The sequence below is a fragment of the Adiantum capillus-veneris genome, chromosome 29, assembly GCF_014529385.1.
Source record: "Adiantum capillus-veneris isolate H3 chromosome 29, ASM1452938v2, whole genome shotgun sequence".
Lineage (NCBI taxonomy): Eukaryota > Viridiplantae > Streptophyta > Polypodiopsida > Polypodiales > Pteridaceae > Adiantum > Adiantum capillus-veneris.
In genome coordinates, this window is record NC_140959.1 from 21,841,644 (window position 1) to 21,913,732 (window position 72,089).

At 40.6% G+C, this 72,089-nt stretch overlaps 1 protein-coding gene across 1 annotated transcript; it reads right to left on the reverse strand.

The window, feature by feature from the left end:
• Positions 1–23,026: 23,026 nt before the first annotated feature.
• Positions 23,027–55,526, reverse strand: LOC147418883 (uncharacterized). Its single transcript, XM_086505757.1, has 2 exons — positions 54,624–55,526; positions 23,027–23,164 (listed from the first exon to the last, which is right to left on the reverse strand). Exons 1-2 carry the CDS (start codon positions 55,524–55,526, stop codon positions 23,027–23,029), a joined length of 1,041 nt encoding a protein of 346 aa, XP_086361883.1.
• Positions 55,527–72,089: the final 16,563 nt, after the last annotated feature.

Here is a 72,089-nt window from a genome sequence, read left to right on the forward strand (position 1 = left end):
ACAAAAGCTACTTTTGCTACAAATATCACTCTTTTCTGTAAGCTTACGTAAGGTGATAAGAAGATGTCAATGTAATCACCCAATATTTGCAAGTACACTAGTGTTCCATGTGCGCCTCTATCCTTTCTCATGAAAAACTTTCTACCATTACATAGCTTGCTCAAGCAATCTTGTACTTTGCACGATGCAATCCGTTGAGTTGCAACCCAATTTTGTCGATCTTCCCTTGTAAGTTCGGTCTCTCTCAAACCATGTGCATCAACCAGAAACATGTTATACACTAAAGTAACATGATTCAAAGTTACCCAAACATCTCCAATTCAAAGTTACCCAAACATCTCCAATGGCAATCTCTCTAGAGGCATTGTCCATGGCATTTACAAGCTTCTTTCCATTGTGGATGAAGTCCTGATCATGAAGTTCTTGAACTTTGCCATTATTCATTGATGCCATAAAAATTCACCCTTCCCAAGGTATTCTGTAGCAAATTCCTTTGACATCCATATATGCATCTATCATTAACTTTTGCCTTCTACCACCATCACCATATGATGCATGCCCCACTATAGGCCCAATGCCCCCAAGAAGATGAATACTCCAAAGTGCCTCCACCTCTTTCCATTCTTGTTGGATGAAGTTTGCATCAAAGCGGTTGCAAGTGGAATGGACCACTAGTGCTAATCGTGGAAGTTTTGAGTGGAGAGGATTAGCTATCAAGACACATACATAATGGCCGATAGTGTAATTTTGAAAAGTACTCACAATCTTTTCAAATCCCAATTCGGCACTGCCAAGTTGGATTATACATGATGAGACACATTGGTGGTTCTTGGTTTTCTCCCCACAAAATCCAATGAGAGTGTCATCTTTTGCATTACACTTACACTTTCATCAGATTTAGCCATATGATAAAGTAAACACTTTTGTAGAAAAAACATACATGCCTACATGTATCAAATAAAATTGTAGGAAATAAAATGCACCTTGCATTGCATTTTATGACCTTCTTATCCTCCACAATGATGAAAGGGACATCACCAAAGATCCCATGCCTCTCCTTTTCTTGTGCATAGATACTTGCCACTTCCTTGATAATATATTTGTGCACACCGAGACAAAATATTTTTTTTTTCTTTCTTGTCTCTTTGTGGTTGATGCAGATGGTCCATAAAGATTCTCACTCAAAAAGTCATATAATCTAGGTCCTCCATACATTTTTCACAATTTCAAACATTGCTTTTGACGTATCTTTATACTATCTACTGCCTTGCCTTTCTTTTGCAAGGTTGTTGGCCACATCTTGTAAGAAATCCCATAGAGCGACCTTCCCTCCAAACTTCTCGAGCCTGTGAGCTTCAAGTATGTTATTGAAAAATTTGCAAACGTCTTTGCAATCTAAGCTTTCAAAGATTGCCTCATGCAAAGATCGGACCTTTGTAGAAAGTATTGAGATCTTGCATGTTGCCCACCAAAGCTTCCGAGAAACCTCCCGCAAAGAGGTTTTTGTACATGATAGCTTCTTTTGGACCTCCTTTTGTGTTAAGTAGCCTAGCCGCCTACCGACTCCAGGTCCTCTTTGGCCTCTTTTTGACTAAGAATGATTTTCCCTATAGACTCTCAAACAAAAGTCATTATACTTTGGGATATCTTTACATTCATCACAAGTGAGATTTGGAAATGGTTCTTGAGTACTTGAAACTCTTGAACATTGGACATAACGAAAGCATCCATCTATTACACACTCTTTTAATCAAGTAAGAGAGGCTTTACACTTATGTTGTTGCAACCAATCCTTACCGTTTTCCTCCAATCCTTACCGTTTAACATAGTAGTGTTAAAGGATCATCATTTGAATGCAATGGAGAAGTACACTCACCACTTGGAGGCTTGCTACTCCCTGAAGCCAAGGTTGAGATCAAGAACTTGCTTATTGATTTTTGTTGTTGATCTAAGATGTCTTTATTTTGAGGATGGTCTTGTTGACCTATAATGGAAGGCATCCATTCAGTCTCCACTTTCTCAATAGCCTTTGTATGATTCTTTGAATGTAGTACATGCTGTGTCATTATTGTAAAAAGGTCGCTCCTTGCCGGACATATGAGAAGCCAAATTCCATCATGCTTGCACCTTATCTTTACCAAAGATTTGTCTTTATGGTTATGTAGAGTTGTTTCTACAACTTCAAGTGCGGCATCTACAACCATAAAAAAAAACTTGTAAGAAATTATTACATGCATCATTGCAAAATGTAAAGTATACAAAATACTCACTTTCATTTTGCTCATTAAATTCTCCATTACTTTTATCGTGGAAGTAATAACCAATGTATCATCTAATTTGGTATGTTTTTGGCCGTTGATTGGTTTGCATTCAATCCACACTTTGAGTAGTATCTCTTCTCATGATTCTTGAATTGAATGTGGGTACAATAGAAGTTTGACGGATAAGTATATACAACCCCTTTCCCATCAGTAGAGCCGGATCCATATGGTTAACCAGACTCGTGGCACCAAAGCCTTATGATAGGTTTCCCTTCTAGCTCCTCAGCATTGACTTCAAAACGATCATCCTTAGGCACCACAAGATTTTTCAATCTTTGACGGATCCTAGTGCATTCTTGCTCCTAATGACTCATAACGTCATTGGGTACTCTTATCACCTCATTCATTGTGCCTTGTGTCAGATTATCCATAGAAGAGAGCATTTTCTCTTCTTGAATACCTTTGAAAGTTGTGCATGATTCCTTGGAAGAGACATTGTTGGTTCCATCAGACCCTTTAACATAAACAAGATCGGACTTAAAGGACTCAACCACCCATTTTCCCTCTTGTCTCTTGCTCAAGGCACAATCATTTTTGATGACAAATTGAAATGGTTTGGGGAAAATGCCATCTACTACAATTTCTTGCCGAACCCTTTTATATATGGCACTTTCTTTGATATGAACAATGCCTAATAGTGTACCGCTAGTGTACTTTGAATCAAAGACTTTGACAAAAGTTATTCTTCCATCACGTGCCTATAAATATAGAAAAAACTAAGAAAATAATTAATGTGCCTGCAAGTGTGGACCATCAAACTAACATAGCCAACGTACATTTTAAGAACCACAAAATCATACCTGGACTTGAAATTACATGTCAATGCATATAAATCTTAAAGAACTATTAAAAACCTGAGAATATTGAGGGACTTCTTTTTGTTGCATTCTCTTTGCTTTAGAATAGCTAAGCTCACCACGTTCATTATCAAGGGCATGGGGTCAGGTCGTTAGGGGTGGCTCCCCAGATAGCTGATGCAAGTTTGGTCTCTGGATGGTGTCATGGCTCGGCATGAGCATGGCAAGTTTTAGTAATTTTTTGAGATGATCAATATAATTCACTCACAATTGTGAGTTTTGCCCAAAAAAAAAAAGATTAGCTAAGCTCAATATAATGTCAAAGATACTCTTATAACGTTTTTTAAGATGAAAGGTGTTCATAGCAAGAAATATCACAATTTTATTAGAAGCTATCAGTAACCTAACATCACATGAAGTAACCATGTGTTTTAAAGAGGAATCAAAATAGATGCCAAGTTGGGATTGAGAAAGAAAACAAAAAATTCAGTTTGAAAATAAAAGGGAAGAGCTCAAGTTTAAATCAAACTCTCTCTCTCTCTCTCTCTCTCTCTCTCTCTCTCTCTCGCTCGGAGTGTGTGTGTGTGTGTGTGTGTGTGTGTGTGTGATCAAGCGGTTGTCAGTGTTGGACAACTGGCAAGGCCAAGTGGTAGCGCAAGGGTAGCCCTCGAGGTTCAGGCAATGCAAGGAGAGGTAGTAGTAAAATATTTTTTCTATATAGGCAAGCATGTACATGCAACATCCAAGCCGTCACATCAGAGTGGCTCAGCCTAACAATTTATTTGTCAACGTGACGTCTTGAGCTCGCTAACAAACTATTGCCTGGGCATTTTCATTCGAACTCGCAAGGAGCCAAGAGTAGACCGTGTAGGATGGCACAATTTTGAGACATTTTTTTCAGTAGAATCCTACAAGATGGCCTTGTGGTCTTAAGGAAAAGTAAATGAAAGCAAAGCTGAAGCCTAGCCACAAGTGTCTAAGAGGAGGACAGTTGGAGGGGATACATCACGTGGAAGAAAGGAGGGCACGTGGCGCATCGTGGAACATGGGGGCGATTGGTTGAGTGCACAGGCCAGGGACGACATGTGACTCGTGGTACTAGCAGGAGGCATAGGTGGCAATAGCTAGTGGTGCTACATGGCAAAAGCATCTGCACAAGAGAGGACGGTCAGCGAAGCAACTTTTTTTATATGCATGGGGTTGCACATCATGTAGCAAACTGCACTGGGTGCAATGGCTTATGAAAAAACATATAACCTCGTGACTGAGTATCTGAGCTCGATATTGACTAGGTGCATGAGCGTGAGCCTTGAGGATTTTGCATAGACAAAAAGACTTGCAGGAGGCATAGGTGGGAAATCGCTAGTGGTGCTAGATGGCAAAAGCATACACAAGAAAGCACGAGCAGTGAAGCAACTCTTTTTTCTATGCATGGGGTTGCACATCTTGTAGCAAACTGCACATGGTGCGATGGCTTAAGAAAAAACATATAACCTACAATTAAGTAAACAAAATAGAATCCAAATAAATTAATAAAACAAAAGTGAAAAATTCAAAAAATTTATAATTTTTCAAAAAATCCTAAAAATTTGAAAATCAAATAAAATCATGAAAAACAAAAAACAAAAATAGAATAAAGAATCATAAAAAATTATTTTAAAAAAAGCTATTAAAAATAGAGATTTTTTTGTTAAAAAAATATCAACCTTCATTTTTTATTTTTTTCCTTTACACATGTTTTTACTTTTTCTCTTTATTTTTTGTTTTATAGAATTATTTATTTATTTGCTTGTTTTTCTTTGTTTTCTAAACAAGTGAAAGGGTCACGGTGGCCTTCTAAAACAATAAGAAAGTGATAAAATCATTAGGTTGAGTTTAACTATAATTATATAATGCAAGCATTGTTTGGGAATGTCTCTTTTTTTAAGCACCCGAGTTTCCTCCTCGCAAAGAAGCAAACTGAGAATACTAGCATAAATTTTTAAATTTGCAAGATTTTTGAATAAGTTCTCACATATTTCACCGATTTTTCTTCTCTTTATCATGGTTGGTTTATATATATATATGTGTGTGTGTAAATGTAAATATAAATATAAATAAATAAATATGTTTATGTCTATGTATATATATATATGTATGTATGTATAGAATTTTACAAGGTGAAGCTTCACTTTAGCAAATTTTTTATTTGATAAAACTCACAATTGTGAGTGTGTACTATTGTATTCTATTCTTTTAGAATGCTACATTCTTTGCTTTGTTCACTTTAGCATTCTAAAAGAATAGAATGAAAGAGAAGTCAAGCCATGTGAGTATGCGAAATGAAAGGTGAAATAAAAAGATCCATTTAGTATTATAAAACAGAAATAACATTTAAGGTAACTCTCAATAATCACAATCATCACTGAAAACATTGAAAGTATGTGTAACTCAACTCTCCTTTAAGGCTTCTTTTAGAAAGCCAAAAACCAAAAACTAAAAATTGAAAAGTAGTCAAGTGAGAAGCCTCCGCCCCTCCCCCAAAAAAAAAACAATAGTGAGTGAAATAATAATTGAGAAGTCTTCTTCTTTAGTATTAAAGGGGATCTATGTTTGTATCATTTTATCATGGTTTCCATGTACCTTGAATATGAGCACATTAATCAATTGATGTGACTACTTTGAATATCATTTGTACCGACAAAAGCTTGACACCACTTATCTTTTTGGCCTAAGAAGGCCATATAGAGGAGTTGGTAGAGAAGACATGCAAATCTCTCACCATCAAAAGTTTCACTATCGCATTAAATGTAATGTACCCTTTGTTTGCACTTTAGTCTTTTCATCACCATTTGGTTACATACAATATGATTTTTTCTTCATTTTAGTGTTTTTAAAAAGTGTCTCTATATTGGTGTTGATGTGAGACATTCAAAAATGTATAAAGAAGATCCTCTTCGTCTCTCTACCTGATGAAAATAAGGGTAAACTTGATTTTTTAAAAAGATTTTAGGTCAAAATTTGAAGCTTTTGTCGATAATAACACTAAAACTTGTATAAATTTATCGATTTGTTTAAAAGCAAGCTCAAAATATAACTGAGATTTTATAATTTTAGCTGATTAAAATACATTGGACTTCAATTTTTTTCAATACTACCTTCCCCCCTCTCTCTCTCACTCACACTCTCTCTCTCTCTCTCTCTCTCTCTCACACACACACACACACACACACACACACACACACACACACACTCACACATGCACACACATGCACACACATCAATGTTCAATTTATTTTATAAAAATAGAGTAAAATTACAAAAAATACTGATTATTTTGTAAAATTTCTTCTTTGAATCTACTAAAGGAAATTTTGTATGTTATTGAAAATGATTTTTCTCAAACTTTGATGTCACATACATACAATTTATTATAACTAAAAATGTTGCCTTCTTGAGGCCACCATAAAAACTTTACCTTGTTATATTGCTCAAAAAGGCCTTAAACTCTTAGAGAACAACATAGAGAACAACAGATTAAGGACTCCAAAGGAGCTTGAGCCGATGATGTGAAGTATTCGCTCATTGAAATATTTTTGGTTTTCTAAAAGAAAACCTTAGTGTTGTGTTTGGTTAGGGAGACTTTCATTGTTTTTAGTGCATGATGAAGACTTACCTTTCATTTCACATTGACTTTCATTGTTTTTAGTGCATGATGGAAACTTACCTTTCATTTCACATTCTGACATGTCTTTACTTTTTTTGCATTCTATTGTTTTAGAATGCTACAATGAAGCAGTGCTCGAAAAAAACGTTTTGGCAAACCTACATATGAGAAACAATAGAGGTAAATTAACCAGATTTGAAGGTTTTCAGGCCAAATTACACTAATTTTTTAATAAAATCGTAGGTTTTCTCACCTGCAAATATAAAATTTAGAGGTAAATCTCTAAAATTGTAGGTGGGATTACACTAAACCTAGGTTTTTTTCGAGCACTGCAGTGAAGCTTCACCTTGCATAATTTTAGCGCGTGTACACACACATACACATATATGTTTTTTTGATTTTTAAAAAGAAACCCTTAGTGTTGTGTTGGGTTAGGGAGACTTTCATTACTTTCAGTGCATGATGGAGACTTAACTTTCATTTCACATCCTTGACATGTCTTTACTTTTCTTGCATTCTATTGTTTTAAAATGCTAAAGTGAAGCTTCACTTTGCATAATTTTAGTAAATTTTACACACACACACACATATGTTTTTTTTTTTGCATTCTATTGTTTTAGAATGCTAAAATGAAGCTTCACCTTGCATAATTTTAATAAATTTTACACACACACACATATATGTTTTTTTTTGCATTCTGTTGTTTTAGAATGCTAAAGTGAAGCTTCACCTTGCATAATTCTAATAAATTTTATACACATACATATATATTAATTAGTTATTTTTATTTCACCTTTCATTTCACAACTTCACATGGCTTTACATTTCTTGCATTTTAAAGCTTGAATCCAGTTAGTGTTAATGTTCGAAAAAGTCTCTTTTATTATGCAATTGCTAATCGAGGTTTCTCTTCACAAAGAAGAAAACCGGAAATACTAGCAAATTTTTTGAGATTTGTAAAATTTTTGGACGACTTTCTCACACATTTCATCGGTTTTTCTTTTGTTTACCATGGTTTGCAACTAGCTAGTCTCGATTTTCAATCGGCTCAAGATTAAGCTGATGTAATCCTTTCCCAAACATTGATACCAGTTTAATTCAACCTAACAATTTTATCACTATCTTATTGTTTTTGAAAGCCATCGTGACCCTTTCACTTGTTTTGCATTCTATTGTTTTAGAATGCTAAAGTGAAGCTTCATCTTGCATAATTCTAATAAATTCTATGCACACACACATATATATTAATTAGTTCTTTTTATTTCACCTTTCATTTCACAACTTCACATGGCTTTATATTTCTTGCATTTTATAGCTTGATTATTATCAATGTTAATGTTCGAAAAAGTCTCTTTTATTAAACGACTGTCGATCGAGTTCCTCCTCACAAAGAAGAAAACCGGAAATACTAGCAAATTTTTTGAGATTTGCAAAAGTTTTGGACGACTTTCTCTCATATTTCATCGGTTTTTCTTCCGTTTACCATGGTTTGCAGCTAGCTAGTCTCGATTTTCAATCGGCTCAAGACTAAGCTGAGGCAATCCTTTCCCAAACACTGATACCAGTTTAATTCAACCTAACAATTTTATCACTTTCTTATTGTTTTTGAAAGCTGTCCTGACCCTTTCACTTGTTTAATCTATTAGTTCAAGGATCTCATAATGGCCCATTTCATTAAACTGTATTATTATTTCTTATGCTTATTAGATTTGCCAAGAACTTTTTTTTTGTAGTATTATGAGCATTTTTGCTTGTGTGATGATATAAAGGATATTTATGAGTGCTAGTAGAGTCGCTCAACCATACTCAAACCCATGACCTAGGTCATGAAGGACGCCTACTAAGCCAACCAAGCTCCTTGGCCATACCATGACCTTTTCTTATGAAAGCATTAAAATATTCTTCTCTTTTGAATTGTCAATGGATCTCGTTTTTAATTGTTTTGTTACTTTATTTTTATTTTATTTTTTCAAATCCCAAAAATACACCTTTTCCTTTGTGTTTAAGTGGGCCCTTTTGTAATATATAAGGATATTGTAATTATGTGCGTATAATGTATACTATATATGAAGCAACTTAAAATTTTCAAGGAAGGAAAGACCCTCCGTGTGTCACATTCTACATTTCAAAGGGAACCTTTAAAAAATGTTTAATTGAAAATGAAAAAGGGAAGGTTAAGTACTAAGATGGTAAAAAATGAAAAGACTTATGAACTGGTAAGTCTTTGCATTGGAAAGTAAAAAATACCTTTGTACTCTATCTAAATTTATTTTACTTAAGCCTATAGTTTTTGAGACTTCATTTTACTCTCGCCCTCAATTTCAAGGGTGACCACTAACTACTTTTATTTTTATTTTATTTTTAGAAATCATTTGAAGGGTGGCTTTCCTTTACATTTTGAAGGCCATAAAGAATTTCATGTGTTGCTCAATGAACCTCCCTTCGTAGGTTTGCACGAACTTTCTATGTCGTAAATGATCTTTGATCTTCACGCTCAAAGTTCAAAAGCTAGATGCATGTATTCGTGTGAGTGTGTGTGTGTATGTGTGTGTGTGAGAGAGAGAGAGAGAGAGAGAGAGAGAGAGAGAGAGAGACCCATTGTCTCAATGTGCGTGAATATAAGACAAAGTTGTCATGCCATTCCCCAAGATGTTGGCGCATTGCATGAAGGCTTTTCACATTTGCATTGAATTAATGAAGTACATTGAGGTCAATAATTCACTGATAGGAGTCCAACAATTTGTTATGGATGTCCTGCACGCATTACATGTATGCGCGTGTGTGTGTGTTGGCGCATTGCATAAAGGCTTTCCACATTTGCATTGCATTAATGAAGTACATTGAGGTCAATAATTCACTGATAGGAGTCCAACAATTTGTTATGGATGTCCTGCACGCATTACATGTATGCGCGTGTGTGTGTGTGTGTGTGTGTGTGTGTGTGTGAGAGAGAGAGAGAGAGAGAGAGAGAGAGAGAGAGAGAGAGAGAGAGATTGCATGTGTAAGTGAGTCAGAGAGAACGTCATTCACTACAACGTGTGTGAGTGAGTATGCGTGTGAGTGAGTATGTTTGTGTGTCTATGAGAGAGAGAGAGAGAGAGAGAGAGAGAGAGAGAGAGAGAGAGAGAGAGAAAACACTAAGCTCTCCTTGGCTAAAGCAAGAGAGAGAGGTGAGAGGGCCCTCCTACCGGCACTAGAGAGAGAGGGAGGGAGAATAAGCATTGGTTTTACAATCACTAGTCGACAAAGCCACAATTGACAAAATCCACAATCAAGAATCAAAAATAAAAAATCGACATTGACATCTACAAAATTGAGAACTAACAAAATTGAGAGTTGACGTAGTTTGGAAAGTTCAAACCGACAAATCCAAGATAGGAGATGTACAAGGCCAAGGTAGGAGCACACCTCAATAAACGGCAAAGGTGGATGATGGGAGGCAACTTCGACAATTCTCGGCTATTTTTGAAGGTTTTTACACTAGATTGTTTTGAGCTTTGTTAGTGCTCTTGCTTTTGGGTTAACTTGGAATTCAAAGGTGAATCTCAAAATTTGTAAGTGGGATTGCACTAAATCTAGGTTTTCTCGAGTTTTTAAAGGAGAAAAATTAGAATTTTTGAGACAAATCTAAAATTTTTGTAAGGGGGGTTACACTAAATCGAATTAAGGCATAGTGCTTTCTCCTAAAAACTTAGAAAATTTGCATATGAGAAATTTTGGGGCAACTTGATTATATTTAAAGGCTTTTGCACTGAATTTCTCTATACTTTGTAGGTTCTTTCAACTTCAAATCTATAGTTTAGAGACAAATTTCAAAATATGCAGGTGGAATTACACTAAATTGATGATTTTTCAAGCATTTGGCTATACCATACCTTTTTTAAAACATTCTAGAGGCAAATTTACTACATTTGAAGTTTTTTACACTAAACTTCTTGCACTTAATAGATTCTCTAAACATTAATTTATTTTCTTTAACCTTGTAGTTTCTTTTCTTTTAAAATGCTCTTAAGAGTTTGATATAAATTAACTTAAAAAAATACATGTAGACCTTGGTATTCCTTTGCACAGGGGTCTCCAACCAATACAACATATGCACACTCTTACCCAAAACATACCCAAACATTTTTACAAGTACACTATATTTCTATCAAGGACCTATCTTCCTCTTCTCAGCAAGTCGCTTCCTCCTGCTTGATAAAATCCATTCTCACTTACAGATAAATCTCAAAATTTTAAAATGGGGTTATACTAAACCTAAGTTGTCATAATAATCAATATCTAATTCTCCTAAATGATTTTCTCATATTAAACTGATCATTTAATGTGGGGAAGTGCCAGGGGAGAAAAAGCTAGAATATTGGTTAAGCTAGCAGACCGGCCACAATAGGGATCCAAAGGAGGGAAAATAGGGATCCAAAGGGGGGGCCATTTGCAAAAGAGCCATGTGCAACAATGGGCTAAAAAGACCCTAAGGTTCAGCCCATTAAGACTTCCAAAATGCTAAGGTTCCAAAATTCAAAAGTTGTGTCCAAAGGTCAACCCTAGGGAAAATTGGAAGCTTTGTGTGTGCCCTAAAAGTCTTTGCACATCCCTACATGGGAGGGGGCGAGCCCTTCTTCTAGGGGATGAGAGAGAAAGCCACACACACACACACACACACACACACAGGCTCCCTTTACACAAAGGGAATGAGGGACACATGTCAACTCCCTAGCCCAAATGCCCACAAGGTGTGCCAATTTCTATTGGATGACCCTTGAAGTGGACCAATGAGAATTAAGCTAGAGTAAATCTAATTTAATTAATTTAAAAACATTTAATAACAGAAACCAATGAGAATTACGTCTCCTAGAAGACTATTGGGCAGTCTCCCAAGGGGTCCAATGAGCATTCAGGAGCCCCATGGCTTTCCTGATTCCTATTGGCCAGGAGGCAAAGGGGTCCAATGAGAGTTTAGTTTAATTATTTAATTACCTAAAGCTCTCACAAAAGGGGAAAGGGGGACACATGTCAGAAGGCTATCACTTATGCTGCTTAATTGTGATTGGCTTGACTTGGGGAGGGCCAATGAGGCTGCAGGAAGAGCAAATAGCAAGGGGGCTCGCCCAAGAGAGAGAGGGGGGCTGATTTTTGCAAGGCATTATCACACACACACACACTCACACACAGTCTATGTGTGAAGCAAAGAAGACTATTTCTTCCCAAGCTTTAATGGAGAGCTCATCACCTACTCCAAGCTTGTGAGATAGAAGCCTACATCAACACTCTCTTGGCATGGTGATGCAAATCCAACCAAGAGCCAAGCTTCAATGCATGCTCATCTCCTCTACCAAGCTATTTACTAAGCTAAAGCTATGCTAATATGAGTGATTATGTGAGGAGATGTACATCTTTCTGGTAAGATACTCCTTCTTCCTCTCAATCTACTCTCATACCCTGCTAGCTCTCACCATCTTCGAAGGTGTGTGAGGTCTTGGGTCTGAGAACGGGGATAATTAAAGTTGTGTTTGTTAAGAGTTTTGCTTAGTGCATGAAGCTTTCATCTTCATTGCACTAGCTAGTCTTGAAGGAACACAAAGAATTGTATTGTACAATGTCTCTCTTGATGGGAGAAACCATAATACAAAGCCTTTCGGAGGGGGGACCGGCTCCATGCAAATCCGGTCCTCAACTGTTGTCATTAGCTTAATTTCTCTCTCTTTTGAAAGTATTGTCGATGCTATCTAACTAGGTGTTATGCTTTTTGTTGCTCTCTCCACCCAAGCACTCTTGTAATTCTCATTAGGAATCTATTCTAATGAAATGCCCACTATGTTCATGCTAATTTCCGCTACATACAAGTTATTAGGCCATTAAATGTTACATAAGTTTTTTCCTCCAATTGTTGTGGGTGTCCTAACATTCAAATTCAATCTTATGAGTGTGTGGCCCATCCTATGGATGGAGAGAGAGAGAGAGAGAGAGAGAGAGAGAGAGAGAGGAGAGACCCTTTTCTTGCACCCAATCCACTCTCTTTATTTCTCTGTCTTGGTATCCACACCTCCTCCTCCCCCCCCTCCCCTGCCTCCTTTCCTTATGTCACGTGGCAAGGGCCTCCAAGGTGCATTAGATATAGTTGAGAAAATTTGTAGGTGGGATTATACTAAACGTAGGTTTTTCTTGAGCATTGGGGTAGAGAATATATTTTTTCTATTATTTAATAGTCCATTATCTATACTCTTTATAATGGATTTTGAAAAATTAGAGGAAGGAGAGGGCCTCCACGCGTTGTTTTCTGGTTGATTTGCATGGCCTGTTGGTTCAATGCCGAAATTGAATTTTTGAGTCCATGTTGGGTCGTCCTCCTTACCATAGACAAATTAAAGAGCCTTTGAAAATTGAGTGAAGTAGTTTAGATTCTAAGAGATTCCATCCTTTTTCAATGACCTTCAATAGTCAAAATTGTACGCCTGACAACCAGTTTTTAGTGTGTGTGTGTGTGTGTGAAAGATATATGTATGTATATGTATATGTATATATATATATATATATATATATATATATATATATATATATATATATATATATATATATATATATATATATATATATATATATAGAGAGAGAGAGAGAGAGAGAGAGAGAGAGAGAGACCACGTAGACTGTGCAAACCACCTTTTTTCGACAATGTGTAGACTGTAGTAGTCAAAATTGTGTGTGTCTGTGTGTGTATGAGTGTGTGTGTGTGTGTGTGTGTGTGTGTGTGAGAGAGAGAGAGAGAGAGAGAGAGAGAGAGAGAGAGATCTACCACTATCAAGAGATTTACTAGCAAGTAGACAGAGAAAGAGAAAGAGTGAGATGGGTCATCGGGACCAAGACCAAGACCTCGATCAAGATAGCTACTAATGATTATGTAGAGGCGAACAAGGGACAAGCATTTTCCATTGGTGGGGAGTGCTTGGTAGTAGAAGATGGGTGCTCAAGGCAATAGGTGTGCATGGGTTTGCTTGAGCCACTAAGAGTTTGGTCTGGTAGAAAGAGAGTAAAGAGCTAATGGCTTAGGTGGGAGAAATTGTAGCCACAACTCGGACATGTTGTGTGTGTGTGTGTGTGTGTGTGTGTGTGAGAGAGAGAGAGAGAGAGAGAGAGAGAGAGAGAGAGAGAGAGAGAGATGTCGGAGCCCATTCCATTGTTGGTATTAGGGTTGCAGAGAAACACACACAGCTTGGAGAAGACGAAGGAAGCTCAAGGCACACAATAGAGAGTGTGTTACTTAGTATGCAATGGAAAGATAGATAGCCCTAGAGTGATGGGCGTATATACAATGCTCGGGGGAAAAAACCTCCTAAAGAGGGAAAAAATACCCTGGTGGTCCTAGTGTGTTCACACACATCACTACCACATGTATATGGTAACAAATCCCCCCTGGAGTGATGCGGTGAACGAGAGCTGGCACATGAGTAAAGGGAAGTGCCATGCCCCGAGGACATGATCAGTCCACAAAGGGGAGTAAGCCCAAAGCTTTGTGGAAAGCTTCAAGCTTCTCACGACACAATGCCTTTGTGAAAAGATCTGCAAGGTTGTCCTGTGTTGGCACATAAGCCAAGCTGATCTCTCCTGCTTAGAGCCTCTCCTTGACATAGTGGTAATGCACCTCAATGTGCTTTGTGTGAGCATGAAAAACTAGGTTCCTTGCAACTGCCAATGCGCTCTGACTATCAGTGTAGATAGTGTTGGCAGTGTCCTGTCCAACATCCAAATCAACCATAACCCGTCTGAGCCATACACACTCAACCGTAGCTGTGAAGACTGCCTTGTACTCAGCCTCACAACTTGAAGTGGCCACAGTAGGTTGCTTCTTGCTCAACCATAATATACATGAACTGCCAAGCATGAAACAAAAACCACTTGTGTCAAAACAACCAGCCCAATTTGAGTCTAAAAAAGCATGTAAGTCTGGCGGCAATGATCCCCCCTTGGGATAAAACAAGCCAAGATGTAAAGTGCCACTAAAATAGCGGAAAATCCTCTTGACAGCATGCCAATGCTTAGACCCTGGGCTATGCATAAATCTCCTGACTTGTGAGACTACAAACTGAATATCCGGCCTCATGTTGCATACATAAATGAGGCAGCCAACAGCAGTTTGGTAAAGAGTGACATCAGCAGGATCGCCAGCATCATGTAGACTCAACTTCAAACGTGTTTCCATGGGAGTGGAAATAGGTTTGCAATCCTCAAGTCCAAACTTACATAGCAATGTCTCTATGTAAATTTTCTGACACAAGGCAATACCACCATCACACTGCTTAAACTGTATACCCAAGTAATGATGCAACAACCCCAAATCTTTCATCTTGAAAGTAGCATTCAAATCAGCCTTAAATTCAGCAATATGTCTCTCATTTGTTCCAGTGACCAGCAAATCATCGACATAAAGAACCACAATGAGAAGTACATCACCCTCACGCTTTACATGCAATGTGCTTTCTGTTGGACTATTACGAAAGCCTCGTTTAACCAAACGAGTGTCAGCTTTCTCATACCAAGCACGAGGAGATTGCTTCAACCCATACAAAGCCTTCTTACATTTGCACACTTTGTCCTCTTGTCCGTTTATGACAAAACTGCGAGGCTGCGTTACATAAAGTTCCTCAAATATGTCACCATTGAAGAAAGCAGTAACAATGTCTGATTGATGTACATCCCAACCAAAATGAGCATGCAATGCACATAGAAAACGCACAGTAGTCATACGACAAGTGGGAGCAAAATTCTCTTCATAATCTATGCCTTTTTTTGTGCATAACCCTTTGCAACAATTCGAGCCTTATGGCGATCGATCTCACCATCCGGCTTGCGTTTCAACTTGTAAACCCACTTGGTACCAATGGCCTTTTTGCCAGGAGGCAAATCACATAAAGTCCATGTGTCATTTTCTATAAGTGCATCAGATTCTGATTGCATGTCAGCCATCCAATTTTTTGAATTTTGTGCTTCATCAAAAGACAGAGGCTCCTCAACATCATGTAAGCTAGACACAGCCAAAGCATAACAATCTGATGCATAAAATGCATGGCGAGAGCCTAAATGAGTATGACTAGACAAAGGTGCATCCAATTTACTATCACGCAAAGTGTGCACCAGCCATTTTGGCATACCTCTAGCCTACTCATTTTCAGCCCTTTTCTCATCAAGTACATCAAGTACATCATGTACATCTATCTGTATCAGTAATAGGCTGATCTGTAACATTTTTAGAAACCCCCATAGGCTATACATTTGCCTCATTGGAAATTACATTCGTATTTCCACCACTGAAAAGAGGCAACAAAGTGTCATAAATGTCCTCTGAGCTTACATTACTGTCTCTAGTACATGACAGCAAGGGCTGAATAGAATCTACCACAAACACTACATCCCCTTAAACTAGAATAAACTTTCTTTGTGGATGATATAACCTGTAACCTTTGCTTTCAGCACTATAACCGACAAAAATTCATTTGACAGCCTTATCATCCAATTTTCTGTGATGTGTTTGTGGCACCAAAGCATATGCCAAACAACCAAAAACACGCATGTGCTCAATAGAAGGCTTTCTATCATGCCATGCTTCATATGGAGTAATAGACTGCAAAGCTTTTGTAGGACACCTGTTTAGTACATAAGTGGCAGACATGATGGCCTCAAGCAAAAAAGAATGCGGCAAAGCTTGACTTTTGACCATACATCGTGCCATTTCCGTTAGTGACCCGTTTTTCCTCTTAGCAACACCATTTTGCTGAGGTGTATAAGGCAATGTACATTGGTGTTTTATCCCACGAGTAGCCAGAAATGCATTAAATTCATGAGACATATACTCCCCCCCCCCTCGATCAGAACGGAGGGTGCCCATAGTACATTTCGATACATTTTCAGCCATAGCCAGAAATTGTTTGAAGCACATAAAAAGTTCGGACTTTGCTTTAAGCGGAAATACCCATTCATGCCTCGAGTAATCATTAATGAAAGTCACGAAGTAAAGGTAATTGCCCAAGGATGGAGTTTGCATGGGCCCACAAACATCACTATGCACAAGCTGCAACCTGCATGTGGCCCGAACTGAACCATCCTTTGGAAACTTAAAACGCTGCATCTTACCCAAAATACAGCCTTCCCAAACATCTTTGACAGGTGCTTCAAGAGGCGGCAAAGAAGCAACCATATCAGATTTCTCCCCCCCCCTCGATCAGAACGGAGGGTGCCCATAGTACATTTCGATACATTTTCAGCCATAGCCAGAAATTGTTTGAAGCACATAAAAAGTTCGGACTTTGCTTTAAGCGGAAATACCCATTCATGCCTCGAGTAATCATTAATGAAAGTCACGAAGTAAAGGTAATTGCCCAAGGATGGAGTTTGCATGGGCCCACAAACATCACTATGCACAAGCTGCAACCTGCATGTGGCCCGAACTGAACCATCCTTTGGAAACTTAAAACGCTACATCTTACCCAAAATACAGCCTTCCCAAACATCTTTGACAAGCAAACGCAGCAAACTGGCAAAATTCAAATGACCAAAATGTACATGCCAAAGTTTTGCATTTGAAATAGCCCTTGAATCTGCAACAACATTTGCAAATTTTTGTCCACACTTGTCATACAAAGTGAGCTTATACAACCCATGACACAAAAGGCCAGATGCAACAATTTCATCACCAAAACTGAGATCATGAACTGTACAACTGTCATCCACAAATTTGACTACAAGTCCAAGTCTAGCAAGTGCGGATACAGACAAGAGATTCTTCTTGATCCCAAGTACAAAAAGTGCATCAACAAGTGTGAAGGAACTGCCATTTGCAACAGTAAGCACAATCTTTCCAAATCCCTGAACCGGATAAGAGGCATTGTTGGCACAAGTGACTGAATTCCCATGAGGGACAGACTCGAGAGAGGTAAGCAATTCACGATGTGAGGTAATGTGATTTGTAGCACCAGTGTCGAAATAACACACATGTGAATCTGCAGCAACTGACAAGCATGCATCATGGACAACAGGATTGTAAGTGCACTCTGCACTAAAAGCCCTTTGTGCATAACCATTAGCAACACAATCTCCTTTCAAAGAAGACTCAACAATGGCTGCATTTGTAGTGGAACCAGCATTTGCATTGGAACCACCCTCTTTCTTCTTAGCCTCTTTGGCCTTCAACTTAGGACACTGCTTGATCAAGTGATCATTAGCTTTACAATAATGGCAATGCATCTTCTTTTTGCCCTTATCACCAGAATTGCCAGACGAAGTAATGCCAACAGAAGCATTGGGAACAAAAGTTTTGCCACTCGCAGTAGAACCAGAAGAAGTGGCTGCATTGCTGTTACCACCCTTTCTTTGAGAAGCAATAAAAGCCTATTCGATTGCACCCTGCTAGTCCTGTTTTTTTTGGAAAGTGACTGTTACAACAACAATGTGCATAATGCATCAAACTTGACAACTTCTGGATTTCCTTGGGTCATAAGTCTCCAAGTACTAGCAAAAGTTTGGTAAGAATCTGGTAAGGCATCAAGAACAGTTTGCACAAGGGAACTGTCTGAGATGACTTCACCTGCCGAAATAAGTTGCTCATTGATATCCTTGACACCAGCAAGGAAAGTGTCCATATCATCTTCCTCATGCATAATCTTCGGCTCCAAGTCTTTACGCAACAAAGCAATTTTAGCCTCATTGCGACTTGCATAAAGACCAGCCAAATTATCCCAAGCCTATTTTGCAGACTTTGCTGAACGGATGTGAGGAACAATGGTGCGCTTCACAGACAACGCAATCAATGCATGAGCCTGCGCATCCTTTACATCCCAACGAGCTTGTTCTGTTGTAGGCAAAACAACTCTAATAGCAGCAATCCTTGCAGCAAGATCGACAACATCCTCAACATCGCCTACATCCTTAGAACTAGGACGTACATCAATGCCCTGCACAATGTTCCAGACGCCCTTTGACACAAGAACATGTTGCATCATATAAGCCCACATAGGGTACTTGTCCCCATCCAACCTGTCCTCAACATCAAACATCTTGAACACATATGTGTTGTTGTTGTCAGCCATGGTAAATGCTGCACTTGATGTGAAAATCGCCCAAAAATAGGAGAAACGTAGCGGGAACAACACGTCCTATATAGCACAAACCATAGAAGACTATAAGGCACCTCTTATGCAAAAAACGGCACTGATAGAATTCCTGCAAAAAATGATGAAATTGCCTATGCAGACCTGCCTGTAGTGGAAACGGAGGCCGAAATGAGCCCAAATCAGAAATCTGAGCAGACTAAGCTCTACGAGTATGCCCAAAATATTTGTCAACCTACAAACGCTCTCCAAAGCTCTCTGAAATCGGAGAAAGTGAGCAGGCGTGTGCTAGAGCTGCTGGCGACTGAACCCGGGAGGATGCAACCCGCTCTGATACCAATTGTTGGAATTAGGGTTGCAAAGAAACACACACAGCTTGGAGAAGATGAAGGAAGCTCAAGGCACACAATAGAGAGTGTGTTACTTAGTATGCAATGGAAAGATAGATAGCCCTAGAGTGATGGGCGTATATACAATGCTCGGGGGAAAAAACCTCCTAAAGAGGGAAAAAATGCCCTGGCGGTCCTAGTGTGTTCACACACATCACTACCACATGTATATGGTAACATCCATTGTCCAGACTTTGGGGACGCATTCTTCTCTATGCTCTCTCTCACCCCCCGATCAGCAACAATGGCACTTCCCTCTACATTAGTGCACTTTGGGGACTGACGTATCGAGAGATATTTACTTGCAAGTTATGATGGTGATGTAGTAATTGAAGCAAATAGTTAAAATGGGTCCTTTTCTTGCAATGGTGAATACAAAAAGACCTCAATTGAGGATGCAAGGATGCATAGCATCTTAGCATTGGATGCATTTGGGCTTCTTCTATGGCTAGCAGTGTTGTTTTAGCTTTTGGAAGCCACTACCATCGACTACTTTAGCTTCACATATTTGGAAAAGCTATAGATATTTAACATCTATTCCAAGGTATGTGTGTGTGTGTGTGAAGAGAGAGAGAGAGAGAGAGAGAGAGAGAGAGAGAGAGAGAACATAATTTTAAACAACATAGCAACAATCCTAAAAGGGACATTGGTGTGTGCGTGTGTGTGTGTGAGAGAGAGAGAGGCTTTGTTGTCTTCCTAGAGTGATACCAAGGACTACAATTTCATTCTTCTCACACGTGGGCACGCAGATACACACACACCTACCTATATATGATTCTGTGTGTGTGTGTGTGTGTGTGTGAGAGAGAGAGAGAGAGAGAGAGAGAGAGAGAGAGAGAGAGAGAGAGAGAGAGAGAGAGATCCAATAACCATGCTTTTCTTGGCCACAACAACGCATGGATCACATACTAATGGACGATTGAAATAGTATTGTAAACACAAAGAAAAGTGGCATGTGATTGTAAGCACTCATAGCTCTCATCCCCCTTAACTTGAGCAACGCGTGGGTCACATACTAATGAACAATTGAAATAGTATTGTAAAAACAAAGAAAAGTTGCATGTGATTGTAAGCACTCATAGCTCTCATCCCCCCTTAACTTGAGCATGCAACTGTGACTCCTCACCTTGCTCATTGTAGAAACTACTAGTCCAAAATCTTTCTTTTATATACTCAAACCTGAAAGGAGCAAGTTGTAATACTGTTGTATAATAGAATATTAACAATACTTTGCCATTCATAGAATGTTGACAACAATCAAAAAGCTAAATAGAATATTCGTTTTTCTGTTGAAGTTGTATGCTCCTTAGAGACAGGATTTGTAGTCTTGTTAGGATGAAAAGTGGTTGCTTTAATGATTTTTTAAGCTAATGTTTGGATAATTTTTAACATAGTTTGATGGCATGTCCACATCCTCTTTTGAGGCTCTATAGCTTGAAAAAATTATTGTCTTTGTTGTGTGATAAAATTTTAAATGTTATGCTTGTATTTTCTCATTTTGTATTTTCTCATTTGGCATGATGTAGTTATAGAATAATCTTAGCACGAGCACAAATCAGCTCACATCAAACCTCAATCAAATCAATTAACAAGTAATTATCATGTGATGTATTAGGATCAAGACTAAGCATTGACAAGCCATTGAAACCATTACAACTTGCAAGATGAAGCATTGACAAGCCATTGAAACCATTACAACTTGCAAGATGAAGCATTGACAACCTATTGAGACCAATACAACTTTCAAGATGAAGCATTGACAAGCTATTGGGAGGGTCATTTGTATACTCAACTATGTTGTATTGCATGGATGTTTCACATTTTGTGTTTTTGATATTGTGAGTTGTGGCGTCCGTTTAAAAGTGTGAGTGCACGTGTGCGTTGATGCATGCGTGCACGGTGCGGTGCGGTGAAGGAGAGAAGCACGAGATGGTGTGGGTGGAGTAACCTCAGGAACTAAAGAGTGAGGATCTCTTTATTCTTCATATAGAAAGAATAAGCGTATGTACACACGGTAGACGGGTGGTTGGATATCGAACGTCCGGCCTCGAGCAAAGGCGCAACGCCTTTATCTCAACAAACTCTCACTTAAAGACGATGCACCGATAAGTGATATCTACTAGCTAAACTACTAGTATGTACAAGAAACTAGGTGAGAGACTCTCTCAACCTATGCCCACTATTGATCTACACGCAATCGTATAATCTTTGGTCGTAGGTGAGCGTGCGTACGTATGCTAGAGCCTGCATATAAATCCCGCAAACAAATCTGTATGGTCTGTAAAGCTCCACGAAGCATCATGCTAGTGTCACTCACCGTATGACTGACAATCTCTGTTGCAAATGATCCCACTGCAGCTGTTAAGTCAGGCCTCGACACTAGTAAGTCGAACATGAGATGCACAAACGTTGACGAAATCTATGCAAACCTGGCTATACTCACCTCCCCTGTGCTATCTGCATGTAGTGCATCATCAGGACTACTCATCCATATGGATGTGTCAACGTCGACATTGGGATAGCTACGTCCCTCTCATCCATACACAAAATTGTGTGTCCTGGCACCAACTCATCAGCCTCTAACATGAGTATATCAAAGAACTCCATGTATGTCATCTCTTTCTGTGGCTCTAGGAAGTATACGTGCTCTACCTCTGTCTACACAAACTCTGACAACACCTGTTGTGTTTCACTAGAGCACTGCCGCTCTACATCTATCTCTACAGAGTCTACTGGCACGTCTTGCACAGCTAAATGCTTTGTCTCGTGAGCACGGTGGAGCTCACCTGCGACGACGAAGACACGTCTCGTCTCTTGCTCAAAGCATGCTAGCAACAAAATCGAGACGACATTGTCTCGAACCTCAGACACGTGCTTGCGGGCTCCATAAATGCATTCGCAAACCGTATCTGCAAATGCATACATAGCATGAAACTGCACAAGACCGTGTCCAAAAATCTCTTTGAAATGCTCCACACAGTCGTACATAAGCACTACATGTGTCGTATCAACTATACTGCAAAGATTGTGCATTTGTGAGCAAAACCGTTGGGAAACTGGCACAGATTGACTCATCGATCGGTACACTCGTTGATCGAAAACACCTGCCAAGAGCTAAGCACACTCGAGGGAAGAAACCCGCTTTGAAATAGGTTGTCAAAGCCAAATGTGTTGGTATGTGCCGTCAAAGCCAAAAACTGAAAAATTGTCAAAGTCAAAACGCCATGGAGATTATGTCGAAGCCGGCGGGCCGCTCCGGGTATGGGGATAGGGGAGAGCCAATGCCGCTCTCTCTCTCTATCATCTCCTGCTAATGTTGAAATCAAAAAGCCGGGGATGTTCACCGGAGCCAAATTTGCTCCGGAATGAGCATGGGAAGGGAAGCCGATGGCATAGCCGCCTATGCTCGAAGCCGAGAAAACGCTCGATGTCGCCTTTCACCACCGGGTGGAAGCATGCTAGCCTAATATCCGCATGATCGGTGTTGAAATCGATGCACTGAGCTAGTGTCAATGTTTAAAGCTGGTGCTGAGCCGTTGATGCGGAGTCGTAGAGGAAAAACACCAACGTTGTAGCCGCTACTAAGCCAATGCCCTAGTCGTATAAACCGGTGTCAAAACTGATGTGTCAAAACAATTCTCCCAAGTTTGGCCTCGGACTGTCGCTGCTCGATTTTGGCTTCAATTGAGTGCCTTGCCTTGCTCACAAGCACACCAATGTGCTCTAGTCAGGACTGTGTGTGTGTGTGTGTATAACACACAATCTTTGACTCCTGCTCTCAGTGCCGATTCAAGGCCTTCTTTGCTTGTCTTGCCTTGGTTGATTCTTTGCTGGACTTGAAAGCCTTCGACTCCTTCTCCTCCAAGCCAAGCTTTGCACTCCAAGCTCTTGCATTGTGAGGCTTTTTCCCATTTCTCTACAGATTCACCTTTACTGCAGACATTCCTTCAAAACCTCTCAAGATGCCCTCTCCTCGAGAGGGGTTACGCACTCAGAAGAAGCCGAGGTCAGCGATCTTGCCCGATCCGTGTTGGATCCACCCTGAACCACTCCGATCTGCTGTCGCAAAGCACCGAGCTCGGTGGGAGCTCTATTATTGCTAAGAGACCGCCACCGCCACCAAGCCGTAGCTCTGATACCACTTGTGAGTGCACATGTGCACGGATGTCTGCATGCGCAAAGTGGTGCATATTGAAAAAAGAAGAAGCACGAGATGGTGTGGGTGGAGCAACCTCAAGAACTAAAGAGTGAAGAGGTCCTTATTCTTCATATAGAAAGAAAAGAGTATGTACACACTATGAGAGAACGATCGAACATTGGACGTCCGACTCCGAACAAAGGTGCAACGCCTTTACCTTAACAAAAAATATTTACACACTTATCTGAAGATAATTATTAAACGTTTACACATGCCTTTAAAAAAAAAAAAAGGATCAATAAAAGTTGAGAGAAATGATTTAACCATTGGGCTTTTGAATGGTATGGTTTTATTTCTTAAAGGTTATTGTCTTCTCATAAACGAAAACATACAAATAGCAAATAAACCAAGCTTATAAACAAATTATGGTTCAACTATTTGGGCTTAGGAACGGTTTTTATTTTGCTTAAAGCTTAATATTATCTTCTCACTAAATAGCAAACAAATCAAGTTAATTGTCAAAAAAATCTCTAGGAATCATTGTTTATTAGCACTTCTCCCATGACAAAAAAAAATTCAATACTTTTGTAAAACAGGGTGAAGAATCATGGTGGTCTATAAGGAAATGTAATGCAAAAGTAGATGAGTGTTGTTTTTATAAATTTTATTTTTTCACTACAAATATGGACAAAATTCTTTCATTTTAAATAAATCATAATTTATTTTGAAATGCTCTTTAGAGCTTGATTTGAATTAGCTCAAAATAATACATGCAATTCCTTTACATAGGGGCTTCCAACAATTTAAAATTTAAAATTTACACTTCTTTTACTCAATTATGAAGAAATATTTCATTTAAGGACAATTTACAAATTTTTAGGTGTAAATTGTCTCCAAATGAAAGGAAATATTACAATTAAAAAAGTATGTTTTAAATAAAAAAAGTAGAAAAGAAATCTATTAGGTCCTTAAAGGAAGAGACCCATTTACAAACTAGAAAAAAAATAAATTTAAGTGAGCATTAAAAGAAAAGGACCAAGTTACAACGATGAAAAGATCCATTTACATTATAAAAGGAAGATATAATCTTTGAAAGAAATTTCTTTTCAATCAAAGAGGGCACTTGTCCACCATCCACAAGTTTTGTATCAATGGCTCAAAAAGGTGCACATTCTCTCAGCCTTCCCCTATGGCCTTTTGCAGGCCAAAAATGTCAACAAGTATCAAGATGTTTAAAAAATTATCAATGAAATATGGTCAACATTGAGTATGAATCGATAAGAAATATTTAGAAAATAAATCAAGAGTCACTGTTGTCTTTACTTGGCTATGGCTAAGGACAAACTTGACAATATGCACAAAATCAATTGTAAACTGAATAATTTTTAAGCAACATGAAACTTCTTTGAAAGTCTCACTATAGGTATTTAATGAGCCTATCAAAATTCTATGATATCAAAAGTCTCACTTATTTTGGACTAGGGTTGCAAGAATACACACACATCTTGGAGATAAAGAAGAAGCTCAAGGCACATGACAAAGAATGTACTACTTGCTATGTGAATACAAGATGATATAGCTCTACAGGAATGGGTATATATACAAAGCATGTCGGGTAAAACCTCTTAGTGATGGAAAAATTTCCCACATGGTCTCAACTGTGTGCACACATCACTACCATATTTAAGGTAACAAATGCCCCTTTCTTGGGAGTGATGCATTGAATGAGAGTTGGAAAAAAACCACTCGTGGACACGAAGTGGCAATGACATCCCCTTGGAATAAAAAAACCAAAGATAAAGTAGAAAAAGATCCTGTTAAATACATGCCAATGCTTAGACCCTAGGCTATGCGTAAATTTGGTCATTTATGGGACTTTAAATTGAATATATGGCCTTGTAATGCATGCATAAATAAGGCAGCCAATAGTTGTTTGATAGAGGGTAACATCTCCATGACCTCCAACATCATGTAGACTTAACGTCAGACTTATTTCCATTTGAATGGAAATTGGTTTACAATCATCAAGTCCAAATTTTCTTAGCAAAGTCTGGACATACTTTGTCTGACATAATGCAATACCCTCATCACACTGCTAAAACTAAATGCCCAATTGATGATGCAAAATCCCAATCATCCACATATACAACAACGATAAGGTATACATCATCCACATGTTTTATGTACAAAGTTCTCTAGTTGGACAGTTTAAAAATCCATATGCAGTCAAATGATTATGCATCTTCTCCTACCAAGCTCTAAAAGATTGATTTAGACCATACAATGATTTATTACATCTATACACTTTATTTTCTTGCCCTTTCTTACAAAACCATGAGGCTAAATTACATATACCTCCTCATACAAGTCACCATTCAAGAAAGAAATTTTAATGTGTGACTAATGTACATCCCATCTAGACTAAGCTACCAATACACACATGAAATGAACTATAGTGATAAGACAACTGGGAGCAAAATTTTCTTGATAATCAATGCCCTTTTGTTGAGCATAACATTTTGCAACAAGGCTTGCCTTGTAATGATCAATACTATCATCTGGCTTACATTTTAGCTTATAAACCCACTTTGTACCGATGACCTGCTTGCCAGGAGGCAATTCACATAAAGACAAAGTATTTTTCTTCTCAAGTGCATGATATTCATCTTGCATAGTAATAACCATCCAATTTTTGACTTTTGTGCTTTACTAAACATAAGAGTTTCCTCCTCGTTACGCATACTTGACACAACCAAAGGCATAAGAATCATGAGAAGAAGGAGAGCACGTATGAACAAGAAGCATGATAAGAATATGAACAAGTACAAAGGAGAAGCATGACAAGAAGCCAGACAAGTACAAATGAGAAGCATGACGAGAAGCCGAACAAGTAGGAGTGAGAAGCATGACGAGAGGCCGAAAAAGTACGACTAGACAAAGGTTCACATGCGTATACATCATAGCCTTTAACACTAGGTTGGTAATGGGACACTTTTATGTCCTGGGACACTTTTATGTCCTGTTAAGTGACCATTTTCCTTGAATTATGTCAAGAGTTTCAAAATGGATTTTGAGGTGCTATCTATATAGAAAGTTGTCTCCTCAACTGAAAAAAACTCGACATTTTTTTGGAATATCAATTCCATCTTTAACCTTGTCCTTGCACAACATTTCACAACCTACACTGTGTGAAAAAACGGGTGCTGTTTTTGGCATTTTTCAACTTTTTGCAACTATACCACTCTAGAATTCATTTTTGTGAGGTGTATAATGCTAGAGAACTATCTTTAGTAGTCCTCAACATGTCTTGATGCTTCTAGGGAGAAATAAATATTAAAGTTGTGAGTTATGACCAAATTACAAAAATTGTCAAATCCTGTGTTTTAGCCAATTTTAGCTCTTCTATGATTTTTTTGGTGGATTTCATGATATCCAAATGCATTTTTTATTTTCTATGTCATAAAACTAATATTCCTTGAGTTTTGGGGCATCTAATACCCTATTTTGCATAGTACACAACGATGGTTGATTTTTTCGATTATAGAAGAAAACGAAACATTCTAGTATATCAAGTATAGCTTTTTCAATATTGTTAGTTTCTTGTGACAACTACATGTATTTTGTAGGTATTAACCATATCTAGCATAAGGATCAAATTTGGCTAGATATTGAATAGTTTCTATGGGATTCTACAACTCATAATGTTGAATCCAGTTTTTTCAAGTTTGCTGTATTTAGCACTTCATCTTTGTCCCCAAGATTCCCCTTGGTAAGAGATGTATTATTCTTTTGACATGCTCCATGGCTCCTTATGAACATAAAGAACAATAGGGAACTAAGAAAACATGCATATATTATTTGTATTGAGCGTGGCTATAGAAACTTTGATGATAGGTCTGCAAAATGGTAAAAATTCAACTTAAAACAAAAAATAGTGAGTGAGAAGCAATCATATGTTCTGATCACCAACCCATTGAAGTTAACTAGGGAATTTATCTCAAGTCCTACAAAAATCCCTAATCTTATTTTTATGCAACAAAACATAAGAAATGTCTATTTTGATGAAAATGCAATGGTCCATCAACTTTGGAGGCTTGGTGTGACCAAAAGATGAGAAATTTTACAAGTTTCTTATTTTTTCCATGTGTAGTAGGCCTTGAACTATAACCTCATGAAAGGATTTTAGAAAATGAGTGGATCTACTATGGTTTTGGAGGTTTTTTTCAAAACCTTGAAAGGACACTTTTATGTCCTGCTAGGTTACCAACCTAGTGTTAACAATGTTCCATACACCCTTGGAAACAAATGCATAATGTAAGCGCACAATGGATAGTTGTCTCCATCCAAGTTGCAGATAACATCATGAAAACACCATTGCTCTCAGTCATAGTGAAAGACTGAAATTGATGTAAAAAATGCTTAAACTAAGTAGAAACTAGAGGAAAACTATGCACGCTATAGAGCACAAACCATAGTAGAATGTTAAATACTTGTTATGCAAAAAATTGTAGTGGAAGAAACTTTGCACAAAAAGACAAAACTGTCTACAAAATAATTGTCAAAATTCTTTGCACAATAATTGTAGTAAAGGAAAAAAAGGTCAAATCAATCTTGAATCAAAATTCCAAGAACATGAAGCTCTCTGAATTCTCCCAAAGTAGATAAAATTTTTGCCAAAGCTCACAAAATTTGTAAAAACATAGCAAGAGAGTGGTGGAAACCTCAGAGGCTGTGTCCGAGAGGGCACAACCTACTTTGATACCAATTGTTGGAATTAGGATCATAGGAATGCACACACAACTTGGAGATGGAGAAGAAGCTCGATTGGTGGCATTTTACTACACACTTACATCTAGTAGTAGATTATAATTTTACAAAAAAATTGCTAATTTTTAAAACTTGTGTTTTTTACTATTGGGCTTCAAATTCTTGAGTCTTACACACATCTTTTTATTTTATTTTTGCAATCCTTACAAATTGTGATCTATAATTGTATTCATAACCAAAAACTTTACAAGAGAATCCTGCTCAATCTAACTTAGGGCACATAAAGATCCAAATGTCACAAGTATCAGCTAATTATAGATCCACTCTGGCCCGTAGACCTAGCATTTATAATCAAAGTCTAACAAGAGAGCCACCCTAATAGAAAGGATTGATTGTTTTAAGATCCATCCATAGAGAGCATTTAGAAGGAAATAACCAAGCAAGGGATGCCACCAAGCTAGGCGGGTTTCCACCCTACCCAAGATTGTATGTCGATTGGTTGAAAAGGAAGAATGAGAAACCTATGCCAAATAGTAACCAAAGTCTCCAAGAGAGTATCAAAATAATGGTACAAGAGCCCTCAGAAACAGAGCAGGAGTTCTATCACCAACAAGACACCCAAAAGCATGATTAGAGGATCACCATGTGAGAACATAAGGCCATAGGAGCCCTTTATTAGATCAGGCAAGCCCTCCATCCTATGGGAATGTACACCCATGGTGGACAATGGACAGAGAAATGCTAGAGATGAGCCCCATCTCCACGTGGAAATTACATGCACCCACACCAACTCCCCTTCCCACGATCGAGAGCTCGCCCAATTCCAGTTCAGCTTGTTGTCTACTATGCCAAGGTTCCCTCCCTAAGGGAGGAGGCTGCCTAGGTGTCTTGTGTTCAAAATAATAGGGATTCACTTGAGAAGGAAGAGGGGAGCCCAAGGTCACTCAGCCAAGGTCCCTACCCCTCAATACCCATTCCACCCCTGGTTTCCACCCTGCTCAGCAAAAATTCACATTTTGGATCCTCCCTTGTTAGTTTTACACACATATTAACTAGATGCTTAAGAGGTTTGATGAATTTTTTAACGTTTTATCTAAATCTTAACTTAAAATACTAGAGTCCTATAGAATCCTAGAATAGTGGCCCATTACAATAGTAGTGTTTAAGATGAGGGTTTGAGGCTAACTTGGGTGTTATAGGCTTCATAGAGAGTGTAGGGTGTCAAGAGCCCCTCTCTTGCTAAGAGGATGAGTATGTGGAAAGTGTACTGACCACTACATCAAAGCATTAGGGTTGGTAGCCTTATTTTGTTCAGATCAATCAATATGTCTACCCATACAGATTTTATGTGGTAGAAGATCATCAAAACCAACACAAATTATTGTTAGGATAGCCATGTCTAAGGATGTACAATGTTCAGATAGATTAGAAGTCCGATCTGGTACACATTTAGAATGAAACAAAAATTGAAACGATTTTATTGTCTAAAGTCACAAGAACAAGGCCAGCAATGGAAAAGACTATTGACAAGGGCAAATAACCCTTACATCTTGGCAACATGCAATGGATTCCCAAAGAGTCGACACAAAAACCAACACTCCAATTAAAGGTGACAATAGCCTCCTCCACACCAAAGCCAACCAAACAATCAACGAGACAAATACCAAACAACAGAGAAAGATGGATATCCAAGAAACATCTTAAAACAAAGCAGATTTGGGTCAGGAAAGATGAGATATATGCAAAAGAATCACTCAAAACCATTAAGCTAGCATAGACTCAAGTACCACCACCCCTGCATCTATCACAAAAAGATGGGTACCAAAGAAGTTGGTTCAAGCTCAAAAAACACAAGAACTTATATGGATTCCTAAGTGCAGTATATTGAAACTCTATGAGAGGCCACATAAACGAACCAAGCACCACTTGGCAGATCTACAACCAACCGAGTCAACAAAGCAAGTCTGGGTAGGCAAAGCGTTATGCCAAGCACCAACCAATCATCTTTGGATTTGGATCCCAGTGGCAAAAGCACAAGGCAAACATCAAATCCATAGGTAGGGTAAGGAACTACAAAAACACCAAGTATGGCGGCCAAAATAGCCCAAGCAAGTCATCCACATGACCAATCCTGTCAAAATTTTCCAGATGCCTATGAAAGCTCGTGTTGCACTACTCCAACAAAATCTATATGGACCCCAAAATATTTCTCCACCTACCTTGTCCCCATAATTTCCAATTGGTCTAGGAGGACTCAGATACAGGAGGGGGGAGACATGATGGAACTCATAGAAAAAGGTTTTCTACAGGCATTGTCTTACAATGGTTTAAACCTTGTTGTGCTTTATTGCAATTTGATTTTCCCAAAAAATTCTAAGTAATGGCTGCAAAGTAAGTAAAGGGGGATCAAGTCACGATAGGTCCAAAAGTAACCCCATACTCTTGTATATACTCCATACAAAAAGCTTTTCATATTTTGTTTCTAATTATATGGTCAACTTTGATCAAAATTTGAGAAAAAACACAAAAATAAACCAATGGTGAGTTAAACACTTTGTACATAGCAAAAAACCTTATTTTATTAATTGGGATAAATTTACCTCATGTTGGGTAATTTTGGCTTGATTTTGCTAAATTTTAGGATTTTACCGCAAATTTTAAGTGCCTTTTTTGGGATTTTCTTTCTAAGAATCTAATAAAAAATCTTAAAAGGCAATGGAGAATCTAAAGACAAAATACAAAATACCATAACAGAAGAACCTCATATAAAAAGTTTGGAAGCAAATGGAAGATGTCAGATTTTGACCTACATACGACGGTGACTCGAAAGGTAAACCTGCCGTATCTAGGACATATGAAGTCCAAATGCAAAAATTCAAAATCCGTCCACAATCTAAGGTATTCATAAGGAATGATGGGATCAAAAAGGAAAACAGGATTTCGAAAGCACTAGGCACATATACTAACTTAGAGGGATTTTCTAGTCATTTCCACATAGCGACCCTGAGAGAGAGAGAGAGAGAGAGAGAGAGAGAGAGAGAGAGAGAGAGAGAGAGAGAGAGAGAGAGAGAGAGAGAGAGAGAGAGAGAGAGAGAGAGAGAGAGAGAGAGAGAGCAAGCGTGACCTTTGGAGAGCCCATACACATAGATCACGCATCCCCATGGTGAACGAAGCTAGCAGTGAGTTCTATGATGCTTATAGAACATGTGCATGCTTGCCAAAAACTAACCCACTCACCAAAAACACAAAATTGGGGTATAGGCACCTCACATAGAAATGTGAGCACTGCAACAAGTAGGGAAGTCCAAATTACAGGTGTAGGACATCAAAACAACCCCCAAAGCATGGGGAATGCAAAAATGTGACCCAGGTTTGCAGCAATTTTGAGTGACACCTACCACGGTAGCCACCTCTAGGTGGTCCTAATGAGGCTGTGATCACCTCAAATGGACACCTAAAACTCATCAAGAACAGCTAAAGTGCCCAAGAACTCAGATTTTTGCCCTCACACAGAATCCAAGTTGTCAAACTATAGGTACAGGGTCCAAACAGGTTCTCCTTGGCGTGGGAAACCCAACCATGTGATTTTTGTGCAAAATGGCCCCACTTGACACATACCACGGTTGCTGCCACAGGGCTCATACCATGCAAATATTAATACTAGTAGTTTCTACATGTGAAGAGGAGTCCGTAGGCACTACATTTGCTCAGATTGGACCAACAAGGAGTTTCAACATTCATATTTACATAATTTAGAGTGTCCAATAGCCGTGAATATTGAAAAACTTGTGCAAAAGCCGTGAATTTTTGGACCATAAGTTTCACCTAGTCATAAGGAACCAATTATCATAGGGAATAGAACCAAAGATTGGTCAGAGTACAACTTATCATAGAATGTGCATTTTCAATGTGCTTTTTCTTTTTAAACAAGCAGATTGGCTAGCCTATGGGATAATGTCTACAAGCCAGCCCTCCAAAAGCTCATAAGTGACCATAGGAAGCTACAGGGAATGTTTGAACCCAACTGCAAAACCATAACTAGGGCTTGCTTAACAAACAAGATTTTCGGCAAGAGGAAAAACTAAGTGGTGACCAAACTAGTGATCCAAATTGACCATGCAAGGTGGTAGTAGACTCTACACATCAAGGGGGATTAGATGGTACCACTCTTGTCAAGAATGGACAGAATTGACAGATATCACGGTTGTTGCCACTTGACCTAAAAATGGACTTTGAGCCAAGAAAAATAAAAGCTATAGCATGTTGCCAATCCAGAGAACCCACTTGAAGAGTTGAACACAAAAATGGTGTGAGAAAGGTTAAACAAAAGTCAAAATTCCAACTTGGCTCCGAAAAGACCAAGTCAGAAAGGGTCGAGATACTTTTTGGGCCTAATTTGAGGATTTAGGTATCCAAATTGATCATACATAGCATGGATGGGATAAGGAGAAGATGAATATACCAAATAGGTGAAAAAGTATCAAATTTGGCACTATTGACATCGATTGTGGTTGCTGCCATCTATCCTATTTCAGGGATTGGAGTAGACCAAGAAGTTCATCTCAAGGGGATCCCAGTGACACCTCATTTGCAAAAATTGGACACTCTGAACTCAAATTATTGACTAAACTAACTATAAGGGAACTAAATGCACAAATGACTGGCATTTGATGACTAGCTAAAAATTGGATAGTGTAAGAAGAGAACAATGCCGATCTCAGCTTAGTGATGGTCAACATACAGTAAGAGACGGACAAAACAAGGAGTGAAAACAAAGAGTTGGTCGAGACCAACACACTTTTAGTAGAAGATCTTCAAAGAAGAGATGCACAATTAGAGCATGTCAGTGGAGAGCTTGTAAAGTACAAGGAGCTATATGAGAAGGAAATGATGGCCAGGCAAGTATAGCTGAAAGCAGTAAACTTGTCCTAGACCAGAAAGAGAAGCAATATCAACAATCCCACCAGAGTGCCAAAGAGACAACAACACTCGCTCAAAAGCAAAGGATATCACTAGATGTGCTTAAAGGCCGGATAGTTGATTAGAACAGACATATAGAGGCATCTACAGAAGATCCTTTGCTCATCCCGACAAGTAGCTTGGAGTAGACTGACATCTACAAGAAACAAATTGCAGAATTTCAACAGGCACGAAATTTCTCAAACAACAAGAATTACATTGGAAGAGGCTCTACACACTAAGGGCAAAGCTATGATGGATGAAAGCATAAATGCTTATGAAGGAAGTGGAGGATTTAAGAAAGCAAGTATCAATGTTTGAGTAGTTCTAGAACCTCCCTCCTAGAGAGAAATGACCCTTGGAAACAGGTCTTAATTTCGAGAACATAGAAGAAGAAATAGAGCAAAAATACAAGCAGTTTGAAGGCCTGGTAGATGTGGGTAATTCAAATGAACCTCATAAATTACCTCAAGAGTACTCGCATCTACTGGAGGAGCACTGGGAAGTGACTAGGGAAGTTGTGGCTAGGAATCTCCGCTACGAGCATCACTTATTGAAATCAAACTTACTAAAATACATTGCTCCAAAGCAGCTATGAGAAGAGGTACTTGAGCCCGAACTTCCCTATCCACTACTCAAGTGGTTGAAAATAGAAAAGAAGAAAGAAGTGCTACCAACAGTTCTACCAGATGATGAGGGGAGTTACAAAGAGGCTGATCTTTCGGAATGGACCAAGAATAGATTAGAGTGTCAAATAAGATTCTAAATTCAAAAATCAAATTTTCAAGCTTAATGGAATGTATGGAAAAAGTTTATATCAACTTGGATATCATCAAATGGCCTAATGGGCTAGGGACTCAATCTAGGGCTACCGACAACAAAAAGACTTACAGGTGTTGGAATTCAATTTTTTTTTGTACGAGGGTACGCTTGTTAGAGCAGGTAAGAAGCCCTAAGTAGTGTGTACAAGCTCATAGAATGCATCGCTAGCTCTCTACTCTCTCTCTCTCTCTCTCTCTCTCTCTCTCTCTCTCTCTCTCTCTCTCTCTCTCTCTCTCACCAAGCATAATGGTAAAGGATCTTGGAAATGGTCCTAGATGATATACCTTGGTGGATCCATCAACATAGGGTAGAATGCAAAAGTCTTGGTAGAAAACTTCTACATTTTCCTGACCACTTGACCAAACCACACGAAACTTGAACCATAGCATCTCCATAGTGTATAAAATCCATGACTAGACTCCAAGTCCAAAATGGAAATCATTTTTCAAACATAGCAAAATAGACGTGCCTATTTTGGGGGCCCTATTGGAGAAGTCACATTGACAAATTTATTGGAGATAGCCTTTGAAGATGTTTTAATAGTTAAGTTAGGAAAAATTGGAGCTACTAACAAAGAGATCCGATTGGACTTGATCCCTCACAGGCTCCAATTCATCATTTTGTGATAATGGGAAAAACACCAATCATATGACCACCAAATTTCATAGGGGATTGATCTACACTTGACTAACAAAACCCACTAGCTCAAAGGATGTTATAGGAAGGTGTCCGATCATTGACAAGCCAAGTTAGAGGCCTTGGGTACAAAGGGATCAACATCTACAACATGGGACCACATAAGGGGCATCAAAACAATTGATTAGACAACTAGAGACAATGTAAGAGAGTAAGGAAACAAAAAAAAATCATTTTTGCTAGATTGTAAAATAGGTGTGCTCAATTTAGTTGGCACAAAATTTCTATGAAGGGAAGTAGGGAAACCAAAAAATCCATTTTTGCTAGATTGTATAATAGGTTTTAAGTTGGCACAAAATTTCATTGTTTTGTACATACATTTATATACACATGCTCCTACATACCCTCTATGCATAATTCACCCACCATCTAAGTGTTTCAACATATGTACTTGCAAAAGCACACATTTGGACTAAAATTATTAACTTGGACTATACGCAAGAGCTATGTCATCCTTAGTGGTAGTTCCAAGAAGAATTTTCTTAAAGGCAAGTTGGTAGGGCTACCACCTTACTAGCTAGAGGAAGAATCACTTAAAGAGGTCAATGTCACTTGGACCAACAAGGAACGATTGGAAGCATAGTAAGTTATAGTCTACCACACGATCTTTGAAAGTGTAGAGCACATTAAAGTGGACGTCCATTTACTGCCAAAGGAAGCAACCAATCTTGCCATGGCCCACACAGTCAAGTCACTACTAGATAAGGTAGACCTAGAAGATTTCATCTAATTACCATCTTGCAGGGTAGATGTCCACAAGACATATAATCTACTATTGACAATCAAAGAAGATGGCATAGCTACCATCTTTGGACTCAATAACATACCCATGGAGGTAAACCTTTTAGAGGATATGGTGGTTGAAGCATTTAAGTTTCCAAGAGGGCCAAACCATGAGGCATGGAAACCTAGCACCAAAAGACATATTCATCAAGTAGTTGGAATCCTTCACAAACTTGAAGCGAAGAGAGGTAGTCGATGCTCTCAGGCTTTATCATCAATGTTTCCATGTCATAGGAAGAATCTAGTAAGATACACGTACACTACATATACAATGGCATCTACCTATACCTAGTCATATAGGAAGCAAGGTAACCTCCCTGTAAATCACGCAAAATATGTTCATACAACCTTACCAAGATTCAAGAATCCAAGTACAATTACCTACCTTGGAGCTCCAAATATTTTCACCCAATTGACCTATCATGACATAGGCCCAGGTAGAGCATCTACCACCCATTCCCACCCAAAATGATTGGCTGGTAAGCAAAGGAGTGGATGAAGAAGAGCCACCATCCCCATCAAGGGCAACAAGACTTTGCACTATACTGGGAAAAAGACTTGTGCAAATTAGAGAACTCAAAGAAGAGGCTTGCCCACCAAGAAGAAGGAAGACTTAGCACAATTAGAAACAATTTGAAACATACAACCACTTTCAGACACATTAGAAGAGAAGAGAAAAAAAAGCTAAGGGAAATGAGAAGGTGGGTGAAAAATGACAAAAAAGAGCAAGAGTGCCATCACCTATGCATGTGGAAGGGCTAGGGAAAAGTGATAGAACCTAGTGTGCTAGTGTGGATTGACATTAGTGGTATGCATTAGGCATTTGGCTTATGATGATCACACATTTGATTAGTATTTAAACAATAGATCAACAAATATGCAAAGTGGAAATTAGATTGATGCAAACTTGAATACAAAGGGAGACGTATATAGCCTTTGCAATTGGTAGAGGGTGATGTAGTGCATGATGCATGTAGCCCAAGTGAGCCTTCTTTAATGCTAGAGATTCATGAATGGAGAAGAAGAAGAAGAGTGTGAACGTGAGGCTCATTGAATGAGCCCCATTCCCTATGGCTCATGCGTCATGTTCATGCTCATGTGTCGTTTCATGGAGAGATTAGAGGTATAGCCATGGCTAGGGTTATCCCTACAAACTCCCTCATAAACCTAGTCATGGTGAGACTGCCTAGCATAAGTGATACATCTAGGATATTGTGATATACTGATACATCGTAGCAGATCAACATGATTCATCACTATGGATATAGTGATACACTAATACATCATAGTTGATCAACATGATTCATCATTATACCTAGGCTCAAAAGACTAGAGTGCATAAGTATATTTGCAAAATGTAATTGCATGATCCAGAAAAAGTGGATGGTGCATCATGTCCTTCTTCATGGTCATCTTGAGTAGTGGTCATGTGAACTCTTCCTTTTCCTCTATAATCATAGTTCCTTGGTCTTGAAATTCCTCCTTGATCCTTATTAAATCATCTTAATAAAGGGTATCCCATCTCCCAACTTGTGGCATATGCTCCATGGATTGTTCATGTAGCAGTCCTTCATAGCATGGTTTGACCTACCACACTTCTTGTATTTGGATTTGCTTGATGAAGTTATATAAGAACCTCCTAATTATTCCTTGAGGTCCTTCTTATTCTCATGGTCTTGGAGTGAGTTGATGATGTCTTCCAAGCTCGGTTTTGGATCCTTCTCCATGAGAATGGTGATGATTTGGTCGTAGGTGTCTTCAGGCACAACTTTGACTAAAATAGCAGCCTTGTCTTTGTTGTCAATAGGGCACTTGATATGTAAGTAAGCTGAGAAAAAATGGATTTCATTCTATTGACTAAGGATGCTACATCTTCACTTGTCTTCATGGTAAGGCCATACAATTGAATTTTTGAAGCTATTTTAGACCTTTTGGCCTTGGCACCAAAGTTCCTCTCTAGAGTAAGCCATGTCTCGTATGAGGTCTTACACTCATTCAAATAATGCATATAATTATCAGTTAATGAGGCCTAAGGCTTGTTCATATACCTATCATTCTCTCCCAAAGGGCACACATTCAACCATAGGTTTTTATGCATTAGGTACCCCTTAACTCTAGTTTGCTGTGTGTGCAACACATTTCCTTCAAATATGGTGAGTGTCTCCTTGCCCATGATTCTCAGGAGATCTTATTAAAGATATATTTTCTCTTGGCAGTGTCTAGCCTGGTACAATGTGGGTTGCAAAGAGCAAATGACCAATGAGAAAAAATGGATAACTATTGTAGCAAAGCTTGTACAACATCTTAACGTGAATGAGAAAGTGACAATGAGGTGTTCCTTTACATTTGCCTAAAAAACCACAACTAATTTGTTGATTATAGTTGTAGCAATTATTGGCTGATGCTACCTGTTGATGGAAATAACCATAGCATCGAGAGGGCAATAGATAGTGGTGGGTGCTTGGCCTCGAGTGGCGTAACCTTTTGTGATTCTCCTCTTTGATGGGGTAGCCTGGGAGAAGTATGCAATAAAATCAGTGTGCCAACAAAGAGTTGTGAGCAATAGAAAGCATGCAAGGGCAGCTAAATAGAGGTTTATGCATGAATGGATAAGAGGAGGAGAGCGAATGTGAGGCTCATTGAATGAGCCCCATGCCTTATGGCTCATGTGTCATGCGTCATGCTCATGGGTCATGTCATGGAGAGATTAGAGGTGACATCCATGGCTAGCGTTCTACCTACACAAAGATTAACACGCTTAGAATGGTGGCATGAGGCTTTGAGCTAGAATGGGGCCTACAAGAAGACTTCAGGGAATTTTGGAAACTGAACTCCAAATACATGACAACAAAGAATCACATGTAGGCTCAATGAACTCTACAAAGATGAGGAAACCAATTGGAACCAAGCGGCCTGAAGAGACACTAAAATAGAAGATATCATTCAAGAAGTGGATGAAGCTGCTAAGGTAGAGGAGGTTGTCAAAGAGAAAGAGAGCATGGAAAAGATCACTGCTGCAAATGCTCCACCAATAGAGGACATACAAACCAAAGCACAAGCACCACCACTAATGGAGGAACAAATACCTCTATAAACTATGTAAAGCCACTTCAAGGAAAAACCTCTACTTCATCTAGGTATGCCACACAGGTTGTCACACTCTCACAACTTAGTCAAGAGAGTTCTCTAGTGAATACCCCCATAGAAATTCTACCAAAGACATAACCTAAAGGTCAAGGATAATTTCATAGAGAAGATGATGAATGTGAGAAAAAAATTGATGAGCAGGAGGAAGCCACAACATCACACATGGGTCCTCTTGAGGATGTTGAAGAATATGCTGACATTGCCCACAATCTTTTCAAGAAGATGGAGACAAAGATCTATGCCATGCAAAGCCGAGTCCAAAAGCAGCACATATCAAGCTATGGAGATGCAAACTATCTTAAAAATGGAACTAGAGCTTGAGTAGACACAAAGATGGGAACTCTCATTGGGTTTTATACAGAAAGAAGAAGCTTATCTCAAGGAGATAGCAGAGCTCAAGGAGGCTTTGCAAAAGGCATATGATCTGAACAAAGATAATTAGTTGGCAATTGAAGCCAATACATTAGAGCCATCCATGAAAGATACAAAGGCCTTACAGTTCTTACAATGTATAGAGTAGGCATGGGAGGGCCTCATCTCTCCTAGAGATAGATCCATAATAAGTGGAACCCGATCCCACAAAAATACTAGGAAGCGTATCCATTGAAGTGGAGAAGGCCCTCAATGCAAATATAGTGGAAGAAATAGAGGAGATCTAGAAAGAGGTGATGGCACACAAAGATCGCATCTCACACTCAATAAGTGTGGCTCAATTGACACCAAAGCAGATAGATGAGACTTGGAATCAACAAAGACTTCCCTACCCACTCATCAAGTTTGCACTCTTGTAAAGGAAAGATTGTTACAAGATCAAGCAACTAACACCACAAATACACATCCATCCTAGAGGAGAACGTGGCTCAATTTCCATACCTAGCTTCACCAAATAATGATAAAGAGCCACCCTACTTGGCTCAACTACCCAAGACTTGCACCATCAAGCTAAATAAAATTATATGGTGAAGAATTTGAAAATCCATTCAAATGTTCAAAATAATTCTTGAAATATGATTATATGGTGAAAAATCTGAGAAGCCATTGAAATGTTCAAAAGGATTCTTGAAATAACATGTATCATGTTCATAAAGATAGTGAACATAATGCTAACATAGCATGTATCATGATCATAAAGATAGTGTTGACATGCTTGTAGAAATTCCACAGAGCCGAACAGACAGCTGCATCATGGATGTCATTTCTCAAGGGCATCCAAGGGCTTCCTTATGACATATCAAACCACCCCACATATGAGATCTTGTATGTATTTTATGCTCTCTTGATGTTCTTACCATCTTATTACATGTAGATGCTTGAAGAAACATTCTATATTGGGTTCTTTACTCATAGATCAAAGATCTTGGCCTATATAGCAAACCTTCGAGCAAGATTTTTGGATACTCCACTATGGAATTGAAGAACAAGATTGATGATCAATTTATCATTGTGGTAGAGAAATAGCTCATGATCAAGTACCAAGATGGCTTGCACAAACTTCATTCTTAAACCTTGGCTAAGGTATGAAAGCCAACTACCATACAATTGACCTAAGTTTTGTGTAAATGAAAGTGGGCGTACGATTGTTGCTATCACTACATTCACCCTCTTCCTTCCTTTGCTCTTATCTTCCTCATATGGTGGAGCATATCCATTTTGAGCATATCTACGTGTACGTAGGAAAAAGCTTTTCCATTTGATGTAAGTTTCTTGCGGTATTGTGTAACTTTAAGTACATCCATTTACATTCCATTTCTTTCTTCCTCACAATGTACCTTTTATCTTGATACATATCTTTATATGAATATTTTGATCTCTCTTTGCCTTTGTCTCTCTATGTCTTACATGATCTCTCTCTCTCTCTCTCTCTCTCTCTCTCTCTCTCTCTCTCTCTCTCTCTCTCTCTCTCTCTCTCTCTCTCTCTCTCTCTCTCTCTCTCTCTCTCTCTCTCTCTCTCTCTTTGTGAACACCTTGAGACAACCATTTTCCATTAAGGTGCTTGGTGTAACAAAATGTTTTTGGAGTTTAGTTGGAATATTCCATTCTCCATGGACCACGATTATCAAAACAACCACCCTTGCTTGATTAGGTGAACCAATGAAATCATTGCTTTTAATACAATTTCTCTCCCTGTTAGTTTTATTACGTGGAATATCATAAAAAATCCATAAATGAAAGCACCACCAATCCCTCATTTGCACACTTGGATCTCCACACTTGTCCCCATCTACACACTTGTACCTGCAATAGGCCCGTATGGTAGTAGATAGTGTCTCTTCACAAGTCTATCCTCTTGCTCTTGGACTTTGTCAGTTTTCATACTAATTCCCTTCCCCATCCCTTGGCATTGTGCCTAGAATCATTGCAACGCAATGTCCCTTGTCTCCCTTAATAGTTTCCTTGCTCCTCCCCCACCATCAATCCAAAAACTTCCACATCACTTACGCACCTATAGCAACAACATGCCATAAAGAGGCAATTGCACAGAAAGAGAGAAATGGTGCATGCTACAAAGAGTCGGGTGTGGAACTATGCTATCAAGAGAGACAGACGACTATGCTTCTCCAGTAGTAAGAGAAAGAGATAACAACGAGAGAGAAAATGTCTCTGCTACACTACACACACACACACACACGCACACACACACACACGCACGCGTGCACGTGCGCATGTGTGTGTGCGCACGCGCACACACACACACACACACACACACACACACACACACACACACACACACACACACACACACACACACACACACCCATAAATCAAGCTAGGCAAATATCTACCCACATGCAAAGAGCTATTAAAAATAGGTAGACTTCGGTACCATGTTTAAAAATAGGCGAGCTATGATACCATGTTAATAACAAGAGAGCGGGATCTTTGTGCCAAGATATATGTGAGAGAGGAAGGAGATGGACACAACTCAAATATGAGAGATACAATGCTGTATTAATCATAGAACTACCATGGCATACAATTTTAGTATTTAAAGTGCACAAATAGACACTTTAAGGTACTTTTTATGGTCTATAGAAGGTACTCTAGAGTACCTTGATATGTACTTTAAAGTACCTATGAGACACAGTAGAGGTACTTCTAAGAGACTCAATGGCTAATCCCCAAACCCAATCTAGAGGCTAAAGTCCTCAGTACAATGAGGTTGTTTTGCCAACTAACAACACTCTATACAAGAAAATCTAATGCCTCACAATGTCTCTCACTATGTTCTCTCTTCTTCTTCCCAATGCTAAGGTGCGAGTGTGCTTCCCAGTAGCATCACTTCACCACCTTGCTAAGTTCACTACCTAATGTGTAGAGGCATCCTTTCTCTAGCCCAATATCATCTTGGAATAGGCACCAATACTAGGCTCTGAGCTCTAGGGCACTCCTAGGTACAATGGTGTACAAAGGGATCAATGCAACCTTATCTGCTAGACTATTTATAGCTGATGTAGATGACTTCTTCACATGACTTTTGTGGATTCCTTTGGTAGGTAGATCCTCCATGAAGAGGGAAATATTTTCTCTTTACACTTCATCAAGAGATCATGGTTGTATCTCGTGGTAGGTAGCTCCCAAGTCCGTAGTTAGCTCCTGTGTGCAGTATGCAACTCTGTAGGTAGCCAACTTGGTGCCTTCACTAGAAACGGTAGGAGTGGAATTAGGGAAAACATCTTACCATATTGTAGTCCATATTGAGCAGAGAAACTTATTTTTGTATTTCTCCACAAGATCACTGTTATAGGTGGCTGATATTGCTCATCTAGTCTGCATGTAGGCCTCCTGAAATTGCTCCTAACTTTTAGGTACTTTTCCTACCCCACTGCTTGGTAGTTACGATAGACTCTTCTGACATGTAGATGGGGTAAAATCCATGAACATGGGCATGTATCCTCATGCCATAACATCATACTTGAGTCTAGTGTTGAATCACTTCCATCATGCCTTTATCCTTAGCCCTTGTTCACACATGTAGTAGAGATGATGTGAACTTGCATATTTCAACACCTTCCCTCAAGTTCAACAACATCTCTAAGAAGTATGCAATATAGAGAGATTACGTGAACTGGGATCTTCAAGGGAGAGATGAATTGAACTTGGATCTTCAACACCTTCCCTCAAGTTTTGCATCATCCCCAGATTACCTTTGTTATTGAGGAGAGATGGTGTGAGCTTGGATCTTCAACACCTTCCCTCAACTCCTGTAGCATCTTTGACAATTCTTGAAATAAAAAAACACAAATTTATGATGAAAGGCTTCTTCCCTTTGATGAGCCTTCCCTTGAGACAATGATGGGCTTTCACTTCGTCTATAAGCTCCATCATGCTAGCTCCTACCTCCATGCTTCCGAATGAGGTGAACTCTTTTCCATGTTTCTCTTGTTGACCTCCAACTTTGACTTACTGAGAGGTTTGCCTTGTCTCCTTCCTATGAGACTTCTCCAATCTTCCATGTCCTTCCTTTGAGAGTCATTTTAGTCCTTATTGTCGACACAGAGGACAAGAAATAACTCTATGCTTCTTCTATATTCATGTAATTCAAAAAAGCATTTACATATATAAGCCTCCTAGCCACCATGCAATCTCCACATATGGAGTGGCTCATAACAAAAAATATATGCATGCCTTAGGAGAGTATTCCCATGGGTTTGGAAACTGAACTAGGGCTTGGAAACCCAACAATCCCCCCCTCAAGCCTAAACTACATACATTACTCTCATGATATCTCAAGTTTTTGGTATACTCGACAACCATGAGTTTTAAGTTCTCTCACAACCAAAGGGTTTTGGTAAACCCATAACTTGGTGCTGCTGTTAGGCTATTCCTGCCATTCCTTGGGCTCTGTAGTGCAGAGAAATTTGCAGTTTTGGTTGACTGCCATTCCTTGGGTTTAAGGTGTACCCAATAACCTCACGAGAAGTGGGACAAAAAAATAGGACTTAAACAAAAACTGGTATTTTGGGAGCTCTTACCACTCATGTATGTGTGGCAGTGTCTAATCCGTACAAATTTTTATCATGGCACATCTGATGAGAGAAAACAAGAATTTGACAGAAAAATATATGGTGTTGATAATCTATGACAATGAACAATTTTTGAATTCTTTGTTAATATAGCGAGTGCTCTGAGCAAAACATTGAATGAAATTTCCTTTCCTTTTGCATGAGCTTTAAATTTGAAGTTGTATACCACGTTCTTGAAGCAAATATTCATGCATGATAGTTGGCGCTTCACTGCGAGTTGTGTCTGATTGACATGAAAAGCCACTAATTTACACATATGGCATATGTATCCGAGTTGAAACACAAAACTTGAAGATTTGTAGAGTTTTTGATGAAGAATTGATACATGCAGGTGCACACAATTCGGAGCAACCAAAAACAAGCATGTGCCTTTGCACGGCTTATCTCCATCACCAAACCTGGACACCACTCTATTGGTGTAGTTGCTTATAGATGTTTTGATATGCATCACAAAGCCTGTTGAGAAGTTATGCTTGCTAGCCTCTGTAGAGCAATAGTATTTTGAAATGCTAGTCAAAAAATGGCCAACAAGATCACCGGCCACCTCCTTCTTCATAGACATCGCTACTCATTGACTAGCTCAACTGTAGGATTTTTGAGAAGATGTGTATAATGTCCACCAAACCTGCAAATTTCTCTGCACTACAGAGCCTAAGGCTCACCTTGTCACCGCTACAAATAGGGGGTATCTGCATTGACAAGGTTGTGATCTTCGCCACCAACAAGGCTTACTCCTACCACAACGGAGCATTTTGAGAGGCAACTCAGCCTCTTGGGGTTTCACCGCCTAGGAAAACAACCGAATCGGGAAGCATTTCAAGATGCCCTATCTACGTAGCACTAGAGCCCTTGCATGTCCGCCTATTGATTCCTTGCCTGCATGATCAACCTCCACCATGCCTTGGGGGGCAGCGTTTTGATATGCTTCATAGACCACCTCCCTTGGGCTCTGCAACATTTTTAGATGCCCACCTGGGCTTTGATACCACTTGTTGGTTTCGGGTTATGGTGGATGCATCTGGTGAGGAGCCATGGCTAGGAGATGGCATCCAATAGAGAAAGGAGAATGAGACAAGTTGACATAGAGGACAAGAAATAATGCTATGCTTCTTCTATATTCACATAATTCAAAAAAGCCTTTACATATATAAGCCTCATAGTCACCATGCAATCTCCACATATGAAGTGGCTTATAACTAAAAATATCTGCATGCCTAAGGAGAGTATTCCCATGGGTTAAATATAAACTAAACTAGGGCTGGGAAATCCAACAGTATCTTTGGCTTCTCACAAAAAATGTGATGAAGGGGGATTTTTCTCTCACTCAAACTCACTTAACTCTCTACCTAGGCACTACAACTCTCTCTCTCTCTCTCTCTCTCTCTCTCTCTCTCTCTCTCTCTCTCTCTCTCTCTCTCTCTCTCTCTCTCTGTGCTCCATTAAGCCATGTGATTCTGCTTATTTCTTAGCTTTTGTATGGTATAACAAATCTCTGTGTGTGTGTCTCTCTCTCTCTCTCTCTCTCTCTCTCTCTCTCTCTCTCTCTCTCTCTCTCTCTCTCTCTACTAGACTTTAAATCGCCAAAAGTATTAGCCCCTTGCCCTTCACATGTTAACACTCTTTCTTTTTGTTTAGAATTATGTGGAATCTTTGAAGATTCCTTGTCAGCTCTCCTCTACAACAGAGGCTAAAACTATGATGTGGTCAAGAGGGCTTGAACTCTCCACATATCAACTACTAGCGTTCACCCTGCTAACCAAGTCACCCATGGGGTGTTCATGTCTGAGCAGCGTAGCCTGTCACTATAATAAAAAGGATGGCCCAACATCCCCAACTTGCTATCGCTTGCATGCCAGCTGCCTTGTCCACGTGGTCCACATTGACCACACAACCCCATGTAGATGTCTCCCCCTCGTGGATCAATTGTCAACCCTTGTCTATGCTACTCTCACTTCCACCACACATTCTAAATCCACTTGCATCTCATACCATGATTTTGCCCGTGTGCCTTTTTCTTTGACGTGCAAGAGAAAATCTCTTCAAATACACTCTATCAAAACACTCGCCCCAAAAATGTGGGCACCTAGCCTTTCACAAAAATTGAGTGACTAGAATATCCTTTGCACAGAGCTTCCAACATATACAAAAATTTCAGTTCAATGGGCGCAAATCCCCCTGAGGAATTTGATGCCATTGACCCTCAACATTCCCCTAATCCAGTTTACAAAATCTCCGTTGTGGTACTATACTTTTTCAAGGACCTATCTTCTTCATGATAAGCTACTTCCTCATGCTTCACAGAAGCCATCCACAAGTTTCCAACACTAGTTCTGCATGCAACACTCCGTTGTTTTTCTAGGATAGTTGCTCATTCCTAGAAGCCCATATGGCTGTAAGGACTACAACTCTACTTATATGAATTTATATCCTTAGGTCTTCATTGTCTAAGCACCTGGAGCTAAGTGCTAGGTCTTGTCTAAACAAAGGGACGCTAGCTGGAAAAACACCCATCTACAGACTTTGTAGTAAAGCTTTTAATTGCTAGACATCCCCATACGAGGTGCTATATGGTCTCAGTTTTTTGGTTGCATTTGATGCAAGTTCCATCTCCAAGACCCATCACTTTGACCATGTCCTCAGAAAACCAAAGAGCATTTTCTAGAGAAAAAAATTCTGATCATCTTCGCATTCAAAGTGCCATCTGTTCTCCAACACCCATTTGCATTTAATCTTGCTCCACTTTTTGGACCAAGTTTTGTTAAGATGCCCAACCCACTACTCAGAGAAGGCTAGCTTTTCATATCTAGGCCACCTCCACACCTTCCACTCGACTATCATGGAGCAAGGTGGGAGGAAAATGTGGGAAAGGAGATCCACGAGTCTATCAACAAGGACCTCTTCCTGAATGGATAGGCTATTGACCTCTTTCAATCATTCTAGAGATTGCCATCCTCCTTCATGATGGTTCCATAGAGAGGAAAGGTGTCCACACCTTTGTTGTTAAAGTTGTCTTGCAATCTTGGTCTAGTAGCGATCAAGAAAAAGACCGTGTAAATTGGGTCCCCAAGGAGACCAGTGCAGAGCCTAGGTTTTTTGGTATCCGGTCTCTTCATCCTAGATGAGTGCAGAGGTGGCTTTGTAATATTGTCCATCAAATTTACCAGTGAAACCCCACAACTTTAACTGCACTTCTTTGGGGGGCAAAAGTCTATTTTGCATGTCAAGATTCAACCACTTACCCCTTCTAGACTTTAGATTTTCATTGATCACCATTTCCCTAGCCATAGAGGCCCAACTCTACTCAAATTTGGCCAAAGTATGAAACAGTTTTTCACATAGGGCCTCACTTTGAATGGAAGGGGCTAGGATGCTTAAACCTCCCTGATTCTTTGGCTTGGTCATGGCCTCGCACTTACCCCATTGCCACAACTTGATTCTAGTTAATCTATTCCTCCATAGGAACTCCTTGATGGGCTTGAGGAATGCCTTCCAGTTCCTTTGAGATAACTAGAAAAAAGGAGATACAAAGGTAATATACGAAATTAGGAAGGTGTTGATGAGTCTTGCCTAGCAATGAAATGAAAGCATGATAAATTCCCATCTTTTCATCTTTTGTTCAAGCCGGTCCTAAAACCAACCAAAAGCTTGTTTGAAGGTCAAAATTGTCACTTTCAGAGAGAGAGAGAGACAGATTAATCTCGACTTCTCAATATTGCATTGGGAACCAAATGCTATTGGGAAAGTCTGAACTAGGTCCAATGCCTTTCTGACACTATTCTGTTCAGGTTGCAAAAACAATAGTGAGTCATCTGCAAACATCTAAATTAGTAGTTGATTGGCATTTTGGATTTTCAATCCTTGGATGTGGCCCATTACTCCTGCCTCCTCCAACAAAGCTATTAGAGGATGGGTGCATGTAGCAAACCAAAGAGGGGCCAAGGGACAGCCTTGACGAATGGATCTCTTGACATCAACTAAACAGATCACAATCAACATGGTGATTGGTCTCCAATTTCTAAGCTGAGAACATGCAACCCGCTTAGGGATGGGTTTGATCAGTCCCTCTTCACACTTGGCTCTAGCTTGCCATAGATGAATGCCTTGTTAATCATGGTCAAAAGGGACGGCCCCAGGTCCTTTCACAACTCAAGGCAAAATTCAGTGGTGATCCCATCCAAGCCTCGTAATTTTTCCTTGCCCTTCTTCTTTAATGCGGACCAACATACTTCTAAGTTAAATGTTCTGTCCAAGTAGCCGCTTTTGTCCACCAACCTCGGCATTGCTTCAAACAATTTAGTCCTAACCTCCTTGATTGCAGGTGAGGACAAGTCCTCCTTCCCAATAATTTTGCTAAGATGGCCAAGCATTATGTGAGCCATTTGGTCCAGGTTGATGATCTTCTCACCTTTATTGTCAAGCAATGATGTGGCAATGGCTTGTCTTTTTTTCACCTTGATAGATCTCAATAGTGCATTCCTATTGGCTTCCTCATTCTTAATATGACTCTCTTGGAGTGCGTTTATCTTCTCCTATTTATTGGTCAAGAGGGTTTGTTTAATCCTAATCCATTCCACATGCTCATGTTCCAAAGCACTACCTTGCACTTTCTTTTGACTGATCTCTTCAAAATGAGTGATAAGGGATGACACCTCGTGAGCTTTCTTCTTTTTCAATTTTGGACCAACACCCTTAATTGTAGTTTGAATTTTTTTGCAGAACTTTTTTAAAGGGTTCGCTATCTCTTTTGCAATGTCTTGACTGAGCTCACTCGATGCTTGAGACACCAGTGCCTTGAAATGAAGATCCTTAAACAAGGTTGGGCTGGTGATAAGCAGTTTCTTGGTTCCTTGTGGTTGTTATTTTCTTCTGTCGTAAAATCCAACACTCCAACAAGGGGGGAGTGATTCAATAGTCCTTCTTGTATGAGAACTTGCATATGAAGTGATGATGGAATCTAGTCAGCATCAATCTAATCGGCATCGTGTGAGAAATATAGCCTATCAAACCTAGAATTCGATTGGGTTGAAGACAATGATAGGTGAACCCTGCAACATCTCTCCAAGGACCAATCTTCCAGCCATGGAGGGAGACTCTTCGCTATTTTGATTTAATTCAAAACAAGCTCTAATGAATATTTCAAATAAAAATCTAAGTGACTAATTTTCAATTAGTAGTACTAAGGTTCTTCATAACTAAGGAAGATTTGGCATAATTTTCTTGAGCCCAAGGTGACAATTACTACAATCATAATTTTACCAATGCGGAAAACGGTTGATTCAATTGAGCACATGCATTTATCTACTTTGAGTGATTTTTGTGAAAAGAATGTTCTTAGCAGAAAGCTGCATAGAAATTTTTGACTCTCATTCATCCTTCCTTCTTTCTTTCTTTCTATGAGTGATTTTTATGGCGATAATATGTGAGTATGCTAAGTACATGCACACAGGCACGTATGTGTGCACATACACACACCAAAAACCAAAAAGAAAAATCCAACAAAATTGACTACACTTTAAAGAGGTGCAATGGGCACACCTTAGCACTAAGTGACATTGTGTATTTAATGAGGGGGAGTGATGGATTGACCATCGAGGTTAGTGGGTGGGATTTTGAGAAACACTAAACCTAGTAACACAAAAATTGAGGCACTACGAAGGCTCGACCACCCGTTCGCAACCCAAATTTGGACCCATGACCTTTGCACCGGGTTTTGCATCACATTGAGTAAGCACCTCACCTGCACGTACATCTTGTATCCCCATCCATTTTTATGAGGTTATATTGTGAGTATTATGTCACCCAAGTTTTTGAGGTTTAATTTGTGTCTGGGTTTAGGTTTTAAATCACATGTGTGGCTATGATCGCTTTGACTTTTGTCCATGAACATCTTGGCCATGGATCCCTTCACCTCCTTTAATAAATGTCGGTGTAACTTGGTCTTGAGTGTGAGCACACTCACATATTACCCCCATTAGCACTAAGTGACACGGGCGCTGAGGGGGTGGGATTTATGATGAGATGAAGGGGAGCCATAGATCTTGGTGGCATCGGCCAACGTAATCTCAGACTGAGATTACAAAGAGTAATATCTCGGGTACCCAAGATTACTCTTCGTGCACACCTAGGGTTCGGACCCTTGACCTCACCTTTGAGACTCCCATGTCTTATCCACGGGTACATGCGTGTTTTTTTGATGGTATAGGCCCACATTTATTCTTATACCAAATCTGAATCGATGCTACTAAAATTAATCCGGATGCCCGAAATTAAAAAAAAGTAGTCTTGGATATCCAAGATTACTTTTAGTGCCACCGATAAAATCTACGATGCTTAATGATCTCATCATAGATCCCATGCCCCCATTCCCATGTCACTTAGTCCCAAAGATATTACTCCCACCCTTGTGCGAGAGCAATCCAATCACATCAATCAAATCCAAATTTACTTAATATATCTCACCCACTTATGATTGTATGGGAAAAAAAAAAGAATGCGTTCTTGATGTGGGGATACATATGCCCTATGTGACCCACTCGTTGATGCGGCTAAGAAGAAACAATTGTGGCACTCTCCTCCCTCAGACGTGGTAGCCCGTGCAAACATTCTCTATCCATCAATAAGGTAGTGCTAAATATTTTTGGATTCTTCACTATATAATCTTGTAGAAGAATGGAGGAGATGACATCTAAAACCTCTCAAAAGACAATCCAACAAAGATCCACCTACATCAATTTGTTTGAGTGATCCTTATAAGTTACTTGAAACATAAAGTAATTGCTGGTTGCTCTAAGTGACTATATGATTCGTGTTATCGTGTTGTTTGCAGTGCTCTATTCGCTCTACCTGTGAGGAGTTGGAGTGGGGGTGCTCAAATGGCTACCTATGGCAAGGAACATTGGCACAATGTGAAGGGAAACCGGTGGTGGGAGGCTTGGGCTGCAATGGCAGGGGATCGTCTCAGGAGGGAGGCACCCGGCCGCTCTCCCCTTCATTTGTGCATTTTATGCAGGCTCTATATTTTGGATGTGGGAGCGGTCCTCCCTCGCACCGCCCCCTTGGGGTGGAGTTGGAGGTCAGAACTCAACAATCTATGGCAAATTCTCCTCAAGGATTGTGGTGTGCATGGTAAGCTCATGCCAGTCCGCTGTAGTGAGAGGGGCCCACTGATGGGGCATGGCTCCCCAAAATAGCCTAGATATTTTGTGTTTTTGCTGCATCAAGGACTTTCTTTGATCACAAGTTGTTCGATATGCTCGGACTGCAAGTCGTTCTCTTGTGTGGCAAGGGTGACTCCTCGTTGTCGTTGCCCTTGGCATGGTCTACTCGGTAGGTTTTGTTGAGTGCTTTATCTTTCAAGTGCAACTGGTGGATCTCTGTTCTTTTTGGTGGATGGCCCCTTGGTGGCCAGTGATGAAGTGTTCGGACTCATCCCTTCTTGCGGCAATATGTGTGTTTTGCAAGAGATAGCTCTTAGATGTAAGCTTTTTGTGCTCTCTTGGTTTTCACTTGTAATAGTGGTTTCTTTTGTCATGTCAAATGATTATGATGTTGAGTTTTGATGTTCTACTTTCACTTTGTTTAACAAAACTATTGTTGTCACCAGCGAGCTTTGAATAGCTTGTTTTTTTTTTTGGGAGCACACTTTTAGTATGTTTCCTTGTTATGCAAAATTAGAGGCTCAAGCAATGGTGAAACATGAGTCATGTGATAATGATTGTGAGGTCATCCCAAGAAGTAAATTAAAGAAACTAGTATGTGATCCGCCTGTTGTTGCTGCGGTGGCTAAGAGCAAACTTACCTTTTTGGTATCCATGTGGAGTATCCACTTTTTTTATATCCACATTGAGTATCACTATTTTGAGAATACGTCTTTTCTCCTCTAGCTTTAAGGTCTCTTTGGGTTGCTCTTCTAACATTAAAATTTCCCCTCTTCTTCTTTTTTCTCTTATTGTTGTATGGAATCTGTGTGTGTGTGTGCGCATGCACGCGCACGCGTATGCATACACGCTTGAACATATCCCCTTATTTGTAATCCACATCATGGCAATAATCTGGCTCATCTCCCACACTCTTTGGTGCGAGATAGTGAGAGTCTCTGACCAGCTCAAAACTGTATGTGACATGTTTCATTTGGCTCCATAGGTCATACTTGATATTTGAAGAGACAATATGATCTCCCCCCCTCTCTCTCTCTAAACTAAGTGCAATAGATTGGTTCTCTCAATTTTCTTTTGAGTTACACTTCTTGACTCGATGACTTGTTGTTGATAGACCTATAGGATCTCTTGGATTTTTAAAAAAAAAGAGAAGAACTCTCTTTTCTCTTTGTCTCTCCCTCTTTTTGTGGTATGGCCATGCAATAGAACTATACATCTACTTGTGCAAAAGTTAGGATAATGAATTGTGATTAAAAAAAGAAAGAGGAGGCAAAAGGCTTAAGACTCTTGAACAATGGAGTGTCATCATCCTCGGCCTTTATTTTTTTGGGTGGCTTTAATTTTTAGATCCTAAGAGGTGACCATCTCCAGAATGATCTACTCTAGATAGCAAATTCTATAGTAGAATATCAAGTTGAAGTTCAGGTATAAATAGAGATTTTTAAATCTATAATAGTATCAAAAAATGCGTGGTATTGTTGTTGTAGGTATAGTAAAAGAGCCTTTAGCAGGTTCCATGGGAGGTGTGAAGAGTTCAATACAGAAGGAGGTGTAGCACGAAGGTTTGAGAATGGTGTTTCCAACCCTTGATACATTGGTTTCACATATGCCTCCCAAAGCCTTTGGTGAAACAAAGCTTCAACCTTCTCTATTTATCTAATCTCTCTCTCTCTCTCTCTCTAGTTGTGTCCATAGACTTATATTTAACCTCTCCAAGGCTCTTTCTTCTTTGCTTCAATTTTTGTATTTGGTAGCTTTTGTGAGTAAAGTTTGTCCATGGAGTTATTATGTGGCTCCCAATGCTTGCCAAAAGCATTTTCAAAATAAGAACACCCTTGAAATTCTTTCAATTTTTTGGTCCAAATTTGAAGCATTTGCCGATGTTCACATTAAAACTTGTAAAATTTTGTCGATTTTCTTGATTGCAAGCTCACAATCTAGCCAAGATTTTCTTGAGAAAAAAAAGGTATACAATGCACACACAATTAACCTCTCTTGCGAAATGGATCACACATCTCCATCTTTGAAAATGGCAGAGGAGCGAAGCATGGACGCACCTAGCTTCCTCTCTCTCTCTCTCTCTCTCTCTCCACATACATAGACGACCCCTCACACCCACACACACCTTAATGAAATTCTCTATCTATCTCCCTGTCTCTCTCTCCCATCACACACTCATGCCCGCATACCCACATACACATCATTAAAACTCTCTCTCTCTCTCTCTCTCTCTCTCTCTCCCCTCAATTGGCAATGCAGTTTGGGTACATAATCAAGCTAGCTAAGTGAAGAGTTGCATCTCATGGGTAAACAAAGGGAGCCGACATGATGACAGTCACTCAATCTATTGCACGCTGCCAAGCCAACAAATAGGGTAGCGATGACCAACCCTGCCACTCTTGACACTAGTGAACATCCATTTCCCAACCCTAGGATTTCTTACTCGACTCACACAGGATAGATCGCCCACGTGAGCACTGGCTAGGCTCATGAGGGAGAGCACCTAGTGTCTGAATGGTTTCTACCTAAGCTATTGCTCTTTACAATCCAACTTAATGCCACATCTCTCTCTCTCTCTCTCTCTCTCTCTCTCTCTCTCTCTCTCTCTTCTCCTCCTCCCCCCAATCCACACACACACACACACACACACACATGCTTTGATTGGCGTGTGCTGCTATGTTTGCAATTGACGTGGAGAAACTCACTCTCTCTCCCTCTCTCTCTCTCTCTCTACATGTTTTGACTGGCGTATGCTACCATGTTTGCAACTGATGATGCCATGAGCAACTCTCTCTCTCTCTCTCTAGGAAGGTCACGGAATTGCATCAGCTTCTCCAAGATTTTGCTGCCATAAATCGAGTACGTGTGTGTACACATTCAAGAGGTGCTCTATTCTTTGACGCGTGGCATGGATAAGAGCTTGAGAATTCCACAAAGAGATAGATTTGCTTTAAAATTATTTCTATCAAGGAAAAAATATTTGGCACTCTTTTTGAGACCTCTCTCTCTCTCTCTCTCTCTCTCTCTCTCTCTCTCTCTCACACACACACACATGTGCATGCACGCATGTGCACCCTTCCATTTTGAGGCTATTCAAGATTGATATTCGATTAAAATTGAAGTTTTGTGTATTAATTGAAAAATCTTAGCTAGATTTAAAGTTTTCCTTGAAGTAAACTCACAAAATTTTGTTAGTGTACATACAAACAAGTTTTTAAATTTGGAACTTTTCCGGCCATTGGCTTTTCAAAAGCACAATTGAGCCACCCTTCAATTGGCTTTCAAAAGGAAAAGTAAAGTATGGAAAAGTACAATCAAACCTTCTTTTTATTTTTGCATGATAGGTTGAGTGTTGAAAGTTGAAAAGGTTCACAAATTCCAAGCTTCATAAGACCTTGTAATTTTTTAGGTTGATCAATATAATTGACTCACAATTGTGAGTTTTGCAAAAAAAAAAGAATGTGACATTTTGTAAGATTTTCTTTCAAGTGAAGCAATGAGTGACACATGGATGCCTTCTCTTTCCTCAAAAAATTTAAGCTGCTTCATATATAGTATAGAAGATGTGATATTATAGATAATGAGCGTGAGGAAGGTGAATGATCACTTGTTTGGTGGTTTTCTATAAAGACTAGTACAATGGCACCGCCTCCGGCGGTGCTATGTGAATGCATATGAGAGACACCCTTCTGACCAAGGTAGTGCCAAGCACGACATTTTCTTTCAATGACCCCTAACTCACAATTATATAATCGCAAATTCTTTTGCCTATATCAGCATCTTGTGTGATGCCACATTCCTTCAAGGTGCAAGTCTACGTGATTGCATTTGGAGAGATGCCCTCTCTCCCCATCTATCGAAAATAGTGCAGAGCTTCCTAACCCCAACTCTTGCCTTCGAGTTGAGAGCATATGTGATTTCATCTAGAGAGACACCCTTGCTTCGCATTCGCCAAAAACATCCCAGAGCTTCTTGGGCTTGTCCAACTTGGGCATATCCCTCAATCAACAACACTGCATTTCCTGCATGTGACCCTGTAATGATTTCTGCTTCAATCACTTTGCTGTGGAATTGCTTACAAATCAAGCGTGTCCCATTACAAAGACCACTTCTTGGATCCAAATTGCGAAGCAACATAACTGGAGCATTCTGTTTCAATTGTAAAACATGTGGTGGAAAGCCTCCCCCAAGATCTAAACTATTTACAAACTCACTTGTGAATAAAATGCTATCACAATTTGATTCACACACTAAGTCCGCACTGACATATTCCTTATAAGTACCAGGAAATTGCTGCAAGCCCAAATTGTTTATAGTATCCACCTCCTTGTTCCGTGGAGCCAAAATTGCTCTATCCTTGAAAAAAGATGCATGGCAAGTCTGTGTTTCAAGGTCTCTATATATGCAAGCAACCAATGCTTGCAAATTATTTTGTGGTAGCATCATGCAAGCCGGCAGGGCCACATTATCGAGTATGTCCCCATCACAAACATCGCCATTACCAATATCAAGTGTCCATTGCACAAACTTTGTTTCAATAACATTACTTAAACAATTGACCACTCGCATATTCTGTGTTAGATGCATGATTTCTATACGTTGCCAAATGTATGAGTGGCACAAAGATGCATTAACAATGTCTTCTCTTCCCCCTTTGCGCACAACAGGTAATATTTGTCTGAAATCACCACCAAGGAGGAGAACCTTTCCACCAAACAACATGTCATTTTTCATGACATCTTTTAGTGTCTTATCAAGAGCCTCAAAAGCGTGTCTATGAGCCATGGGGGCTTCATCCCATATGATCAGTGAACTCATTCGCAACAGCTCAACAAGCTGGCTATTTACTTTGATGTTACATGCGGACTCAGAAGTTATATCAATAGGGATCTTGAATCTAGAGTGTGCAGTCCTTCCGTTGTCGAGAAGCTATGCTGCAATCCCGGACGATGCACATGCCAAAGCAACTTTGGACTCTCCGCGTATCCGAGAGAGAAAAGCATTGTAGAGATAAGTCTTTCCCGTTCCACCTGGCCCATCCAAGAAAAAAACAGTCCCTCTGCTCATGCAAGCTGCTTGTAAAACCCGATTGTAAGCTTCCCTTTGCCCAACATTGAAAGATGATTCCATTCGAGCAGACAATACTCTTCGTTCCTCTCTATTATACATGAACTCTTCAGCAAGCACTCCATGCTCACTCATAATTTGCAAGGTGTGATCCACCTGGGGCATTCCAGAATAATCTGAGAGCTTCTTTCCATAGTGTTGAAGCATTGTCTCTAAGTTTGACAAAGCTTGGTCTGTGCCATGTGTTCACAGATATTCACATCATTTGTGCGAACCCTCATATGATATACATGGTCCTCAGAAAGCTCCTTACAGAAGCGATTCCACAATGCACCAGGATGTATTGGTTCACAAAAAACCAAAATGACTACAAACAGTAGGCGCAATTGTTGCCTTGTTTGCTGAAAAGAAGCTTCTTCCAAACAAAGAAACCATTCATCATCGACTTGCAATAATCCTCGTGCATTACATGTTTCTTTAAATGTGTCATATACTCGTCCATTAAAGGTTATAATATCCTCAAAAGACTTACATCCTTTGCACATGTTGAGTAACATACGCAAATAGTACAAATCTCCAACATTGGGAACAATGTGGTACATTCTTCCAATCATGTCACCAATCCGTCTTTGAGTCCATGTTCTACTTGCTAGCTTCCAAACCCACTTTGTTGGGAAGTCTATGTACAACAAATTGTTGGCCTCTGGATATTGTTGATTTGCAACAAACCACTCAGTGAGCGTTGTCTTTTTGCTGACATCTCCCTCCACCACACTTTGTACAGTCGCTCTGTCGCTAAAGATGACTTGATTTTGATGAGGCAAATGAACTTGGAGCCGTTGTATGTCAGGTTTCTCTTGATGCATGTGAAACCCAAGTATACGCCAGATAGCCTCAGATGTTGATACATATCGAGCATTAAGATAGTTTGTAACTTCATTTAGAAGCCCTTCACTATCTTGTAGAACAACAGTGGCCCTGTTATGTCCCTTATATACATACTTGTAGAGATATTTCATAGCGGATATATTGGAGCAGACCTCCACATTGATATGTGCATTGTACCTTATTGACAAAAATGGATTGTATGGAACAATCCATTTATTATTCATTTACACTTTATTTACGAACAACGTAATTTCCATCATCCCTCCTCATGTACGTTGGGTATCCATCCCTAGCCACAGTAGTCGATGCACTGAAGCTTCGAGGATATTTAAACCTGCACTTCCCATCTTTCATACATGGAGCATTCTTATTCAAGTTTCCACACGGGCCATGCACATTACACCGACTGATAACATCATACAACTGAACTCTTCTGATCTCCTCTGTCTTCTCTGGCTTAGCGTGAAACTTGGCTTCATTGAAATGCACATCATTGCTACGAATAAGCTTTCCGGACTCAGGATCCCAAAGCTGGTAACCCATCTTGCCCGATTCTCCGTAGCCAAGAAATATACACTTCTTGCTCTTTGGTTCTAACTTATTTCTGAACTCCTTAGGAATATGGCTATAAGCTTCACAACCAAAGACTCTGAGATGCTTATACGAAGGTGCCTTGCCTGTCCATAGCATCTCGGCCACTGCACTCTTATCCAGAACCCTACTAGGAGACCTGTTGATCAAATGGACTGCTGTAGCCACTACTTCCGCCCAAAATCCATCAGGCAACTCAGCATTTGACAACATGCTTCTGACCTTCTCTTGTATGGTCCTATTCATACGTTCTGCAACCCCATTCTGTGAAGGATTATATGGTGCAGTAAGTTCCCGCTTAATCCCTTTTGCTTCACAAAAGTCTTGAAAAGCTTTGGAAACGTACTCTCCACCATTGTCAGTTCTCAAGCACTTCAGCTTCTGACCACTCTGATTCTCCACCAGCTGCAAGAATGTCTTAAAGACCTTGAGCACCTCATCCTTGTGCTTCAAGAAGTAAACCCATACTTTGCGAGAATAGTCATCTATGAATGTACAAAAGTACGCTGCTCCCCCTAGTGACAAACTAGGCATTGGTACGCATAGATCACTGTGTACAAGAGCTAACCGTTCGTCCCTACGATTCCTCTTTGATATGTGCGGTTCCTGTGTTTGTTTACCATAAACACAATGCTCACAAAACTCAAAATCTTGAAATGAAAAGCCAGGCAAATAACCATAATGAGAAAGTATTTCCATTCCTCTTTTTGACATATGTCCCAACCTACGATGCCACAGTGACACACTTAGCTGCTCAATCACATTAATTACATGGTTTTTAACCTCTGAAACATGTAAAGTGTACAGAGTTCCTGACTTGCTGCCATGTGCTACAGTCATCGAACCTTTGGAGATCTTCCAAGCGCTGTTCCCAAAAACTGTCACATAACCCGCATCATCCAACTTCCGTGTACTAATCAAGCTCTTTCGGATTGCTGGAACATGTGTGACATTCTTGAGCCATAAAGAAGATCCATTCTGAAACTTCAACTGCACATCTCCCACTCCAAGTATGTCACAAACCTGCTCATTGCCAAGTCTGACATAATCTTTAGTAGCCACATATGATGTAAACCACTCTTTGTGCGGAGAAACATGTAAAGATGCCCCTGAGTCGATAATCCAATCACTCATAGCATGTCCATCCTCTGTAGTCAAGAAAACAGAATCAAGATTGCTTGTAAGGAAGATGTCACCAGCTGCTATACCAGAATCACTGTCTGAACCAGATCCTGTGACATTCACCTCTTCAATCTTCACTGAACTCTTCTTTTCATCTTGCTCAGAACTCTTTGTTTTTCCTTTTTCTTGTTTCCACTTCGTACAATCTCGCTTCATGTGACCCTTCTTGCCACAATGGTAGCATTCTATGTCATCCTTTGACTTCGAATCATGAGACTTACTTCGGTTTTGTGCCTTCTTACCCTTCTTCTCTTTAAACTGTTGTCTCCCTCGAACGACCAAAGCACTATTGCCTTTGCCTTTGTCAATGTTCTTCCTGTTCACTTCCTCTGTGAGCAAGCTGCCTTCTACATTGGCACTTGTAAGACCTTCTGGCGCGACAGAATTACTTAACGCTGTACGAAAAGTATCCCAACTGTCTGGCAAAGTGATTAAGAGAAACATAGCCTTCACTGAATCTGGAAAGACTATCTCCTGTGCTGTTAACTGGCTGAAAATTGTGTGAAATTCATTCAGATGATTTGACATGGCTGTCCCTTCCTTCATCTTCAAATCCACCAATTTCTTGAGCCAGTAAATCTGAGAAGCAGCACTTTGTTTCTCGTACATACCACATAGCTTTTGCCATACGCCATACGCTGTAGTCTCTTCTGCTACGTTGAAGTAAACATTTTTTGCCAGTGTCAGCATGATTGTGGAACAAGCTAACTCGTCAAGCTCTTCCCACTCATCTTCAGCCATACCTTCTGGTCTCTCCCCTTTGAGCTTCAGTGGCTTCACTTGTTTTTTCTGCACCAAAAGCTACCAAATCTGCTTCTTCCAGAATGGAAAGTTTGTGCCATCCAGCTTCTTTATGTTGTAAAGAGTCTCACTTTGAGAAGATGCCATATCTGCCAAACTGCTTACTCCTGAGAAAAATCCGGCAGAGTTTCCCCTGTAAACTGGCCTCTGTACACAGTAAACAAGCTGTAATCAACAAGCTGAACACCTCTCCTCAGGAACTGTCAGTATTTTGAAAATTTTTGACAGAGTCTCCCCTGTAAACTGAGCTTTGGGAACCAAAAGATAGCTCAAAAAACAATCATAAATAGCTGACCAGTGACAAATCTAAAAAATCTCTGTAATATGCTGTCCTGTAAGCATACATTGTCTTCTCTCTGGGCGATGAGAGAACCTGTATCTGTCTCAAGACTGAACCCTGAACAATGCCTCAACGGCCTGACGCATAAGATGCAATCCAGTGTCTACACAAAGTCATACATCCTAAGGGATAAAAGTCGCCAAAGAGGATGCGTGTAGAGGGGAAATCCAGCAACCTAATCCACCTCACACTGGGTAACCCAGCCCCCAGTGCTTGGCTTCAAAAAACCTCACACACGACCCTCTCAGATGGCTCAGCAAACTGCCCAGAACTAGCATACATCCTATAATAGACCAATCACTGTCCTATGACCGCTGCGGCGGTCTGTCTTCTAGCGTGACTCACAACTAGCAGACCCACAATCACAGTACATCAATCTGCAATACATGCCAGTGGTGTCAAGCCGTCGTATGGCCACACCTCCCCTGGAACCTGGCAAGCACAAGAAGTAACAATGCAGACTGCAATATATATATCTGATGATTACGCAAAACCGCACTGAACCAAGGCTCTGATACCAATTGAAGTTGCGGAGCGGAGCGTGGGTCGACTCTCTCACACACACACACAGTGAGCTTACACAGTACAGTACGCAGAGAACTGTTAGAAGGGTTATCTCCCAATACCTTAGTATTCACAAAGTATAAGTTAGTATATACAAAGAGTTAGAGGGAAGTGAGTTAGGCGGGCGGCCAACCATATCCGCATAAGAGGCCACTTGGGCTTTAATCCCAACATGAGGGGCGGGTGCAGGGGAGCCCGCTTGCGCTACTGCAGTAGCCGGCTCAGATGGCGATGGCGATGAGAAGCGATAATAGCCCGCGTGTGATTTTACAATAGCCCAAAGGAGGATGGCGTGCACTGCTGCAGTAGCCAGGAGGATGAAGGAAGGCTGCAATGGCGAGCCTGCATGAGAGTCCATGGTCAACACCGCGCCATGCTGAGAGCTGTGAGGGGCGGGTGTGGGGGCATGACGTTCTCTGGTCATCGCTGCATGCCGAATACCCTCGGGCATTGATGATGATAACTCACAGTCTCAATCTCACGTGGAGAGGAGGGAGCTGAAATGAAATGTTATATTGGCCACTTCAAGCTGGACATTTCCCGCAATCAGTGCATTCCGTCGGCGGCTACCGTAACAAAGAATATACGTATGTACTCGGGCATTGATGATGATAACATGATGTCTCAATCTCACGTGGATGTCTCAATCTCGCGCCATGCTAAGAGCCATGATGGGGGACTTCGTGGGAATCCACAAATACTGGCATGAGGTTCTGTGGTCACCGCTGCATGCCGAATACCCTCGGGCATTGATGATGATAACTCATAGTCTCAATCTCACGTGGAGAGGAGGGAGCTGGAATGAAATGTTATATTGGCCACTTCAAGCTGGACATTTCCCGCAATCAGTGCATTCCGTCGGCGGCTACCGTAACAGAGAATATACGTATGTCTGCATGGAATAAAGGAGGATAGTGGCAACACTAATACATGTGGCAAGGCATTCTCGATCACAGTGTGGGCTGTGATGGGGGACTTCGTGGGCATCCACAAATACTGGCTGTGCAATCAGTGGTTCAAAGCTTATTGTCCACTTCAAGCTCATAGACTCAATCTCACGTGGAGAGGAGGGAGATGAAATGAAATTTTATATTAAACGTCTTCAAAGGGCCAAGGTCTATGAGAGCCCGGCTAGATGAAGATGACGTTGCCCGCGTGCGCTACTGCAGTAGCGGCCTCAGCTGGTGATGAGCCCACAAAAATGACGATGGCGATGAGAAGCGATGACAGCCCGCGTGCGCTGCTGCAGTAGCTGGGAGGATGAAGGAAGGCTGTAATGGCGAGCCTGCGTGAGAGTCGATGGTCAACACCGCGCCATGCTAAGAGCTGTGAGGGGCGGGTACGGGGGAGCCCGCATGCGCTACTGCAATAGCCGGTTTAGATGGCGATGAGCCCACAAAAATGACGATGGTGATGAGAAGCGATGACAGCCCGCGTGCACTGCTACAGTAGCCCGGAGGAGGATGGTGTGCGTTGCTGCAGTAGCCAGGAGGATGAAGGAAGGCTGCAATGGCGAGCCTGTGTGAGAGTCGATGGTCAACACCGCGCCATGCTGAGAGCTGTGAGGGGCGGGTGCGGGGGCATGAGGTTCTGTGGTCACCGCTGCATGCCGAATACCCTCGGGCATTAATGATGATAACTCACAGTCTCAATCTCACGTGGAGAGGAGGGAGCTGAAATAAATTTTATATTACTTCAAGCTGGACATTTCCTGCAGTCAGTGCATTCCATCGGCGGCTACCGTAACAGAGAATATACGCATGTCTGCATGCGATAAAGGAGGATAGTGGCAACACTAATACATGTGGCAAGGCATTCTCGATCACGATGTGGGCCGTGATGGGGGACTTCGTGGGCATCCGCAAATACTGGCTGCAATCAGTGGTTCAAAGCTTATTGTCCACTTCAAGCTAGACATTTCCCGCAGTCAGTGCATTCCAAGAGATGACATCCTAGGTTGCAATCTCCTCGTGCACTTTTTGTGCTTTATGAGGTGCATGGCATTTGGCATACATGTCGACCAAGGTAGTGCCAAGCACGACGTTTTCTTTCAACGACCCCAATTTTACAATACCATCATGTTTTTTTGTGCCCATATCAACATCTTGTGTGATGCCACATACCTTCAAGGTTCATGCATTTGGAGACATGCCCTCTCTTTGCATTTGTTAAAAAGAACCTAGAGCTTTGTGACCGTGACCCTTGCCCTCAAGATGCAAGCGTATGTGATTGCATCTGAAGCGACACCCTCGCTTCGCATCAGCCGAAAACAACCCAAAGCTTCTTCGCATATGTGGGTTGAGCCTGCAACTTTAAAACCTGTCTTCTTCTTCTCCTACTTCTCTCTATAGTTCTACAACATCTGTGACGTAGCACTCATACATTTACCCATCATTGTCTGTGCGATCAGAGTAGCACCCAACATTGAGATGGAGTTCTGTCTGATGTTTTGAAGAGAAGTAGGAGGAAAACCTCTTTGGGTTACTGAAGGGGCATTCAGTCGGCGGCTACCGCAACAGAGAATATACGTATGTCTGCATGCGATAAAGGAGGATAGTGGCAACACTAATACATGTGGCAAGGCATTCGAGATCACGGTGTGGGCCGTGATGGGGGACTTCGTGGGCATCCACAAATACTGGCTGCAATCAGTGGTTCAAAGCTCCCATCCAGTGGATGGCCAACTCCAAAAATTAGGCTGTGTGGAAAAGGCCACCATGACCTCCACAACAACACCCTACCCCTTCATATCCGAGAAGCTTCTAGAAATGGACCAGCTCCATCATCGCTACTTCTACACCATCCTTAATACCACCCTCCCACGCTTCTCTTATGGATGACTAAGCACCTTCATGCTCTTTCCCATCCCCAACCCTTGCGATCCTCAAGATGGACCCAACACCCTCCTCCATTGAAGCTTCACCTATAACCCCACTTCATCCATCTCCCCAGAGAATGCTCTCTCTACCATGTGTATCTAGCTTAGAATTCAGCTCTCCTTGATTGTTGACGATTGTGAGTAGCCAAGGATGTCGAAGAGGGGAAAGAGGAAAATCTCTTTAGGGTTCTTTGGTGGTCATTTAGCCGGCGGCTACCACAATAGAGAATATACGTACGCCTACGGGCTATAGAGGAGGGTAGTGGCAACGCTAATACATATGGCAAGGCATTCGAGTGGAATATCAAGGGCATTGACACGCAGTAGGTGTGGGCCGTGACTGGCAACTTCATGGACGCCCACAAATATTGGCTTAGTGCATTCCCGCAATCAGTGCATTCCAAGAGACAACATCCTAGGTAGGAATCTTCAAAGGGCCAAGGTCTATAAATGACCCCTCTTAAAATAGCTCAAAGCTTCCTGACCCTGCTATTGGACATCAATGCACCCTTGCGAGCGGCGATCGCATCAAAAAACAATACACACCTACTTCTCTCTCTCTCTCTCTCTCTCTCTCTCTCTCCCCTTGACATCTCGGACAGGAAGCTCCTCAAGCACTTTTTGTGCTAATTCCCAAAATACCCCTTAAATTTCAAAATCCCCGTAAGTACCCTTGTATCTATTTTCTAGATCCGTTTTTTAGTGCTTAGCAATTCATCTCCAAAGCCTACATAACCAACACAAATTCTAGTTTTAGCATATTGTATCTATACAAATATTTTTTTGCATCTCTGGAATCACTTTAAATAATGAAGCAATTCATCTCCAAAGCCTACATAACCAACACAAATTCTAGTTTTAGCATATTGTATCTATACAAATATTTTTTTGCATCTCGGGAATCAAGTAAAATAATGAAGCAATTCATCTCCAAAGCTTACATAGCCTACATACTCTTAAAGTAATTTGTCACAATTTTATCTATAAAAAAAAAAGGCATGATGTTGTAAAATAATGAAACAATTTATCTCCAAAAAGCAACACAAATTCTAGTTTTAGCATCTTTGGAATCACTTAAAATCTCCAAAGCCTATCATTCCCAGGCGCGCAGGTCGTACGGGGGGGGGGGGGGGCGTTTCATGCAAGGTGACCAGGACGGCAGCTCCTGTCCAAAGCGGCGCAAGGCGCAAGGAATGAGAGAGAGAGAGAGAGAGAGAGAGAGAGAGAAAGAGAGAGAGCTACTACCTGCAGACCGCCAGTGGTGCAGTAGTCGCGTGGAGCCGCAGTTCGCGAGAGGAAAAGTAGGCCGGGGAGCAGTAGCAGCCGCAATAGCTCCTGCGATGGCGATGGCGTGAGGATGCGGAGCCGCAGTAGCCTCTCAAGAGCAATGTATTGGCAGACCCTCTCAGGAGCTCGCACAGACTAGCTGACAGGAGGTCGTGGCTCTCTCTCTCTCTCTATGCCAGAGCCCCGAGCCTCTTCTCTCGCTCCCTTGTTAGCAAACACTAATACGGACGGGCTGATGGAAACACTCTCTCTGGTAATGCAGCTGGGTTCATGGCGAGACGGGATGATGGTGACTCAAAGAGCAATGTATTGGCAGCAACCCCTCTCTCTCTCTCTGCCGATGTAGCCCTCTCTCTCTGGAGCAACGTATGAGCAGCGACAAACCTCTCTCTCTCTCTCTCTCTCTCTCTCTCTCTCTCTTTTCTCTCTCTTGAGGAGGACCTCTCTATGAGGACCTCTCTCTCTCTCTCTCTCTCTCTCTCTTGACGTGAAGAAAGCAGGCCTCTCTCTGGAGCAGCGGGCAGACCTCTCTATGAGGACCTCTCTCTCTCTCTCTCTCTCTCTCTCTCTCTCTCTCTCTCTCTCTCTCTCGACGTGAGGAACGCAGGAGCAGGACCCCCTCTCTCTCTCTCTCTCTCTCTCTCTCTCTCTCTCTCTCTCCCGCCCGCATTGAACACCTCGCATCGCCGGGCACGCCAACTTGAGTAGGCGGCTGGCGATGATGGTTTTTTTTGAAGGTTTTTTTTTTTAAATGCCCGCGTGAAGGTCCCCGAGTCTCCAAGAGTCGCCACGTTGGGGGGGGGGGGGGGGGGGGGGGGGGGGGGGGGGGGGGGAATCCCCTCCCCTTTTATCTATTAGTATAGATAAAAAACATTAACTTGACATATGATTTTGTTTAATTTTGTAGTGGATATTACTTCGTTTCTAATGCTAGGCAACTTTGTAGTCTTTCATGTTTATCATTTGATTTAAACAAGACTTGATGAGTTTTTGTTACTTTTCATAACATAGACATGGAAATCACTTATAACTTTAAGTTTTTCGTAGACAAAGTATGTTATTGAGCTAAGATCAAAAAGCTTTTCGCATGTAAATTGTAAATACTTGTGTGAGGTTTAGATTAGAGCGATCTTTTTTTTCTGCAAAACTCACAATACACAATATGTGAGTGGTGTAGTATTCAACATAACCAAAAAAAAAAAAAGATTAAAGGGATCTTAAAAAATGTCAATTAAGAATGTCTCTGCGCATTGCCTGCAGAGGGAGCACACAAACCCTATTGCCTGCTCGCCTTGGTTAGCTTCAGTGGCACCTCGATGGGTGTGGAGGAAGGCTATCTGGAGAATCGGGACTAGCTTGTGGTTAGAGCTGTGATTGTTGTGGTTGTTGCCTAGTGTTGAAGAGGGTTTATCTTTGGAGTTTGAGACAAGGCGTGCCCTGGGAGGGGGGCTGTTGGCCGCCTCTTCCCTCTTCGACACTATTTGGGGGCATAGTTTGTGGCATATTTTTTCATCCGAGGGAGAACTTCCCTTCCACTTCTCATGGGGAAGGCAAAGAAGGTCATGTCTATTGTGATGCAGTTTGGTAGGGAGCATCCTGGTGGTAAGGGGTTGCTACTTGGTGACACCAAGATGTGGGTTCGATTGCTTGCTACCGTGGACTGAAGCATCCTGGTGGTAAGGGGTTGCTACTTGGTGACACCAAGATGTGGGTTCAATTGCTTGCTACCGTGGACTGAAGCTAGTGGGTGATCCAGCTTCTTGGATAGTTATGGCTTTTTCTTCTAAATGGTGATGGAGCGTCAGGGCTCCCCCCATATGCACCTTTGGTTCTCTATAAGCTTTCTCCTGCAACATGGCTTGGTCTGATGGAATGGTCTTGCATGGGAAGGATGTATCCGATGGTAGAGGATGCATTTCTTGTGTCTTTTTTGGCTCGGTGGCTCCCTTATTAGCTAGTGTACTTGAGGTGGGATTTTGCGATTTGGGATGTCTCTATGGTGGTCACTGTATTTTGGTTGTCTATGCATCTAAGGTCTGGCTGTGGTGCCATGGCTCAAGCTGAGCATGGTAGTCAATGTAATTTTTTGGTTTTGCTAATATATTCTACTCACATGAGTTTTGCACCCACAACAAAAAGTATTAGAGGGACCTTGCAATCTCACTGGTTGGAAACATTCTATGGAATAAATCTCCAAATTGCTAATAGAAACATGAGTGCTTGGTATTTGCTCCTTGGGTTGACTTCTTTCGGGGTTTCCTTTTCTCTAGAATTTTGGTTTCGTTTCCATTGTTTGGTTACTTTATAGGGATTCCCTTTCATCCTTCTATTCTTCTAGGAGGTGAATAAGTGCATAGCAATCCGTAAGCCCATCGGAAGAAAAGTTGCATACAAATATGAAATTAGAGCCACTTCTTACTAATTCTCTAGCTTTACTTCGCTTGACAGCTTTTCTTCATTTTCATTGGTGATGTTGCACTTGATCTTCTTAGGATTCGTGTCTGAATTGACTGCTTTTGCTATGGCAACATCCTTTGGTTGAACTTTATCTTTGGTAGAGGTTGACTTAAGTGAAATATCATGTTCTTTGCTTGTATTACATTGTTTGCTTGCATTCAATAAGTGGAAGCTCCCATAACTCCCCCCCCCCCCCCCCCCCAAAAAAGCCTCGCCCTCCCACCTTTTCAATAAGAATTTTTGTATTACAAAGCTTATGAGATGAAGCTAAATACAATCATGATATGTCATCTTGCCAATAAGGTTGCCTTTTTGTCATGCCAACATAATGGACTTCTCTAATCAAGCCAACAAATTTGCCCTTCCCTAATCAGAAACATATATACTCATAGAGTCATCTCATACAAGAAACATCATCTTCTTCCTTCTTTAACTTCTCTTCTTCAACTTGCCAAGAAGCATCGCAAAAACGTACAAAGCTCTTAAAAGCATATGCATGTATCTCTTCAGAAGAGTTTTAGTTATAAAATTTCATATACGGTTCATGCATGAAAAAAAAATTTTCTTCATTGTTTTCTCCAAGATTGGTAAGAAAATGTGATGCTGCAAATATTGATAGACATTGTTAAAACATAAAATGATACCATAGATGCATAGACCTCAAAAAGACCTTTTGTTTGAGTCTTATATTGCACAATTCAGATAATCACTAATATTGAATAGCAGCCAAGTACGATTGTACAAGTTCATCTATTCCCTAATCCCATACTATAAGCGATCTCATGTGTTGAGCATTACCCATGGACCATACACAGTGATCATCCAAGCAATATTGCCAAAATCAACGAGGGAGTATGGAAAATGTCTTTGCATCCCTCCTATCCAGAAATCAATTTTCCTCAGGTGTACAAAGCTAAAACAATCATCGAGTGTGGGTTAGGATTCCAATCTGTTGCTTAATAGTTGAACAAGGTCACATAAGCACGTGCAAAAAGATTTTAACTAAACCATCACGTGATCGTATAAAATAAAACCTAACAAATGTTACCAAGAATAGATCACTAAATCATAATAAGAATCTATATGTATTTTATTTATAAAAATCTTTGTAGATTCGGTGATCTTGGCTTTTTGAAGTTGCACCACTTTTGCCTCTAGCATGTTCCCACGCCCAACGTCATGCCTACAGGGTCGTCCCAGCCACTGAAGATCTGCCCACCTGTATATCTAACCCCCCCCCCCCCCCCCCCCCCCCCCCCCCCCCCCCCCCCACCCCCAAAACCATGCTGCTCACCATCAGTTTTGTGTAGAGCTTGCCATCACAAATGACGCATCTCTCACCTCTGCTCAAGTGCTTAGCATTGGGTGATGGATATGAGAGAGAGAGCCTCTATGCCTCCTCCAACGCTTGCATCTCCTCCTCCTGGTTCAACTATGACCCCCTCCCCCTCTGGCTGTCAAAACCCTTCAAGTGACATCCTGCACTAGCTTCATCACCCCTCAGAAATTCATTGCTGATTGTTGCCTTCCACCTGCACTATCTCGACCTGCTCCACACCCTGCCTCAACAACCCCTCACATAGCTAGACTGTAAGCGATGAGATGAACTTTAATTTCTTACAGTAGTACTCCACTTGCCATCGGTGAGGGAATGCAGAAGAAAAAAATCAATATCTGTCAGCACACCTTCGCACCGACCGTGGCTCTGAGGAAAAAAGGGGGCGATGGCACGCACCAGAGAGCATACTTTCTCTTCACCTATTCCATCTCCTCCCATTGAGCATACTTCACAACTACTCCCACCGCCTGTGACCCCTTGCTCTTTGGAAATGCCGACAATTGATACACACCCCTCTCTCTCTCTCTCTTTCTCTCTATTGTCGGCTTGACAGACAAGGACGCCTCTCTCTCTCTCTATCCCTTCCTCCCCTACACATGTCATCTCCTCCCCTTTTCTCTTCAAAGCATTGGAGCATCTTGCTAGATTCCTGCTAATTCAACCTGCTTGGAAAATTAGAGGCACCACCTATTTTGGTCTACTTTTAAGAACTCATTAATTAGTTCCTAAGATGCTCAACAAATCTTTTATTCCAAAGTAAAATGAAAGACCCTCCACGGACGTACGCAACCTCGCCATCGCTCCCCTCATCGCGTACTCTCTCTGTGCCTTCTCCAGGTTGCACTGAGACAGAAGCTCTCTCTCTCTCTCTCTCTCTCTCTCTCTCTCTCTCTCTCTCTCTCTCGGAGTGCAAGCTATGCGAGTCCACGCCCTCGGTTAAGTGTCGCACTTTATTGTCTTTCACCACCCCTCTCCTTACTCCCTTGTGTTCTCATCACCATCGATTCATGCATTGCCTTGCATTCGGCAAGCTTTGCATCCTCAAGCTCCTTCAGTTTTGCTTACTCCTTTATACAAGTGAGTAGTTGCCAGATTCTCCTTTGCCATGAGTTGTTTTTCTCATCGGATATACTTTTTTCCTTACATACACCACCCATTTTACTCTGTTCTTCATGAAGCAATTATCTGTGCTTATTCCTCATTTTACTCTGTTTTCCACTCCAACCAGCAACTCATCGTTCAAGTTGGCAAGTCTGGTTGACTTGGAGCTAGATCCCTTCCTCATCAGCACTCAATTCACTCAAATAGAGCAATATGATGAATAATGTCATCACAAGGAACTCACGTCATCCACCATCACAGTACAGCACCACGTGGTGTCGTCCCCTGCAAAGCCACACAAAGGGTGTGGGAATTCGCACTCGGAGATCCCTCTCCTGGATGCGCTTTCCCATCAGCAAGCGTGCCTTCCATATGCACTATATCTGCTCCGCCTCCTGAGACACAAAGAAACTCATCTTTATTCTGTACGCAACTTGGACCTCTTGCTTGCTTGATCGAGAGAGAGAGAGAGAGAGAGAGGGAGAGAGGGGTATGGATTTCTGCTGCCTCCTTAGTGCTGAAGGCAATCTGCATTCCATGCTTTCCCTCCGCCATCCCACATTCCATGTCTTGCAACCACTCCGACCACCTCCGCACCCCCTGTTGTGTGGGAATGCCGACGAGACTCCCACGATCTCTAGTTGCAATCCAACCATCTGCCTGCTTCTCTGCGCCAATGCCCACATCAGGCTAGACGATGCATCGCACCGTCGAGCCGATAGCCTCCAGGCAACAAAAAAATGTGTGTGTCTCTCTCTCCCTCTGCCTCAGTGACCCTCTGCCTCTCTGCTCCATCTGTCATAAAATTAGCAGTTGAAAAATTGGACTGATGGGGTCTCCCTTTGCCCTCACCCTCACACCTGGCTAATCTTTGTTCGTGCTCTCTCCTACACGTGCAAGCCCCTCGCTTTGATCCTCAAACACATAAGAGCATCTTTATAGATACCCACTAATAAGCTCCTACTGTAAAATTGGCACGGCTACTACATTAATTGATATTTTTGTTTTGAAGACTCTCATGAAATGAACACTTCATAGAATATTATGAGAATTGTTAAATGATAGAATTCTCTAAGTTGTAGAAAGTGGAAAATTTTCAAAACTTTAGAGTCATACCATACTAGTAGGGGTACCCAGCTCTAAAAAATCAAAACATAAGGAGAATCAAACGAGATCACTATCGCGGAGGCGAATGGCAAGTCACAGGCATTGCAACAGGCACATAAAAGCCGAGCAAGGGCTACCAGCTGGAGGAAATTCCAAAAAATAGAGAATCCTAGTTGATACGATTCAAAAGGTTGCGAAAGCAGAAGGGAGAGGAATTGGCAGCAATGCATGAGCCAAGTGCAAGCCAAGCAAGCGCTATCGGGGTCGTCGAGGGGGGTGCTAGGTCTGGGACTAGAATGTCTGTTTTTATTTTTAGTCTTAGAGATATGTGCCTATCAATGAATTGGGAGTGTTGGAGTGGTCTTCAACATTGATAACTAGGTGGCGCTCTCACAGGTGGTTGGGCTCGACTCTCATCTAAAACGCTTTTTGAATATGAAGCCTTCAACTTAGAAGCAAAAATGCCCTTGGGAGTGGAAGCATCTTGACAATAAATGAATAAACAACGAGTGGTTGAGAGTGGGAAAATTATCCAATTTCATAATCATAAGCATAGGAGCACATTTGGCATACCATGTAACCAATCTTGTCCCTATCTAGTGATTTATCTCTTGGATAGCCTCTTGACTCTTGAGATGAAGAGAAAGGAATGGTACGAAGTGTACCCTGATATGGGACAAAAAGGATCTATGTCATCTTGTAAAAATTTCCTTCTTACAAGTCCAAGTTATTCAATGAAATTAAGAGGTCTTTTTCTTGTGATCATATAAATTCTCTTTCTTGCCTAAAATTCTCTCTCAATGGAGAAAGAGAGAAATCTTTGATATTTATGAATCTTGCCTTTGTGATACCACTGTAACAAAATTTGGAAGAACTAGACTCCTCTTATCTTTTGTAACAAGAATTAGCTATATTCTATAATTAGCTAAAAAGAATGCAGTGTATGTAACTTTAGAAAGTGAGCACTTAACCTTCACAATTTTCACATCTGATGATAGATTCTTGATCGTGAAATTTCCCTCTTCAGCCTCTATCCAATCTTCCATGCATCAATATCCAATTACGATGCACAATTAGTTCACCATTAACATAGGATAGCAATTAAGTGCCATTGTACAAGTCCAACCATTCCCTTATTGCATACAAGCAATCTCACATGTTGGCCATTAACCATGGACTAGACACGATGACCAACCAGGAAATATTTCCAAGATCACAGAGGGATTAGGGACAATTTCTTAATGTCTTTCCTTACATCACTCTTGCTAGTATGAAAATGTCTTTAGCAATTAGCAAGATAATTTTTAACATCAACAGCCCTCCCATCACAGGGCTAGAAAACAAAGTTGGAGTTGAATAGTACTCGTGTCTTCTACTTCCTCTAAGCAAGGCAAGAGGCATTGGGTTGGGAATTGACACTCATAATCAAGGTGTTGTGTGGACAAGTATTTTGATGCACTCTAACACTTGGTTTCCTAAAGGAAGTTCGACCTACTCATTAAGTTTGTGTAGACTAGTCAGAGGAGGCCAACAATGCACACTTATTTAGGGGCCCTCAAAGTCAAAATAAATAGGGGTTTGGTACACTCCCTCATAGATGGTGATGAGAAATATGTTAAGGATCCGGATGAAATGGCTCAACCAATGTTCAACCACTTACACCAAATCATAGGTCAACTAGAGGTTCTCTCTCAAGAGGTGGATAATGCCATATTGACTCTCCTTGGGAGTGTTAAAAGAACAAAT

Bases quoted from the DNA above. Each gene is read 5' to 3' on its own strand.
- LOC147418883 (XM_086505757.1), bottom strand. From the start codon at position 55,526: ATGGCTCATAGACACGCTTTTGAGGCTCTTGATAAGACACTAAAAGAT. The intron at 23,165-54,623 runs GTTAGGAAGCTC...GTGAATCTGTAG, and splicing joins ACTCGAAGGCAAGAGTTGGG to AGAAATGGGAAAAAGCCTCA.